Source organism: Tamandua tetradactyla, chromosome 10 (genome assembly GCF_023851605.1).
Source record: "Tamandua tetradactyla isolate mTamTet1 chromosome 10, mTamTet1.pri, whole genome shotgun sequence".
Taxonomy (NCBI): domain Eukaryota; kingdom Metazoa; phylum Chordata; class Mammalia; order Pilosa; family Myrmecophagidae; genus Tamandua; species Tamandua tetradactyla.
Genome location: NC_135336.1, coordinates 38,090,308 through 38,162,396, shown reverse-complemented (window position 1 = coordinate 38,162,396; position 72,089 = coordinate 38,090,308). Strand labels below are relative to the sequence as shown.

Here is a 72,089-nt window from a genome sequence, read left to right as displayed (position 1 = left end):
GCAAAAAAATTAAATACAAAATTAAAATTAAAAACAAAATTCCTTTGGTTAAAAAAAGCTGCTTTAAAATGAGCTTCTTAAAGATCACAAGGTCTCTTTGGCTTGCTAGGCTGCTCTGAATCAAAATGGTAACCATTTATTAAGTTGATAAAATAATTCAGAATCAAGTCTCCTTCTATAAAATCTGTCCAGTGGCTAACAAGAACTGATATTAATTTATCCATTTACATACACTTAAGATGTCAGGAAAGATACATTTTTTAATGTACATGGCAGAACGAGGTACTTCACAAGATTTAAATGTCAAATGTAGATGTCACTGTGTAATTTAAGGCAGTCTAGGCTCACCATTTTGATTTAGCACTAATTCTGTTTTGTTAAATAAATATTGCATACCTCTTATGTTCATTAAACTGTTATAGACACTATGGAGAACTACAAAACATATAAGAAATAGTGTCCTTTCTCTGAGAGGTTAAATAATACAGTCTATAGACATTTATATAGAATTTCTACCAGGATTACACCTCCCAAAAATTACAGACTTCTTTTTTATCCCAGAGCTGTCAGCAAATAAGTTAGACCTTTGACTTTAAGCATTTTGCTGAACAGAGTTTCTATGTTTCATCTAAAAGAGAGAAAAAGTGTTGATTTCTTCTCAACCACATAATAAAGTTGACAATTATAGCACTATTTTTAATTGTTTAAAATTTATTTGTATTTCCTTGCATGACTAGAACTAGTTTCTCATTTTTCTTTTGGACATAATTAGTTCAATGTTCAAATGCACACTATGTCCCCAAATAGTTGGGAGATTACTATATTTATCTTTACCATCCTCTAAGTGATTTATTTAACCTTTTCTTTTGCCAGGATGGTATTAAGTGCTTTAATCTAGCAACTTTTTGGTATCAGATGAGGACCTGGATTTCTGAGCAAAATGATACACCTATGCTGTAACCCCTTTTACCCAAACAGTTTTGCTTTTAGTAATAACAGGAAAATACTGACATTTTTGCATAAATATTGATGGTTAGCTATTTGTTATGAGGCAATTTCTGATACAGTCTTTGCTGATATAAAAAGGACAATGGCAAAAGGAAGAGTATGTGTAAATACTTATTAGGACAGTTTAGCAAGGGGGAGCTCTCAAGGTGAAAATTAGAAGAGGTAAAACAATCTTTTGAACAGTTTAATTTTCAGAAGAGTGTGAGAAGATGTAGGTGGAGTAGGAAGCTCTAGGAATGAGTCCCTCCACAAGAACTACTATTAAATAAGGAAGAACAGCTTTAATCCATTATTTCAAAACTCGGGAGTCCAGTAGAACACTATACAGCATCCAGGGAAGAACAGAAGGGAAAGGCTGGTAAATTATGGTGTTCTACTTTGAAAGGATTATGTGTCCTTGAAAAGCCATGTTTTAATCCTGATCCATCTCGTGGAGACAGCCATTTCTCTTAATCCCTATTTAGTACTATAGGTTGGAGCCTTGATTAGATTATCTCCACAGAAATGTGACACACCCAGTTGTGGGTATTAGCCTTTGATTAAATGGAGATGTGACTCCACCCATCCCAGGTGGGTCTTGATTAGTTTACTAGAATCCTTTAAAAAGAGGAAACATTTTGGAGAGGGCCATGAGATCCATGAGAGCCAAGAGCCCACTCAGTCAAAGACCTTTAGAGATGAAGAAGGAAAACACCCCAAGGGAGCTTCATGAAGCAAGAAGCCTGGAGAGAAAGCTAGCAGATGTTGCCATGTTCACCTTGTGCCTTTCCAGTTGAGAGAGAAACCCTGAATATCATTAGCTTTCTTAAACCAAGTTATCTTTTCCTGGATGCCTTAATTGGACATTTCTATAGTCTTGCTTTAACTTGGACATTTTCACAGTTTTAGAACTGTAAAAGCTATAACAATAAATCCCTATTTTAAAAAACTGTTCTGTTTCTGGTATATTGTTTTCTGGAAGCTTGCAAACTAGAACAGACAGTAAAAAAATAAATACCAGTAAATTGTTCTCTCTGCACTATCTTTTCATTGCTCAGCTCATACTCTCATGGAAGGCAGCAGAGGGGTCTGGACCCTGCTGTAGCTTGCTGGCGCTAGAACAGGACATAAACATCCACTTCCCCGTGATTTGATGTGGGCAGGGGCTGATTGCTGACCACCACTTTTGATTAGTAACTTTGTGTCACTGGGGGTCCAGTTGTGAGGGCAACCATTATTACAACTCACTGTGGACAAATGCAGTGAAGAATAATTAAAAATGGTACGCTTCTACAGAGCTGCAGAGGAAAGTTGAAGGCACAGAGCTGCAGAAGAAAGTCGAAGGACTGCATTTCCTGGGAAAGTCAAGAAAAAGCAGTTTTCTGGAACCCTGAAAGAAGTTTCTGATACCCTTCTGGCACCTCTCACATCCCCTCTCCAGGAAAGTTTGGTGCTGTCTGGTGCTCCCCTGCTGGGTATCCGGCATTGTGATAGCTAGAAAAGAGTGACTTGGGAAATTCCTCTCCCTTGTGTCCCCACCCACACCCCACCACCAGAATTTGCCCTTCAGGCAAAAGCAGCTTGAGATAACTAAAGCAATGCAAGAAACAATTGAGGTGAACTGCCTGGGGAAAGACCTGCCTGCTTTAAACCCAGAAGTGGAACATCCTGGAGGAGGTTTGTCTCCTGGGAAGTAGGGGTGACATTTAAATTCCTATAAACAGAAGAACTCCTAAGGCCACTAGCAAGCTAAAGTCCAGGACAAGACACAGACCCAGATAAGGCAGGAAGACCCCACACTTCATATTCCCCTTGGGCAGACCTTAATAGGAGAGATGAACTCAAGAAAATCTTTGTCTTATCATCAGTTGGTTACAAACTTAAAAGAGAGACAGCTCAAGGAATAAAACCGAGAGTTAACATTTTAAAACATTAACAGGTACAGTGTACAACAACAGATTGAAAGATTAAAAAAAATAGGAAATGATGGCCTATCCAAAGAAAGAGGATAAAAATGAAGAAAACATCAATTAAGAAGGCCAGACTATTGATATACTGGACAAAGATTTTAAAAATGATCTTCAATATGCTCAAGGAGATGAATGAAAATACAGAGAAAGAACAAAAGGATATTTGGGAAACAATGAATTAAAAATAACAGGATCTTTGGTAAAAAGCGAGAATAATAGTACTACTGGAGTTGAAGATCACAATAATTTAAATGATAAATCCTCAAAGAGGGTTTCAACAGTAACTGAGAAATCAGGATTTAAGGGATGATTTTGTGCTGAATCATTATATAGATAGTCCTTTTTGCTTTCTGGTATACTGGAGTAAACAGAGGGAAATACCTGAAATCCCTAAATTGTAATCCAGCTGCCTTGATCTCTGATAATGATTGTACAATCTTTATCTTCTGCCCTTGTGATTATAAAAACCTTGTGACTAACCTTCATTTGTACCCAGTTATTTACTCTTTCAACTTGTAATCACTAAAGACAGCCCCTAATGTCTATTAATGAAGGGCCTTAGGTCAGTCCAGAACTAATGCACCCCAAGTCCAAAATTATATTTATAACCAAGACTGGATCTAACCAAAGTGGGCCTTGCTTAACACACGCAGTTGCTTACATTTCAACCTACAAGTCACCCATACCTTTTTCCACCATTTTCTTACATATGTTCTGTGACTAAGCATGTCATCAGTTTGGGCATACTGAATAATTAGTTCACCTCTGTTTACATCATCTGGGGTCACAGTGTTCATTTTCCTAAACTCTGCCCATTTTTTTCTCTAATAAAACTATCAGAATTATTTCTACTTGGCAAGACAGATTTTGGGCCGCTAAACCATCTACTCTCTTTTCTTGTCATGTAGTAACATGCTGAGTAAAAAACTCTTTCTGTCTTTGAAACTCCAGTGTCTCAGGAATTGGTTATTGAGTATGTCAGGCAAAAGAATCCATGGCCTCTGTGCGGTAACAATAACAGAATGGAGCTAGCAAAAGAAAGAATCAGCACACTTGAAGATAAGCAACTGAAATGAGTCAGGCAGAGGAGCAGAAAGAAAAAAAAATATATATATATATATAAAAGAAAACAGCCTAGGAAACTTCTGGGACAATATCAAACATAGGAATATACGCATTATGATGATCCCATAAAGAAAAGAAAGAGAGAAAAGGATAGCAGGAATGACAGAGAACTCCCCAAATGTAGCAAAAGATGTGAATATGAATATACAAGAGGCCCAGAGAACACCAAATAGGATGAACTTGAAGAAAAATACATCCTTCCACATATTAAACTGTCCAGTACAAAGGACAAGGAGAGAGATCTGAAAGCTGCAAGGGAAAAGCAATGTATTGGGTAAAAGGGAATCCCAATTAGAGTAAGTGCCAATTTCTCACCAGAAACCATGGAGGAAAGAGGGCAGTGAGCTGAAATACCTAAAGTGCTGAAGGAAAGCAAGTGACCACCAATAATTTTATATCCAGTGAGATTTTCTTTCAAAACTGAGGGAGAGGTTAAGATATTCTCAGATTAACAAAAACAAAGGGAATTTGTCACCACTAGATCTTCTCCATAAGCAAGGCTGAAGGAAGTTCTTCAGACTGAAAAGAAAGGATACTAAACAGTGGTTCAAAGAAACATAAAGAAATAAAAACTTCTGCTAAAGGTAATCATTTGGGTAATTATAAATGTCAGTACTATTGTATTGTATTTTGGGGGGATGTGACTATACTTCTTACTTTCTACAGGGGTTAAAATGCAAATGTATAAAAAATAATGATTAATCTATGGTTTTGGACATATAATATACAAAGAAATAATTTGTAACAAGTAAAAAAATAGTAGAGGATAGAAGAGTATATGAACAGTGAATGTGTCTGCTATTGAAGTAAGTCGGAATAAAATAAAATATGACTGTTGTATATTTAAGATGTTAGCCCCATGGTAACCACAAGAAAAAATGTGAAAAATATTTCTGGTTAGAAATGAGAAAGGATTCAATATAGTAAGCACAAAATATCAAATAAATATGAAAGAATTGGACAAAAACTAAATAGCAAAATGGCAGAAAAAAAGTGCTGCCTTATCAATAGTGGCTTTAAATGTAAATGAATGAAGCTTCTCCAGTCAAAAGAGAGAGATTGGCAGAATTGATTTTAAAAAAAAGGCATGACCCACCTATATGCTGCCTATAAGAGACTCACCTTAAATTCAAAGATAAAAGTAGGTTGGAAAAAAGAATAGGTTGAAAGTGAAATGATAGAAAAAATATACCACGTAAGTACTAACCAAAAGAGAGCTGGAGTACTTCTAATTAATACCAGATAAAACAGACTCAAGTCATAAACAGTCCCATAGGGCAAAGACAGTCCTTATATACTGATAAAAGGAAAAATTCAACAACAATACACAACAATTTAAAAAATATATGCACCTGACATCAGAGCCCCAAAATATATGAAGCAGATACTGACAGATTTAAAGGGAGAAATTGATAGTTCTACATTAAGAGTAGACAGAAGACTTTAATACACCACTTTTAATAATGCATAGAATAGCTAGACAGAAGATCAATAAGGAAATACAAAGAATTGAATGATACTATCAACCATCTAGACCTAATAGATGTATATAAAACATTTCCCCAACAACAGCAGAACACACAGTCTTCTTGGGTGCACATGGATAGACCATAATTTAGGTCACAAAATAAGACTCAATAAATTTAAATATATTGAAATAACACAATGGATTCTCTCTAACCACAACAGAAGGAAGCTAGAAACTAATGGCAGACGGAGAAATAGAAAATTCACAAATCTGTGGAAGTTAAAAAATGTACCCTAAACAACCAATGGTTTAAAGAGGAAATTAGGAAATATTGTGAAATAAATGAAAATGTAAATACAAGACGCCAAAACCTATGGGTCATAGCAAAGGCAGTGTTGAGAGGCAAAGATATAGCTCTAAATGCTTACACTAAAAAAGAAGAAAAATTTCAAATCAGAGATATAACCTCAAAACTGGAAGAACCAGAAAAAGAAGAACAAACTAAACCCAAAGTAAGCAGAAAAAAATAACAAAGATCAGAGTGGGGCTAAATGAAATACAGAATAGACAAATAAGAGTCGACAAAACCAAAGGTTGGTTCTTTGAAAAGGTCAATAAAATGGACAAGCGCCTAGCTGGACTAATGAGGAAAAAAAGAGAGAGAGGACACAAATAACTAAAATAAGAAATGCAAGGGGGAAGATTAGTACCAACCCCACTGAAATAAAACAGATTAGAAAAATCAGAAGGCCACAAATGTGAGGGTTGATTTATGAACTCTCAGTTCAGTTCCATTAGTCCAAATGTGCTACTACCGTGGAACTACCAAGCAACTAGAATTCTTGCTAGAATTGAATGAATTCTAGAAATGCACAAAACTACCTTTGATGACTCAAGAAGAAATAAGATTTCAGCAAACCAATAAATAGTAAAGACTTGGAATCAGTGATAAAAACTCTCTGCAAAAAGAAAAGTCCAAGGGGAATTTTATGAAATATTCGAAGAATTAACACCAATCCTGCTTAAACTCTTCCAAAGAATTGAAGGAAGAGGAAACAGTTTCTAATTCATTCTGTGAGGCCAATGTCACTCAATAATGATATCAGAAAAAGATACTAAAAGAAAATGAAGTTACAGACCAATATCTATTATGAATATAGATACAAAAATCCTCAACATAATACTGGGAAACTGAATCCAACAGCACATGAAAAGAATTATATCCCATGATCAATTGAGTTTTGTCCCAGGTATACAAGTGCGGTTCAAAATAAGAAAATCAATTAATTTAATATAACACATTAACAGAATGAAGGAAAAAAAACAGCACATATCCATCTAAATTTGATACAGAAAAGGTATCTGAAAAAAATCCAACACCCCTCCTTGATAAAAATATTTGCAACACTAGGAATAGAAGGGAAATTAACCTATTCTCTTTTCCCTCTTTAACAAATGGTACTGGGAAAACTGGATTTCTATTTGCAATAGAATGAAGATGGACCTCACTGGCAACACGATTGTTCTGGAAATGCACAACTTCTATAAAAAAAATAGTTCAATTCTCTCCATAGTGTGAGAAGAACAAATTAAAGTGGAAAGCGTATAAACCAACATCTGCAAAGCCCTTTATTAAGAACTAAACAAATACTTACTGCATATATAACATTTAAACATCCTTCTTTATTTCCCCCTTTTATCTAGAATTGTAGATGCTACAAAGGATCAATTTTTAATAAAAAAATGCTAACTGTGCAGAGCCTCCTCGGAATTTTTGCCACTTAAGACAGCTAGCAAGGGTAAGTTGGGGGCAGAGTGGTGATTTCCCACAGGAAATCCATATTGCAATTTATGGTAAGACTGATTATTTCAGGGAGGGTTAATGAAATTATGGCTTACTAAACATTTTGATACTCATCATTTACAATTTTGAAATAAGACGGCAATTACCAGGCAGCTCTATCTTGTAAAATCAAAACCTTTTAGGTCCATTTCTCCACACTGCCATTGTAAATTATGCACACATACGGTGAAAAGATAACTGTGGGTTTAGCAGAATGGAGCACCTCCTTACTCTGTTAAAAACCACACTAGTGCTTTTGTTGTACTCATTGTAGATGAAACTTTTGGGAAAATCCCTTCTCTCAAAGCATACCTGAGTGAGACTACAAACCAGAAATGTCACATATTCTTAGATAAGGCGAAAAAAAAAACCCTACTTGTAGGTGCATCTTAAAGTGCACCTTTAGTATAGATAGCTGTTTGCACTAAACCACTCCTGCTACATATCAATAACTCCAAAGGAACATGCTCCCAAGCTTGCAAATCCAGACTTGGCTTGCATCTCCCTTATTCTTACTCCATATACTACCTTGAAACCCTTTGGGTGTTGTGGAGCTATCCTGAATGTCCTTTGGCCAGCCAGGATCAGCTTTCCAGTTTGTAAGTTCCCTAATAAACTGTTATTATTTTGCTATCTGGAGTGGACTGCTTTATTTTTCAGTATTCAGTGTTTTTGAACTTTGGTGGAAACTTTTCTGCAGGTTCATGGCCAGATAATTGACAAATCAGTCTGGAGTGTTTATGTGCCCTGAAGGAAAACCAGGGGTGAGGGAAAGTAGCTAACAACTCCTCACAAGGGAAGGGGCAGAGGGGGCCTGTATCTGTAGTAATTATGGGCTTATTTAATTGCTGCAGGCACCCCAAAGAAAAAATAGATAAACAGTCTTACGCTATATTTAGTAGGATTCTGACAAAAGCTGCCTAAGGAGGAAAAATATTCAGCCTCTGCCCATGTCTAAATTCATGTTACAGGTTATCACTTCACTGAGGTAAGTCTGGTTCAAAGGGGTAGATACCCTCTATCCCTGAAGTTTAGAGGTGGGGCCACAGTTGCCTGCAAATACAGACAACAGCAGACAATTGGAAGCCTCAAAGTACAGCAAGTTATCCACTGATCTCCAACAAACCGTTTGCACACTGTAGCCCTCATTGATACTGGAGTAAAGTGCTAACTCATCTATGGGAACCCCCAGAGATTTAATGGGCATCCAAGGGTGACAGGTGGATGTGAAGGAAAAGCCATCCAAGTAGTGCAAATTACCCTAACATTTCAAATTGGGTGTCGCACTCCCCAGAATTATATTGTGTATTTCTCTTTTCTGAATACATATTAGGAGTGGATGTGTTACAAAACCTAGACCTTACCACCATCCCACCACTAGTGAATTTTTCTTTTGCATAATACATGGTGAAATTAATTATACGGGGTGCTGCTCATTGGTTTTTAGTGCACCTGCCTCCACCTAGGAGAATCACCCATACCAACAACTTTGTCTCCCAGGTGGACATGCTGAAATGTTACAAAAACTGCCACAGTCGGGATTATATGACCTGCACAGAGCCCATTTATCAGTCCCATATGGCCGGTGAAAAAATCTGATGGTAGTTGAAGAATGACAGTTGATTACTGAGAATTCAACAAAATTGTTCTTTGTATTCATGCCACAGGGTCAAATATTGCAATGCTTCTCGATAACTTATCTGCCTAGTTAGTAGAATTCCGTTATATATTAGACTTAGCTAATGCTTTTCACAGTATCCCACTAACTGAAAATAGCCATAATAAATGATTTGCATTTATGTGAGAAGAGTGGCAAGTGGATTTTTCAGCCTTTGCCAAAAAGGCACCTACATAGTCCCACCATCTGTCATGCAATGGTGGCAGCTAATCTAGCAAAATGGGAAAAAAAAGCACCAAGTGTTTCTGGGATTCACTATACTGACAACATTTTGCTTACTTCTGATAGTATTACATCTCTAGAAATGGTAGCCCTACCATTAAAGTGCCTTTGAATGAGCCAAGGATGGGCCATCAATGATGCTAAGATCCAGGGGACTGGACAATAAAATTCCTAGCAGTGGTTTGGTTGGATAAGACAAATGTCATTCCAGCAGCTGTCATAGATAAAGTACAAATATGTCAAACTCTGTGCACTGTAAAAGAATTCCAAGCTTTTATAGGCTTATTAAATTATTGGAGACCCTTTATACCCCACCTAGCTCAAATTCTTCAACCATTATATAGATTGACAGAATAGGGGCTCACTGGTAGTGGCATATTGAGGCCGAGCAATCATTCTAACAAGCAAAAATACTTGTAAAACAAATTCAGTCTCTAGGAAATTTAATAGCAAGGCAAGCTTGTGAATTGGATGTTGCTAGCTACCCAGAAGGGTTTGAGTGGCACTTGCAGCAAAAAAGAAGTGGGAAGTGAGTATTGCTTAGGTTCCAGACCCAGCTATGGAAAGAACAATAATCCTATTGAAAATTAACTATTAGCAGTTGCTCTTATACAAACAGCCTACAATGACTTTGCCAATAACTGTGCAAATGTCTTTGCCAATAAATGGATGGGCAAAGTGCTTGTGCGCAGGCTAGTACACTACAAAAATGGCATGGTTATTTACAATGGAGTTCTCTCCGTACTAGCCCACTATCTGAGGAGTTACATAAATTATTGGGGCCAGTTGCATATGTAAAAGAATTCAAACTCCCCTATACCACAAAAGCCAGCAATAGAGAAAGTAGTGTCAATAATAGATGGTATAGGAGCTTCATTGGAGGATGCTTGGGATACTAATGGTTCCTACAGAGGACAGCGCCTCCCACCCTGATGGCAACAGCAGTTCAAATAACTACGGATACCATATGGATAGATGAAGGAAAGTGCCAGAACAGTCAATAGGCTGAGCTATGAGCTTTCTGGATAGTTATAGTCTATGAGCCTATGCTGATCTCTATATGCACTGACAGCTGAGCCACATCTTGTGGTCTGACTCTCTGGATGGGACAGTGCAACAGGAAAAATTGACCACTGTTTTTGTTCTTCAGGCTTTTGGATATTGATGAAGGAATCAAGCTTCAATATTACAAGGACATGAAAAACTTTCCTGTATATATGGGTACCCACAATACATTGATAGTGATCAAAATACTCATCTTACAGGTTATGACATCTCAGACTGGGTGCAAGAAGGAAATTGCCTGGCATTTTCATCTGCTATACAACCCTCAGGCTGCTGGCCTGACAGGAAGGAAAAGTGGTATTTTGAAACAACAGCTACAGTAATTATCTCAAAGCCACTCATTGCATTTTTACAAGGAACCAATTAGGCTAATAAATAGTGCACTGATGACAGGACACATCTCAGCATATGAATGTTTCAGGACTCGGATATCCACTCCATCAGCAGTGAGTAGAAATAAAATTGGAACAATGTATTTCACTACATAACAGAACAGCAGTTTGTATTGAGAGTCCCACAGGCCATACCCAAAGGTACCCACCAAATTTGGTGGGGCCTACTCTGGAAAATTCCACACAGGTAGATTGGTATTCTCATTCTTTAGGAACAGGGAAAGGAATCAGCAATAACTTTGACTCCTGCTGTACATGTAGAAGGTCCTCATTATAGACGACCTCCTAGATAGCAGCTGAGGCAGTAGCTGCACTGCTATTATGGCTTAATGCACAAGCCCTTTATATAATGTCCTACTCAGTGCCATAGAACCCTTGGGGACTGAGGTTTGGTACATCTCCTGAGGGAAGAAACTAATGTTGGGAACTATGTATCAGGAGACGAGCCTATAACTTGTATGTTGCTGAACAGTCATGACCTTCTCATATTAGTTCCTACTAAACATTTTGTATTTTGTCCCCCAGGTTAATATTTTTAATCTTCACAGTTGAAGGTAATGAGTTCCTGAAATGGGCAACTGAAGTGACTACAGCTCATAATGAGATGGCCTGGTGGGTGTGTGGACAGTTGCTAACTTCTACCAGAGATGTAATCCCTTGAACAATACTGCCTTTTAACCTAATACAGTAGAATTTGTGGGTCTGTTTTGCCAATTTTCCTCTTGACTTTAGGAGGTATAGGTATTAATATATGTATTTCATATTGTAGATTCTGCCCCCAGATATGCACCTCATTATCCCTCAGGGATATACGTGGGAGGGGGCATGTAGAATGTAAGAGTGGGTTTTTTGAGGGGTGGAGTATAAGTCCAAAAATCAGAGAAGACATAAATTCCTAGATATGCAAAAAACAAAAAAACTACCCTTAAGTGTATATAAAACACAGATGCCCATTCTTAAGCATGGTAGCTATCTGTACTAAACTACTCCTGCTATATATCAGTAACTTCAAAGAAACATATTTATGGTCTTGCAAATCCCAACTTGGCTCCGTGCTTTCCTTGGGTGGTGTGGAACACTGCTCTGAATGTCCTTCAGCTGCCCAGGACCAGCTTCCCTGTTTGTAAGTTTCCTAACAAACTTCCTGTATTGGTTAGGGTTCTCTAGAGAAATAAAATCAACAGGAAATATTCATAAAAATAAAACTTATAAATGTGTCTCATGTAACCGTGGGAACATAGAGTCCAAAATCTGTAGGGCAGGCCATGAAGCTGACAATTCTGATGGAGGGTCTCGACAAACTCCACAGGAGAGGAAATGTCCTCATAGCAAAAAGACAGGCCAGCATTTGCCCAACCAGACAAAGAGGTACCACCACCTGGCCAAGTTTGACACAGGAACCTGACCATGACAGTCGACCCTTTATCAACAGCTATACCCACCACATTAAGCCATATCTAATTTCTAAATAGAAAACAATAAAAGACATTTTTTTTCTCACCTAACAATACTCAACTGTCCTGCATATAATTGGAAACACATTAAATCTCTCCAGAATAGGGAGCAAGTCCTTGGGTAATATTCATTCCTAAACTTGATATCTTACAACTTAAATAGTGTAAGATTAACAAAACAACATTACAGTCCTCGTTTCTGCAACTGATCATGTGGTCATAGTTCATATTTATCACTACCTTCTTCTACTACCCATTCCATGTTCCCTTTACCCTCATAAAGCACTTCAACTGCCTGTGGTTCTTTGCCTGGTGGGGTGACCCAAACTTTCATTCCTGAAGTTTCAGAGCCATTGGTAGCCCTGCCTAGATTGAGTTGTTGCAGTTTTCCATTGATTTTAATCACAGGGCATGGACGTACTAAAAGACACCCTAGGGGATCTTCTGTATTCCAGGTAAACTCTTCTTTACCTACATTGTGTAGTTGCAGTCCTAGCACCCCCTGATAGTAAGGGTCAATCACCCCAGCCAGTAATGTAATTCCCTTCTTGGCTTGCTGATCCAGGAGCATGAGTAGACCAAAGTGACCAGATGGCAGTTTTAGATTCCAGTTCAATGGAATCATTGTTGTTTCTCCTGGTGGAAGCACTCACCCTTTTGGAATTAAAAGCTGTAGACCAGCAGAGCTCAGGGTTGCAGGGACAGGAAGCAAAAATTTTCCTAGTGTATCACTAGGGGTAATAGTGAGTGGTGCCACTCCCATTTCCACCCATTGTTTCCTGGACCCATGGATCTTGGCTAACAGGACCATACAGCAGATGCTGATTCAGAGCATACACAGCTTCCTGGAAAACATTACCCCAGCCCTTCAAGGTATTGCCACCTAGTTGGCACCATAATTGAGTTTTCAAAAGGTCATTCCACCATTCTATCCATCCAGCTGCTTCTGGATGATGGGAACATGGTATGACCAGAGAATTCCATGCGCATGTGCCCATTCCCGTACCTCATTTGCTGTGAAGTGTGTTCCCTGATCAGAAGCAATGCTGTGTGGAATACCATGACAATGGATAAGGTGTTCTGTAAGCCCATGGAGAGTAGTTTTGGAGAAGCATTGCAGGAAAGGAAAGCAAACCCATATCCAGAGTATGTGTCTAATCCAGTTAGAACAAATAATGGCCCCTTCCATGAAAGGAGTGGTTCAATGTAATCAATCTGCCACCATATAACTCTTGTCATATGGTGACCAGTCATAGGCTGGTCACCTCGGGGAATGGTGCCATATTGGAGGCTGAGTGTGGTTCTTTGCTGCTGGCAGATTGGGCACTAAGATTTGACTGTAGCCAGGTCAACCTTGGTAAGTGGAAGTTCATGTTGCTGAGCCCATGCATAACCTCTATCCCTACCACCATGACCACTTTATTCATGAACCCATCGGGCAATGACAGCAGTTGCAAGGGAAAGAGGCTGACTGGTATCCACAGAACAGGTCATCTTATTCACTTGATTATTAAAGCATTCCTCTGCTGAAGTCACCCTCTCATGCACATTCACATGGGACACAAATATCTTCATGTATAGCCCACTCAGAAAGGTCTATCCACATACTTCTTCCCCAGACCTCTTTGTCACCAATTTTCCAAGTATTGTCTTTCCAAGTCCCTGACCATCCAGCCAAACCATTAGCAACAGCACATGAGTCAGTATACAAATGCACCTCTGGCCAGTTTGCCTTCTAAGCAAAATGAGAAACCAGGTGCACTGCTCGAAGTTCTGTCCACTGGGAGGATTTTTCCCTCACCACTGTCCTTCAAGGACACCCCAGAAAGGGGTTGTAGTGTTATAGCTGTCCACTTTTGGGTGGTACCTGCATATCATGCTGAACCAGGCCTGAGTTTTCTCTTCCTCAGTCAATTCATGTAAGGAACTCCCCAAGAGGCCATAGCTCTGGTCTGGGAAAGAGAAGGTAATGTGGCAGGAGTGGAGATCATGGGCATTTAAGCCACTTCCACATATAACTTTCTTGTGCTTTTAGGACCTGCTCAGACCCTGCCTTGTATATACCATTTCCATTTTATAATGGACTACTGCTGTGCATGCCCAACCTTATCACTTGATGGGTCAGACAACATCCAGCTCATGATAGGCAACTCAGGTCTCATGGTAACTTGGTGGCCCACGGTTAAGTGTTCGGTCTCTACTAAGGCCCGGAAGCAGTCAAAAGCTGTTCCTCAAAAGGAGAGTAGTTATCTGCAGCAGATGGTAAGGCTTTGCTTCAAAAGCCTAAGGGTCTGCATTGTGATTCTCCTATAGGGGCCTACCAAAGGCTCCAGACAGCATCCCTATTTGCCACTGACACTTCCAACACCATTGGATCTGCTGGATCATATCCAAGTGGCAGAACAGCTTGCACAGCAGCCTGGGCCTGTCGCAGAGCCTCCTCTTCTTCAGGTCCCTATTCAAAATTAGCAGCGCTTGCACAGCAGCCTGGGCCTGTCGCAGAGCCTCCTCTTCTTCAGGTCCCTATTCAAAATTAGCAGCTTTTCTGGTCACTTCATAAATGGGCTGGAGTAGCACACCCAAATGAGGAATATGTTGTCACCAAAATCCAAGGAGACCAACTAGGCATTGTGTCTCTATTTTGGTTGTAGCAGGGGCCAGATGCAGCAATTTATCATTCACCATAGAAGGGATATCTCAACATGCCCCACACCACTGGACACCTAGAAATTTCACTGAGGTGGAAGGCCCTTGTATTTTTGTTGGATTTATCTCCCATCCTCTGACATGCAAATGCCTTACCAGTAAGTCTAGAGTAGTTGCTACATCTTGCTCACTAGGTCCAATCAACATGATATCATCAATATAATGGGCCAGTGTGATGCCTTGTAGGAGGGAGAAATGATCAAGATCCCTGCGGACAAGATTGAAATAGGGCAGGAGAGTTGATATACCCCTGAGGTAGGACAGTGAAAGTATATTGCTGACATTGCCAGCTGAAAGAAAACTGTTCCTGGTGGTCCTTACTAACAGATATTGATAAAAAAAAGCATTTGCCAGATCAATAGCTGCATACCAGGTAACAGGGAATGTATTGATTTGCTCAAACAATGATATCACATCTGGAACATCAGCTGCAATTGGAGTTACCACCTGATTGAGCTTATGATAATCCACTGTCATCCTCTAAGACACATCTGTTTTCTGCACAGGCTCAATAGGAGACTTGAATGGGGATGTGGTGGGAATCACCACCCCTACATCCTTCAGGTCCTTAACAGTGGCAATAATCTCTGTGATCCCTCCAGGAATCTGGTATTGCTTCTGACTTACTATTTTGCTAGGCAGGGGCAGTTCTAGTGGTTTCCACTTGGTTTTTCCCCCATAATAGCCCTTCCTGCACGAGTTAGAGAGCCAATGTGGGGATTCTGCCAGTTGCCCAGCATGTTTATTCCAATTACACATTCTAGAACTGGGGATATTACTACCGAATGGGTCTTGGCATCAGTGGACCCACTGTGAGATGAGCTAAAATTGCATTGATCACCTGACTTCCATAAGCCCCTACTCTGACTGATAGACCAGAGTGACATTTTGGGTCACTGGAATTGATGTCACTTCTGAACCAGTGTCTAATAATTCCTGAAATATCTGATTATTTCCTTTTTTTTCCCCAATGCACAGTTACCCTGGTAAAAGGACATAGATCTCCTTGGGGAAGGCTTGAAGGAGAATTAACAGTATAAATTTGAGACAGTGTAACAGGATCCTCCCCTTTAAGAGACCTGGTCTCCCCCTCCAAAGGGATCTTGATCTGTAAACCCTCTCAAGTCTGGAAATTAAGGGTCCATGACTCCCTATTTTGTAATTCAAGTTAGACTTCTTGAATTTTAGAACTCTTCTGCTTATACAGCTAAAACAAGAATTTAGTAGACTGCCCATCTACAGTACTTCTAGGTAACTCATGATCTAGTAGCCAACACCACAAGTCTCAGGGAGTCAGATTATTTTGACTCCTGCTTTGAGCCTGCTGTCCATTATAATAGCCACATCCACCTTGCCTTTGGCATTTATGTGCTGCCACCTGGCTTCTGCCAACTCAGAATCCATTCATTCCCATTGTGTTTAAGGATTCCAGCTCAGTGACAGCAGTTCCTACAGTAATATCTGACCTACAGAGAAGTGCAACCACAGAGCTCTTCAGGGATGACGGTGCTAGTCTCACAAATTTATTTCTCACTGTTCTGGTAAAAGGTGCATCCTCTGGACATTCCTGGGGTGTAAGAGCAGGCTTTGCATGATAAATCCACTCTAACAAATGTCTCTAAGCCTCTGGACCCCCTCATCTACATTATATCAGGGTAGTTCTGGCATTTCAACCTCAGGTAATGTCAGCCAACTTTTGATCCATGTTTCAGCCAACCATCCAAACAAACTGTTAATGCCTTTTCTAACCCCTCGAGCTATAACATTAAATGCAGAATCTCCGCCTAGTGGGCCCATATCAATAAATTCAGCCTGATTCAGCCTTATATTCCTCCTACCATTATCCCACACCTTTAAAATCCATTGCCACATATATTCCCCTGATTTCTGTCTATATAAATTGGAAAACCTACACATTTCTTTTGGAGTATAATATATCATGTGTGATATTTTGTAACTCACCTTTAGGGACCTATTGGGACTTTAGTCTAGCTATAGGTCTGGAAGAAATGAGGGGTGGTGGGGGTGGGTCATGAAAAGAATTAGAAGTATCTTCCAAGACATTTGCTTCAGGGCATTCATTTGCAGTTTCATGTGGTGAAACAGGATTAATCACTCTAGGGCTAATCCCTTCAGGTGGAAGGTAGGTGGCCAACTCCTCAAGGCAGACTGAAGGTTGGGTGGCTATGTCCACAGGGCAGACTATTACAGTTTAGAGAAGACTCAGCATGACCTAGGGTTTCAATTTCTACACTGACATCATTATCAATTCACATGTCACCATCCCATTTTTCAGGGTCCCACTCCTTTCCAGTCAATGCTCTCACTTTAACAGCAGACACATGCAACATTGAGATTTCAGTTTATATTGTAAAGTTGCTACTCTAACAATAAGATTCTGAGTCTGATTTTCAGAGATCTCAAGTCTAGAGCTACAAGAAATAAGATTTTCCTTAAAGGACACTCATAGAAATGTCTACTTCTGTCAGCGTGTAAGCTTCTCGTTTGAAGCTTTAAGCACATCCCTTTCACTCATTAATGCATTCAGTGTATTTAACAACAACCAGCCAACATCTCTATACCTCCCATTTCCACAAAACTCTGTAAAGGTGTCACCAACATTATCCCCTAGAGCCTAGCTTTGTACAAACAAAGCATTAGAAGAATAGAATGGTGAAATTTGACTCTCTTTTGCTAACTCACATTGGCAATGTCATTCTGATTATGGGAATCAGAGTCCTTGGTGCCTTTGAGTCCAGTCAGAGTAGAAAACCATTCATAAAAACCCAGTTTTAAGATTCTGTTTCTTAAGAACAACTCCTGGTACCAAGTTGTATGAGTTAGGATTCTCTAGAGAAACAGAATTAACAGGAAATATTCATAAATATAAAATTTATGAAAGTGTCTCACATAAGCTTGGGAACATAGAGTCCAAAATCTGTAGAGCAGGCCATGAAGCTGGCAGTTCTGATGGTGGGTCTGAACTCCACAGGAGAGGCTCACTGGCTGAAGCAGGAAGCAAGCCTGTCTCTTCTGATCCTCCTTAAAAGGCTTCCAGTGATTAGATTAAGCATCACTCATTAAATAAGACACTCCCCTTGGCTGATTACAAATGAAATCAGCTGTGGATGTAGCCAACGTGATTATGATTTAATTTTATGAAATGTCCTCATAGCAAAAGACAGGCCAGCACTTGCCCAACCAGACAAACAGGTACCACCACCTGGCCAAGTTGACACATGAACCTGACCATGACACTTACTGTTTTGCTTATATGGAGTGGCTTGCCTCATTATTTGGTCTTATGTGTCCATCAAACTTTGGCAAAATCTATTCTTTAGGTTCACAGCCAGAAAATCTGCTATTTAATTCAACAAATATTTAGAAGGATGCTATGTGAAAGTCTCTGAGTTGGACAGTTTAAGTACTACAACCAGTAATTAGTTAAAGCCTGCAAGCCATGAATCAAAGAGAATAGATGAAATAATTTGTAGCAGTAGATGAAGTTTCGTAGGCTCTTTGGCAGAAACACAGGCAGGGATTTTCCCCCACTTTTTAATGAATTCCTCTCCTTAACTCTTAATGATATTTGGTCTAACTCTGCAAATACTCTGTGACTGTGTTTTCCAAAGCCTTCCATTGCAGAGCCACAGCCAGCCCCAACATTGCCTAACTCCACAAAAACTCCCAGGGGAGTAAATCTCCCTGGCAACATGGAACAGGACTCCCAGGCATGAGTCTGAACCTGGCATCATTAGATTGAAAAAGCCTTCTTGACCAAAAGGAGGAAGAGAAATAAAGCAAAATAAAGTTTCAGTGGCTGAGAGATTCTAATAGAGTCGAGATCATTCTGGAGGCTATTATTATGCATTTTATAGATATCCCTTTTAAGTTTTCAGTGTTTTAGAATAGCTTGAAACAAATGCCTGAAATTGTTGAAGTGCGATCAGTAGCCTTGATTCTTAAAGGTGGCTGAATAATTATATTGATTTTACACTGTGACTGTGTGATGGTTAAAATTTATGGCTGAAACTCCCTTTATCCATCCTAACCAATGGATAGGTAAGTAAAAGAATAAGGACGGAAAAATAAATAAATATAAGAGGGAGATAAGGGGTTTGGGATGTTTTGGGTGTTCTTTTTTATTTTTATTTTTATTGTTTTTGGAGTAAGGAAAATGTTCAAAAATTGATTGTGGTGATGAATGCACAATTATATGATGATAGTGTGAACTACTGAATGTACACTTTGGATGATTATAGGATATGTGATATAGCTCAATGAAATTGCATTAAGTAAACAAAACTGCTCCTCTCTCTCTATAGCTGACCATATTCTCAATCACTAGAAGAAACACCAGCTAATTTATTCCTTCTTATAGAATGCTTCAGCCACATTTGTCTAAACAAGTTGGATGTTGTACAGTACAGTTTCCTTTGGGCCTTGTAAGATCAATACTGACTTTACTAGTCCTGGAGTTAACTGAAAAATTCTTGCTGAGTCTTTGAAGTAGTTGTCTGGGTTAGTAAGGGAGAAGTTTGGGGAAATCCCAAAGACATGCTTCGAATTTTTGAAATCTCAAAGTCACATTAAGACAATGATAGGCATGCTCCTGGCAAATGGACAAGGTTGCTAAATGATGTTTTGACTCATGCTTTCCAGAGAAGGCAGTCAATAAATATTTATTAAATGAACAGATGCATGTATGAATGAGTACAAAGAACAACTTGACTGCCTCTAGGAGCTACAATCATAGAATGTCATTGCTATGCTCTTATGCATTCTGGCATGTTTTAGAGAAACAGCACTGCATTTCCTGAGGGAAATTTATATTGGATGGGAGGTTTAATGGCTGAATGTCATTGAAGAATCTCAACTGTAATTGTACTTCATTAAATCAACAAATATTTCTTGAGCATTTACTATGTGCTGGTACTTTCTAGGTACTGGAAAGCAGTGCCGAAGAAGAGAGACAAGGCACCTTAGTTTCTGGAGCTTACACTCTTGTACAGGAAGGTAAATAATAGACAAATACATAAACAAGACATTTTCTATTTTAATGTACTATACAGGAAGCCATGGGTATGACCGTGCATACCTTGGCAAAAGAGTGTGCTAGTTTAGTTAGATGTGTAAAGAAAGGCCTTTCTGAGTGTTTGAGTTTGAGGTGAGTCTTTGAGAATAAGATGGAGGAAGGCTTTGTAGAGGAACAGATTAAAGAGTTTCAAATAAAGGAGACAGAAGTACAAAGGCTGGAGCAATGAAGAGTTTATCTTGATCAGGAAGAGGAAAGAAGGATGATGTGGCTCTAGTGCAGGGGTTGGCAACTTTTTCTCTAAAGGGCCAGAAAAAAAATATGGGTGTTGCAGGCCATGTGTCCTCTGTCTCACATAGACAACACTGCTGTGGTAGCATAAAAGCTACCATAGACAATATTTAGATGAATGACTGTGGTTGTATTACAGTAAAATTTTATTTGTAAAAACTGGTGACAGGTGGATTTAGCTCACAGGTTGCAGAACAACCACTGCTCAGGAGTACTGAGCAGAGTGTGGAATTGGAAAACTGGGCAGACCATGCAGGCCTTTTGGATATAGTAAGGAGTTGGGATTTTATTTGCTTTTTTTTTTTTTTTTTTTTTTGGCATGGGCAGGCAATTGAACCCAGGTTTCCAGGATGGCAAGCGAGAATTCTGCCACTGAGCCACCATCGCACCGCCCAGAATTTTATTTTTATTGCAATGTAAGGCCTTTGAAAGTTCCTATTAGGCAAGAGAGTGACTTGATCTAATTCAATTTTTGAAATATTATTCTGCATGCTATGTGGGGAATGGATCATAAAATCCACAAGTATTGGAGTAGGGAGGCTGTTTGTAGAGATCTGGGCAAGAGGTGATGTTGCTTGGACTGGAAGGGCAACAAACAGATGGTGTGAATGAATTAATACATCATTTGGAGTCAGGACAAGAAGATGGATTAGATACGGGGTGAGGGATATGCCAAGGCATCAAGAATGAATCCTAGGTTTCTGGCTTGAACCTCTAGATGATGATGGTGCTATTGTCAAAATTTAGAAGACAGAGAAGGAACAAAAGGCTCAGTCTCAGATAGTTTAAGTTTGACATGACTGTGAGACATCCTATGTCAAACTGAAGGAAGTATCATTCTTCAAAAGAAGAATAGCTGAGCAAATAACTGTGCATAACCATGAAGAGGCAGGTAAAAGAAAGAAGCAACCTAGGATCCAGTCCTTCACGTTAACATGACTTTGGAGGAGGTGCACCAAAGTCCCTCTCAGCAAACATATCTAGATGCCAGACTGAAGTCATACAGTCACATGCAACCCAGGAATTTTGTTCAAGTGGCCACAGTTATCACTTCCTGTGACAATACAGATTTTCTTCTGTATAGGACACTGGATGCCTCCACCTTGTGTCTCTGTTCTGCATTGTCAATAGTAAACTGGCACAGCAGTAAAAGGAGACATCGCAGGCAGATAAAAATAACAGGATGCTAGTTGTGACCAGCAAACAATACTACAAATGTGCTACCACCCATGTTTCTCTGTTGAAGTTTTACCACATCCTAAAACACAGTTCAACATGTAAATATCTCAGAGCTGGGCTGCTTGCTTGATTAATCTACACACAGGTATAAGAAAATAGTAGCCATGCTTTACTGCTTTTGCTTAATTCAAATTAAACTGTGTGCTCCTAGAAACACTGCTGCCAAAAAAAAAAAAAATCACAGAAATAGGGAACAAGTTCATAAACCATCAGGTAGAACACAAGCTTCTTGTGTTCTTGTGTATGTTGGAAGAAACCCTAAAGAGAAGGCGGGAATTTAGTGTTTGTCAAACTTATTGGAAAAAAAAAACACATCTGTCAAGCACATACTCATGTACATACACACATACATACATATACATACAAGGATGTATTTTAACAAGATCCTCGATAGATTCATCATACCATCTTATAATTCTTGGATCAGTTTGGACTGTGTCTGGTGGCAAGTAAAGAAAATCCTATTTTTTGTTCTAAGAAATGATCATGGTGATGTATATACAACTATGCAATGATATTGTGAGTTATTGATTATATACCAAGAACGGAATGATCATATGGTTAGAATGTTCGTGTTTGTACATTGTTATGTTTTTTAAAAATTTAAAAAAAGAGAAAGTCTTATTTTAGTTACTGAAATCTTTAGGGTTATTTTTCCTAAACAGCAAAAAACTCAGAGCTAGGTTTATGGTTGTATTCTGAGGCTCAGCAATGCCAGAACAAACTCACAGAAATTCTCTTGACCTTTTTCTCTGGGTTGCAAGATGTTTGCCTCAGATCCAGGTACTACAGCTCAAATATTTCTGGTGATCTCAATTTCTTTCTGGGCATCCTGAGCTATAATATTACTTCCTTTCAGTCTGAAGAACTTCTTTTGTTTTTCCCTGTAAGGCAGGCCTGCTACCAATGAGTTCTCTCAATTTTTATCTACTTTTATTTGTGAATGATGATTTCACTAGGATATAGAATTTTTGGTCTGCAGGTTTTTCTTTAGGCGCTTTAAACATGACTGTCCTCTGTCATATGCCCTCCATTGTTTCTGATGAGAAGCCAGCCATGAATTACATTGCTTTTTCTGTGTATATGAGGACTTGTTTTTTTCTCTTGCTGCTTGTAAGACTTTTTCTTTGCTTTGGCATTAAGAAGTTTGAATATGATATGTCTAGATATGTTTTTCTTTCTCTGTGTATCATAGTTAGTGCTCATAAAGACCCTTGGATCTGTAACTTAATGTTTTTCATCCAATTAGGAAATTTTCAGTCCTTAATCTTTAAATAATTTTCTGCCCCCTTCTCTCCTCTTTGTTCACAACTCCTAATACCTATATGCTGGAATACTTTAAATTATCCCACTGATCTTTGAGATACTATTTTCTTTCAGTCTCTTTTTTATTAATTCTATGGATGAAATCATATTTCATTTAGTTCACTGAGTCTTCTGCTATCTCAAGTTCGCTGTCAAGTTCACCTAGTGACTTTTCATTTCAGTTGTTGTACTTTTCAACTCTAGATTTATCCATTTTTTACAGTTTCTTTGTTGAGACTTTCTCTTTATTAACTCATTGATAATACTTTAAAAAAAATCTTTCAACATATGTTTAATGACTGCCTTGAAATCTTGGTGTGCTGAATTCAACATCTGGATTCTTCAGAGTCGATTTCTATTGACTGTTTTTTATCTGTGAGTATGAGTGACACTTCTCTTTTTTAGCATATCTAATAATGTTTGTATGGAAAATGAAAAAAATTAAGTAATATATTGTAATAACTCTGCATTGTGTTTATTTTTCTTTGGCATATTGATTTTGTTGTTGTTTGCTTATTTGTTTTACTAACTTGCTGGACTTAAATTACAGAAACTTTATCCTCTGTAGTGTGTTGTTACTGAAGTCTCTGCATCATTTACTTTAATTTTTACTTTATTTCTTACCCTGGCTCCATTTGGGTCACCCTATGTCTGAATAGTTTAGTAGTCAGCCAGCTATTTGGGAAGACACCTCAAACTCCTAAGGGTTTTGTCCTTTGCTGTCTGAGCTATGTGTGAGTTGAATAATATATTCAAAGTTGCAGACAGTTCTTAAAGATACTTTAGTTTTCATGTTTCCCTGGGCCCTGCGTAGTTTAAAAGTCAAGCAATAATGTGTGGAGAACCTAACACAGCTATGGCTCTCACTATTAAATTCCTGATATGTGAGTCATTTGTCCCAAGTGTTCTAAAACCTTGGACTAGCAAAGTTGTAGCTTTCTCCATTCATTCTGAATGGAGTCTTAAGTCACTGATTGGAAAAACCTTCATTTTTCTTAATACAGCTTTAAATGTTTTAAGTTTCCATCTAAGTACAGCTTTAGCTGCATCCAGTGAATTTTAATATATTGGGTTTTCATTTTCATTCTGTCTAAAATATTTTCTAATTTCCCTTCTGTTTCCTGCTTTAATATTTGGGTTAATTTAAGTAGTCTATCTAGTGTCCAAATATTTGAGGGATTTTGCAGATAATTTCTATTATTGATAACTGTTATGGATTTTTAATTTGATTCTTTTGTGCTCAAAGAATATATTTTGTACAATTTGAATCTTTCTAAATTGATTGAAACTCCCTTTATGCACATCATATGGTCTAGCTGGGTAAATTTCTGTGTACACTACAAAGAATGTTGTTGGGTGGAATTTTTTATAAATATCAATTAGGTCCAGTTGGTTGACATTCAAGTGTTCTATACCCTTGCTGATTTCCTGTCTACCTGTTCTATCAATAATTGAGAGAGGGGTGTTGAAATCTCCTGCTCCATTGTGGATTCTTCTGTTTTTCCATGTAGACATATAGTTTTTGCTTTATGTGTTTATGAAGTTTTGGTATTAGATACGTAAATACTTATAATGCATATGTACTCCAGATGAATTGACCATTGTAATGTAATGAAATAATCCTCTTTATCGCTGACAATATTCTTTGCTCTTAAATCTATTTCATCTGATATTAATATAGCTACTTCAGCATTCATTTGATTTCTGTCAGCATGGTACATCATCTTCCCTACCTTCACTTTTAACCTGTTGTGTCTTTATATTTAAAGTGAATTTTTTGTAGGCAATACATAGTTGGTGCACTATAAATTCTGGCCATCTCTGCATTTTAATTAGCATATTTAGATCATTTATATGTAATCTGATTATTGGCATGATTGTGTTTAAATCTACAATCTTGCTACTTATTTTCTATTTTCTCCATCTGTTCTTTGTTCTTCTTTTTTCTGCTTTTAGAATACTTTCTTAATTTTCAGTAATCTCATGTTACCATAATATGTTTTGGTGTGAGTCTTTTTAATTTATCTGATTTAGTTTTGAGTTTTTCTTCCTCCATCCGTTTCTTCCCTTCTTTCTTTTTTTGTGACAGCATCAATATCTAATATTTATTGAACATTTCATATGTTCATATGTGTCATATGTAGTTCTAACTGGTTTACATGCTTTTAAAAAATATATTTGATATCTTTTGAGCTTCAACAAAGCAAATTCATGAATAAATCAAATAATTCTCATTTATTTTTTATCCAGATCTTCAAATATTAAGCTTTTAACACACAGGCTGTATCATTTTCTCTTTTTCTACCTGTAAATCTTGTCATTTTAAGATGTATATCTCTCTTCAACTCTGGGGAATTTTCATGTAAAATTTCCATTATCATATCCTCTCATTCGTCATCTTTATACAAAATCTGAATAGTTTTATCCTTACTTTTGTTCTACTATGCAAAGACAGCTCAATGTTACTTGGGATGGGACAGCAAAGGGATTTTTAAGGATCAATGAATCACCCTACTAAATCCACTTAAAATCTCAGAATTAACTGCAGTTATTTACTCTTCTGTGCTTTGGAGAATAAATCTATTTATTAAATTATTATTTTCATGTTTAACAGTGCAGATAGTACCTTTACAAAATACAGTGCAGATAGTACCTTTACAAAATTAAGTTCATTCTCAGCAGTGATGTTTATCACTCCAGATCTGTTCTCTATTCTTCACAACTTCTTTGAGCCATGGAGGCTGACTGCTACAGACTTTATCAACAGAGCTGCCTTTCTTTCTGATTTTACCGGGTTTGGTCGATGAAGATGATGGGTGGAAGATTGGAGAGAAGGAGAGAGCAAAATTGAGAGTCTTTTTCCATGGCTTCCAATCTTCCTGTCCATAGAACAGCAATGCCTGCAATGTTACTGAAAGCCATAGCTCCATTTAGGAAGCCCTTCTTTATAGCTGCATATTTCACTGATATGCTCTGTAATACCAAAACCTGGTTCCAATTACTGACACTCCCTTTAAGACCTTCTAGCCTAGAGTGGTCATGAATCCCCTCAGTTGCTACCTCTGAAGTGCTTCATTATCCCTTGTGCTTTCATTAGCTTTTCCTGCACTTTTGTAAAGAGTACGTTCATTAAACACATTTAACCACCTCTTTTGATTTAAGTATCTGTTTCTAGCCAGGACACTGAGTGGTGCATCACCTCTTGGTGTCACTGCCTCCGTTTCTTAGTTTCTTAATTCATAGAAACTAAGTCTAGTTTCTTGATTCTTAGGGTCCTCCAACTAGAACTTGTCCTCTCCTAGAAGTGTTCCAACCATGGATATCTTTTCTTTTGATCAAAATTTAATCTACTGCAAACCATATCTGGTGATAGACCCACTAGACCTAGCCTCATTGTATAAGCTGTGATAATTCTGTTATTTACTGCAGTCATTTCTTAACAATCTCAAGAAAGCCATCTCTAATGATGAAAATGTGTATACAGGTGGTAGAGGTGATATTACTTTGGGTGACCCTCAAGTAATCAAGTCCTTAAGTGTGAGAAGGGACCAAAAGCTAAGTCAATTTAACAGGAAGAAATAATTACTTGATTCAGTGTTTCACGAAGTACAAATCTGAAATAGTAGTTCTGCAAATGCTTTGAAAAATAAAGGATATTCCTCTTGTGCAATTCTTTTTTGAAGTATTGCAAATTATATTCTACTCTTGAGGATTTTAGCAAACTAGTTATAAGGAGGTCCTGCTGTAAATAAATTGGTTTTACTTTGAGCCAGTTGTGTTTCAAATAAGAACAAAATTTCTTAGACAGTTTTATCTTTGCTAATAGTATCTGCTTTTAGAATTTCACAGACACCTGTGTAATGTGGCAATTTATTTTCTACAAGACAGGAAACATCTTTTATTCTAATTGTAAAATCAATGCATACTTTTGCTAATAATTTAAGCAATAGATAAACATAAAATGTAAGCCAAAACCCCAGTTAATTCCACCTTTGCGATTAACTACTCTTAACAGTTGAGAACCTCTCAGAATTTCTAAATTCTTAAATAAATATATGTATTTGTGTTTACAAACTTATGTATGTGTGTGCATATATAGTTTCATAGAAACTATAATTATAACTATGTGTGTGTATAATAACTTTATAGAAATTATTATGACCATAAAAAAGGCTTGAGAAACTGGGCCTTGTTCTATATGACCTATTTTTCTGAACATGAAAGCTCTGAGCTCTGAATGGCAGCTACTATTATGATATGCTTTTCATTTTTTCTTTGCAAAAATCCTCAATTTTCTTGACCCTAAAATTCTTGTTTTTTGACAAGTGCCCATCAAAATCAAGTAACCCACCCATCTTCCTACCCCCCAAATTCCTACAACATTTCGAAATGCTTCAAGGTTTTCAGGACATTTTTTGCTGAGCCGAGTTATCTTTAAAACTGAATTTTGATATCTCACCTCATTAAAAAAGTATTAAAGAAGCTTCATATTTATTTATTATTTGAACATAGCTCATGAAACCATCATTCAAATCTCTGAACACACGTACTAAGATATTTTACAACAAATATATATCCATACGTTTTTTGATATTCTGATAATGTCTCAGCCATCTATATTTAATGAAAAGCTCTTATTTTTTCTTGGCAAGTCTCGAAAATCTTGGAGCAATTCGATGCATGAACAAAGGCTTTCTGTGTGACCTTGGGCAATTTGATTATATCTCCGGATTATATAAATAAAGAGAATGGGGAATAATGTAATGCAGATCACTTTAAAGATATTATAATAATTAAAAATTGTGAAGTGATTCATATTTATCAGCCTAAGTTTTATTACAAAGATGTCAATCATGCATTTAGAAAGTACATTCATTCTTTAAAGCCATTAGATAATCACTCCATAGGTACTACATGCTGCCCAACTGAACTGAAGGAGGGCACATCCTTCCTCAGTCCCTGCTGATTTCCCTGTTCTTGCCTTCCCCTAAGAAAGGTCCTGGAAAACCGGCAAAGAAATGAAGTTCTCATACATACAACAAAAAGGTTCTCACACATGAACCTCAAAGACGTCATGTTGCGTGAAATAAGCCAGGCACAAAAGGACAAGCATTTTTAATTTCACTTATATGAAATATCTAGAATAAACAAATTCACAGAAAGTAGATTACAGGTTACTGAAAGTTGTCAGAGGGGAGGGATGCGTGGGGTGTGGTGTGGAGAAATGAGGAGTAGTTGTTTGATGGGTACAGTTTCTGTTTGGGGGTCACAAAAACATTTTGGTATTAGATGGTGGTGATGGTAGTACAATACTGTGAGGGTCATATCACTGAATTACCACTTCATAACCACTTAGTGCAACTGGTGGTCACACTGGGAAATTTTGTTTTGTACCTGTGTTATCATAAGATGTTTTCTAATTCAATTAAAAAGTTTAAAAAGATTAGACGGAATCTCCATGGTTTCTTTCAGTTCTAGAGATTCTAATTTAGTCAGTGTTTAGCCAAGTCTGTTTAAAGAATAAAGAAACACTATATTTTGGTTAGTAGAGTGTTTATTTTCTTCAATGGAACAAGGCGAATGCAGAGTCTACTATTCTTATACTTATGTAATCGTGGTGAGAATGTTTATTAAGATCTAAAATGTGTCAAGAATTATTTTAGGCCCTAGAATTTTAATGGCAGACAAGATTGATTCTATTTGTGTGCTCAAGAATCTGAGAGAAATCAGTTAGATTATAATATAGTGCAAACCATCTAACACCTTTACTCTGAGCCTATGCATTAAAAGTCTTGAGTTTTAACTCAGTTTCTTAAGCACAGTGATACCTGGGCAAAGGTGGTTCTATATAGGAAATTTGAGAATTCTAGCCATGGGAAAGTATATCTCCTTTTGTTATAAGCTGATCAGGTTTCTCATTCTTCTATAATTAAAGCAAATTGGTGTAATACATAAGCAAACATGCACAGGCTTACAATATGCAGCACACAGTATACATACACAGGCACATATAAAGACCATATACACAGACACCATAGAGGCAATCTCTATCTGACTGCAATATCTAAAATAAAATGCCACCATTGTTTATATATATATAATATATTGTATATATAATATACATACATATGTTTCTCAAAGCATTGTCCAGATTACATACATAAAATAACCAGGGGTGTTTGATAAAATACAGATTCCTGGGCTCCATCCTAGATATTCTGATTCAGTAAGCCCTAGGAATTTGCATTTTAGACCAATACCATGTAACAAACTTATGCACTCTTAATTTGAAAGCTTCTGCTATAGAAGCTCTGGCGTGAAGGTTGAGAACTTGGAGTTTCTTGCCAGGTAGCCTTAGACGGGACAAAAAGTTATTACTGTTAAGTCGTCTTGTCTGGGGTAAGGATTGGAGGAGAAAAAGACACATATCTAGCCTTTCAGTGGGATAAGATACAGAAGCACTTGATAAAAAAGAAGCACTTAAAAAGTGTAAATTCTCCTCCATCTTGTTTTAAGAGAACACAACCAGCAGTTGAGCACACCTGGAAGATGCTCACTGTTTATTCATCAGTTTAGTATAATTTATTTTGTTCTCTTGTGAACTCGCTTGTGATAAGACCCTGAATTCTCTCCAGAGACATGGAAATTTCCTCCTAGCCTAATCCATACCTCTGTTTATTTGTTTTTAAATTAAACTCAGGTAGTAATAAAATTTCAAATACCAAAGTATGGAGGCTTGTGGGATTTTTCTTCTCACATTACAAAACATTGTAAGAGCCTACTGGTTTCAGATCAAAACTATAGAAGCCTCCATCACCACATTTCCTGTTTGCAACTGAACAAAGTACACACAATAGATTTTAAGAAATAGAAAAGAAAAAAACCTGAGACAAGACAGAAGTTTTGCTGCCCACGCTGCTTCTAACTTCACAGAGCAACGTTACTAAAGAAAAAAAATTGTGGGAGCCTTTTTAATCCAAAAATTTCCCTTATGGCTACATAAGGTTTTTTCTGAGAAAAGAAGCATGTCTGGTAAGTGGCATTATAAATTCTTTTGTTCCATTCCTTTTCCAAAAAAAATTATTTAATAATTTTAAAGTCCATAACAACATGACACTTAAGAGCTAGAAAGTAAATGTGTTAAAATGATCATTTTTGGAATGTGAGATATTTTGAAATATGCTAATGTTAACTATTTTCTCTTAGAGAGTATAAGTTATGTTAACTATTTTCTCCTAGAGGAAAAAAATAGGGCAGTGCTTTTATAAAACTGGTTATGGAGGTTTGATAAGTATTCATTGATAATTATGCCATTTTTTAAGAACTAGTTATTTTTAAGAAACTTTCATTGACATGATATTCCCCTTAAGTTTCATGTAGTTAGAAACCAGGGTGGTAGTAACCACATTCTAATTCATTGGCATTTAGGAACTATATTATTTTCCCAGCAATCAATCCAGTTGTCAACAAAGAGCTGCAAAATTTGCAAAGGCCTGCAAGAATTAATTAATTTGCTTGTAGAATGGATTGTAAGGATTGGGTCCATGTGGATTAACCGGAGTGCCTACACCACGCTGATGTATCACTTCTCTTTTTTTTTCTTTTATGTGCTTTTGATTTCTCTAATAAACTTCTTTTTGTTGTAACAGAAAATGTGCATATCACATAAAGTGAGAAAACCATGAGATACATAAAAAATAAAAAAAGTCTTCCAAATTTCCTACCTCCTTAAAAACCTCCAACAAAATATTATGCTACATTTTCTCTATTTTTGATATTTATACATTGTTCAGGGTTTGCTTTTCATAATTAAAATAATATGCACTTAAAATCTTATATCCATCTTTTTTCACTATTATAACATAACCATTTCCATATTTATTTTACCTTCTGCCTAATTATTTTAAATGAATGCAAAAAGTGACATCTATGGGTTAATTATAGTTTACTTAGTCATTTTTGTTTATTGTGGGACATTATGTCATATCCAGTTTTTTAAATATTTTAAATGCCATAAAGATGAATAATTCTCTCAATAGCTTTTCTATATTAAGGGATATTTTGTCAGGAAAGATTCCTAGAGCTGGAATTACTGAATAAGAGGTTATGAATGTTTTACGTCTCATTATTGGCAAATTGCTTTTCCAATAGTGATGCCAATTTGTTCTCATCCCATCAGTGTTTCTTAATGGGTTTGTCTAATTTAAAAAATCTTTACTAATCTGATAAGTGCAACATGCTAACCCATTGTTTAATAATCATTACTTTTTATTATAATGGGCTTGAACATTTTTGCATGTGTTTTTAAACTGTTTATAATTATATCGTTTGTGAATTGTGTTCTCGCAGCTTTTGCTTAATTATTGTGCTTATAGTGCTTTAACAATCAATTTATATGAGCTATTTATAGAGTAAACATAATATATACTATAATTTCTGTGAATTTGCTTCCCAGTGTTTTGTTTTTTGAATTTAAAAATCAATTGATAGAATAAATCAAATAGGGAGTATAAGTTGACATATAATTTTCAGAACTCCCACATCTTTTCCAGGCTCAAAAACTAGCAAAGAACAAAAGTAATTATTCCAATTTTGTGAGTGCCCTGCATAAAATGGCCATTGTACTACTGTGAGCTGAAGCATACTAATATGAGTGTAGGTAGACATAAACTGACAATGCTGGGAGCTGAGAAAGGATGAGAAGGCCGAAGGCAGAAATATGACTTTCAACTATTTTCAGGATGTGATCAAATTTCTCCCACGGCATTTCATAGTCTAAATTGATCCTTACAGTGTAACATAGGAGCTCCTCCACTGTCAACTGAGACCTAAAGTTAGTTCCACAGAAGAGATAAAAATGCAGACTAATTGCTATTACAGCCTTTAGATCTTCAAAGTGAAAAACACTTAATGTGAAAGAAGAATAGAATCAGAAGGTAGTATTTTTTACTTTTAATTAAGTGAAGAAAAAAGGAAAATAAATGTTTGGACACAAAGAAAAAAATAAAAATTAAGCTTAGATAAATAAATAAGTATGTTAAGTAAAAATGCTTAATAATTGCTTATTGATATTATTAATAAGTAAATAATAAAAATTATTCTTGGATAAGCAATGTATGAAGAAACAGCCCCAAATCGTTCATTTCTATTCTCTGCATTATCATATGCATTCTAGTCTCTGCAGTATCAATAAATGTGCTGGTATTATCAGTTTCCACTCTGTTTCTGCATGCAAGTAAAATCAGTATTAGCTGAGTCAAATGATGAAAACAACTCTGATGGGCTATGGGCTACCATTAATCAGTTTAACCAATGATTTCATAATTTAGTTATATATTATCATTAAAAAAAAGGCTTTCATTGTCTTTACTCAGTTTTGTCTCCCCATTAGCCTCAATCACCTTTTAGGGAGTATTGAAAGACTTTCTTCTAGAGACTGGCAATCAATAGGTTGAACTAATTAAACTCTAGTGCTCTTTAAATTAAAGATGGGTCAAAGAAAATGTTTCATCACCTAATTTAGATGCTATTAAGAAAAGTCTCAGAAATGAATTGCCTATAAATATAGGTCACATCTATATGAAATAAATATACACAAGTAGCTGGTTAATAATAGATATCAATGAGCACTTTTCCAGGCACTTTTGATTTCATTTAATTTCTCAACATTCCTGAATTGAAAGGAAAAGAAAAATAGCATGGTTTCTTAAATCATTAAACAAAAAATACCAGTAAAGGTATTTTATTTGATGAAAGTTTTTGCACATTCACTCCATCTTCAGAAAGTCTTGCCAAGGTGCTTCTGCACTGATAAACAATTATTAAGCATGTATAAAAATTGAATTAGCTAAATACAGATAAGCAGTAAGGATTTTGGCAGCACGTCTATCCCAACAGAAGTTTAACAATCCCAATTAGAGTTTAATCCTAAAGGCAGCAAGGAGTATAAGACTGAAAGAATCTCAAAACTGCCTTTAAAGTCTACCCTCCTCACCTCACTCCCATATGTATGCTTTCCTCAATTAAAGTTCTTTTGCATTAATTGAGAAGAATTGTCATGTACTAGAAAGAGGGAGTATTTCATGTCATACAGATAAGGGCCTGAACTCTAGTTTTACAATCCACTTTTAGTGATGTTCAGTGATTTTCAAAAAGTCACATAGGTATGAAGCGACTGCTCTCACCTGCTTTCACCAGGCCATTCAAAAACAGACATTACAAAGCTCATATTGCTTCTGTCCCTCTCCTTATCATGGCTCCCTCTCTCACCATTTCCTTCTCAAATAGCCCTCTATTTAGAATAAACACTTATTTAGGGTCAGTGAGCTTCAGATTTTGCATTAAAAACAGTATGTTATTTACTTGAAAGCCTGGACTGGATTTGGGCATCCTTTCCAGTGCCAGGACTGGGATCTGTGCGGTGATTTGTGCAAGGATCTGTGATTATAATGCATTTTAATGATGGGGAAGATACAGCAGAATAGTGATGGTGGGGGTTATGGGGATAGTGATGTGTCACAGTCACAGAACCAATAAGAAATAATCAACAGCTCAAACTCATTATATGAGTAGAACCCATGGGGATTGCAGTGTCAGTACTTTTCTTTTAACTTTTTGGGGTGACTGAAATAAATGTATACATTTCATGGAATACAAAGAAGAGATGGTGATTGCTCTGTCAGAGTTTATGAGCTGAGGGAAGCCATCAAGAGAAGCCAGATAATCTGTACCATAAACTCATACACATGTCATTTAGAGACCCCCTGAAGAAGAACCAATTAAGGCATATATTTATTGCTTTTTTATTGTTAATTGTTTAAGTAAAAGCTTTTGAATGAATCAAATTTACCAGCAGAAACATTATATTTACTTAGCTAGGTTTCCTTCCAGAGCCCACACAATTGTGAATTCCAAGTATAGTGCCTGTCAATTAATGTTGACTTTAGGAAAGAATGAGGTCTTACGATTAAACCCACTCCTATTACCTCCTGGCAGTTGAAAGCTAGATACAAAATTAAATCATGATTTTCCTAGTTGTAGTTGCCTCACAAACAACTCACTAATAACTTTTTAACAAAGTCAATAGCTAAATTCAAATTGTGTGGAAGCTTTTTTTAAGCTCATAAAAGCCGTATGCATTAAGTACAATTAATAGACAATGATACTAAAGATTGCTATTGTAGGACAAGTATTTTCAGGCACTTTGTACATCCACTATCTTAAGATGCAGTATCTGTGCCGAAAAGACATCAAATGAGCCTGGAGTCGCTCATTCTGTGTTTGGAAAATGACGCGAAAGGAGAGGTATGATGTGTGAGTGTGTGTGAGTGTGTGTGAGTGTGTGTGGTGTGTGGTGGTAACATTTATACAGATATGCCACTCCAGTTTAAAATTTCCGCCATTTAACTACTTAATGTATGTTTTTCTCATATGTATGTATTTTGTTTTGTTTTTCTAAGTGGAAGGATATATTGTTGGCAATCAAAAATTATATAAGATATCAAGAATGTCATGAGACACAGAGCTTCTAAGTGAAAACCTTCCTATTTGAAACAGAAATCACATTACAAAAGGGAAAAATGTTGGAAAACAGAAGTATTAGACAGGAATTATAGATCCCTAAGATCAGAGGAAAACTGGAGCCCAGACCTAACCACTCCACACATAGTAGAATTTAGCCTGTGTTTTAAAAGGCCTTCAACTGGTTATGTGAAACAAATTTGCTGTCATAATAAATGACAAAACCCAGACCTAAAGGAATGTACAGCATGGCCAAGCTCTTATCTTAGTGTTGCTGTCCTAGTTTATGAAAACTGTTAAGACTTTCCTTCATGTTGGCTTATCATATTGATTTAGTTGATTCTTTCTAGCCAGAGCAAAATTGTCTTCTGGTAGTAGCAGTTATTAATATCCCAGTTTTACACAGGCAGATAATTCCTGGGGTTGAGTTTGGGCTCATACAGCTAATCTCAACTAATGGTATTTCAAAATTCCATTTTTCAGAGATTTTACTGATACTAATAAAACTCCCAGAAGACTGGCTTTTAGACAAGAAAATACATTTTTTTACGTTTAAAGTGATAGATATTCACATGAAGCTGATCAGATGGCTAGGTATTATCAAAAACTTCCTGTATCAAGTTTCCTGGGAAACAAATTAATAATCAGCAGGTTTCTGGGCAAATATAGATTCAGGGCAGAAAAAACTAGGTGAGCACTTTCACCAAAGCTGCAGTGGCCTAACGAGTTACCCTTCTTCATAAAGGACCTATTTTCATGCGGCTGTGAAGTATTCTTCTCCTCAGTAGTTCTGGAGACTGATGTAATGGAATCTTCAGCTTGTCTTGAAGATGAACTTCCTGGACTGTGGATTTGTTTAACCTCACACTTACTCAGAACCTTTCTGTTGGTCATTACCCTCCCCTTCTTCATTCAATCATTATTCATTTATTCATGTTCAGTGAACACCTACTTTGGGTGGAATAGGTTGCAGAAATAATAGTAGAGATATTACTGGTAGCTATTGTAATAACAATAAGATAGTAGTAGCAATAGCTGACATTTATCAAGTAACTACAATGTGAGAGACACTGCCTAAGAGTCTCATTATATGTCTGAACTTGCTTACTCCCCATAAAAATCCTACAGCATAGATACTTTTGCCACTCCCTTTTTACATATGAGGAAACTGAGGCATGAAGACAAAGTGGAAGAAGACATTGTTTCTGCCCTTCAGAAAGTTCACAGTCTAGTGGGAGTGGGTGAGTTATACAAAAATGATCACCCCCATACTGCATGGGGGGTGAATAAGATATCACTTGGTGGGGAGGCAGGCGGCATTCAGGGAAGGCTTCAAAGAGAAGACAGTCTTGAAGGTGATTAGCAACTTGCCAGATAGAAAAGGGTGACGATATTTTGGGCAAAGGGGAAATGTACAGAGACGTAGAGATTTGAAATGGTAAGGGTGGTAGCTATTGAAAATGATAAATGGTTCAGAATGAGTGGAGCATGTTATATTTTTAAGGGGATAGAGCAGATAGGCCCAAAAGATATCAGGCCAGAAATCTGAAGTAAACTTGTGTGTAAATAGTTTATGGTAAAGAAAAAAAAGTGTGATGTCCTTTCTATTCAGTGCAAAGATAGGACCTATGTCACAGGCTTCAGGAGGAAGACAAAAGGACAACTTTCTCTGGGAACCCATGGAAACAGAACACATGGGGAAGGCGTATGAAATAGAGTAGCTACGGGAGTGGAGGTTAATGTAGTGGACCAACCTAAAGAGGTGTGAATGCAAAGGTCAGGGCCAGTGAAGCTAACAGAGACAGAGGACTGACTGACCTGAGAAGAATGGGTTTAGTATGGTATTTTTGAACAACCTTGGCCATCAAGACATCAAAATCCTCTGAGCTAGCAATTCGTCCTCAAGGTTTTTTACTTAAAAAGAAAATCAAGGTTGCCTGTATAGCTTTAGCACAAAGATATTCATCACAATATTGCTTATAATATCTAAAACTAAATGTTTAACAATAAGGGATTGCTTAAATTATGGGAAATCTACAAAATGGAATATAGGGCAGTCAAAAAAAGGTACAAGTGTAGTTTGTTGACATGAAAGATGCACATTATGAAGTTATTAGTGGTAAAGTAGATAGATACCAGAATATTTGAAATAATTGAATCCTGTGTTACCATCCATAATAGTTTCTACGCAGAGAAAGAATAAGTTTGCAATGATATCAATCAAGGTGTTCACAGTGATTGCCTCTTGATAATGGGATAATGGCTGATTTTTCTTGTTTTTGCTTATCTGTGTTTGTTGATTGTTTTTAACTTTGACTATGTATGGTGCATGTGGTAGGTTTGACCTCTTTGAAGTAATTAAAGTTTAAGTGTCATCAAATGCAGTGACTGTAAAGGGCAATTGATTAGAATCTAAGCTTGAATAACCTGCATTGGTGGCTTATAGAAGGTGCCCTCAACGTCCTTTAGACTATGTAGGACTTAGAGCTGCACCTAGACTGAGGGTGCTCAAGGACCATACACAAGAAGAAGAAAAGAAGAAAGGTCCTTTATAACAGAAATCATTCCTTATCCCTGCATTGTAACACCAAAAAGGGAAACTGAGTCACAACTAAAAGATGAGAAAGCTTGCTGACATCATTTTTTCAGTTATAGTTAAATCAACCTGCTGAAAAGGAGAGCAGCAGTCTCTCTCTGAAAATTTATGATAGACGTTCTCAAGGCACTTTTTTTTAGAACAGCTCACAGCTCATGCTATTTCCACCAGAATCTCCCTCTTTTCAGAGAGAATGGGAAAGAAAGAGTGAGAAAAGAGCAAGAACTAGAGTGAGAAATTGAGCAAGCAAGGGTCATTGTACTCTTTGACCCAGCAATTCTACTTCCAGAAATCTTTTCTACAGATAAGCTCAGACATTTGCAAAAACATTTGTCCGATAGTGTTCTTTGATTATTTTTTAGAGAAAAAGGTTAAAGACAATCAGAGTGTACATCTGATTGAACTATATTACAGCAACACTGTGGAATTCTGTGCAGACACTAAAAATAACATACTGACATGGTAAACACACTGTTAAATTAAAATATAATTATTACTAATTATTGCAACATTTTCAAAATATTTTGAGACAAAAGCTATTTTGTAAATATATATGATTTAATAGGAAACTTATATACTACTTTGTATTTTTGTATTGCTGGATTTGGTGTTATACTAAGCATGCATGTTTTTTAAACGATAAAGCATTTAAAGATCAAATAAATTATTCTAAGAATATCTGCAGAATGGTGCAAAGACTGGAGTTTCCAAATTATTCAAAATAGTTAATAATTATTATGTTGTAGAAATCTCATAAATATTCAGTGGTACTATGCTTACAAAACGCAAATTAGACCATCAAAAATTTGGTTAAGTGTTTTAACCAAATTAATTAGTAGATCTATCACAGAGAATAAATGACCACTCAAGTCTTCTTTCTTTTCTTATACTTCATGAAACATAAAAATTCCCTTAAAAGATAAAGTCACACATTGTAATACCATTATCAGCTGATTTTTTCCTTTTATTCATTTGTTAATTAATTCTTGGAAAAGTTTTTATAAAGGGTACTGAAGAGTAGAAGACAGAAATAACATGGTGCTAAATTAAAGATGCAGTAGCAGAAATTAGTGATAGATTTTCTGGTACTTAAAGAGCCATAAACTAGTCCAAACTAAAGCAATGGATATATGATTAAGTGATAGGCAAATTATGTACATATATTTGTATGCACATCTATATTATATACAGATATAAATGTGTACATTTTATATATGCAATTGTTCATATGCCTAACTATATTCACTTAAAGATGTATGATGCCAACTCATATTGAGGGCAGTTCAACAACCACTGAATTATCAACAGATATTGAAAGAAAGCTGTTAATTTAAAAGTAAAATTTGAGATGCAGAATAATTAAAATAGAGCAGCACAAAGACATTTTTGTTTAGTGATTCTTCGTCTGATAGTTTAAAGAAACATTAGGGAAGCAAAGCTAATTTTCTCCCATTAAGGGTTTGCTTGTTCTGCTCATTGGGTTTATTATAGTGGTATTTGGATTTCTTTGAAAGATTTGAAAATGGTCTCGAATTTGCGCATAGAGTGAGACAGTTGTACTATGAAGGAACATGATTTCTGTTAAGCCATTTTCACATTGTATTTCTAATTATATGTTTATGAACAGATACTGCTCACTCAACAGAGAATTCATTGAAGGAAAGGTTTGTTTTCTTTATCTTTGATTTTCTGGCACAGAGGACAGTTCTGGGCACAGAAGAGATGTCTAATTAATACTGGTTGAGCAAATAGATATATAGTATCACAAGTTACTTTTCTGATATATATATATAATCATCAGGCTAATTATCTTAGAATCACTCATATGAATAAAGACAGCCATAACTAACAAAGGGCAACTGGCAGGTAATATCCCACAAAACCATCTTTATGGCTCAGGAATGAAAGCAGAGGTCTTCACAGAGGAAAGAGAGGCATAATCTACTCTCCATTATCCATTTGTGGGGCTCTAAACAGTATGAGAAAAGCTCCCTGAGGTCAGCCTTAACAACAATGACTTGCTATTTCCCAGACTTACTGTTTTATTCCAACACACAGTTTCATACTCCCGCAATAAATGGAAAGAAACAAGTGATATTCCATAGTACTGAAAGTACATAGGATTATAATTTGAGGATTAAAGAAAGGGAAAAAGACTAGCAAATGATGATGTTGGGTGATTTGGATGGTCTTGATTTTGAACCAAAGTTTTATAAACAGCCACTATTTGTCAACTTTTAGTAGTCAGCCTAAAAACATATCATCCATTTCATCAACACTAAGCATATAGGAAAACTGCTTCCTTTGCCCATTCTGAATGCAGGGAATTATCACTAATACTCATTTTGAAATCTATAGGAAGTGTTTGACTATGAGTGTTCATTTCCTGGCAGACAATTTATCCATTTTGAAGAAATGAAGTGGTTTTAACTGGGGGAGTAGCCAAGCCAGAGCAGATGGGTGATCAGCTACCATTTTATGAATGTGCTTGCTTTTGTTTCTAGGAGACAATGGATGCCCCTTTCTTATCTGGGGACTTCTAGCCTTCTTGGGTTTGGCTCTGGTTATATCACTGATCTTCAATATTTCTCATTATGTGGAAAAGCAGAGACAAGGTAAGACATTGTGACAAATAGCCATATGACTATTTGAATTGCAACTTGTAGAGTCACTCAAAAAGGCATGGGAGAAGACAATTCTATGAAATGTCCTCCAGTAGAACATTGCATTTTCTACAATATATTTGATGCTTTCTTTTAAGACTGCAATCACACTACAAATGTAAACAGACTCCCACAGTTAACTTTTTCAACTAGTTAACTCTTTATTTGCTTTAGGATGTAGAGTTGAAAGGGATTACCCTGGGTAAAATGGATATTTTCCTTTATCCAAGTGAACAACATATGAAATTGTAGTCTGTTCTGCAGCAGCCATAAAGATTTTATCTAATGCATGATGAGAAAAAGTGAAGACTAACTATTTAAGTTTCCATTCAAACCTACCAAACTTCTAAGGATCATTTAGGGCCTCTATGGTGCCATAGGTTGAGGTGGGCTCAGAAGGATGCTAGAAAAGCAATAAATCAAGCCATGGGGCTTGTTTTCAAACACTCCCTGGTGAAGGAGACCAGCCACTGTTAGCTTTTCTTTTGCATCACTCTAGGCAGCAGTTTTATACATCTAGCTTTTACCTGCCTATGCCATGACTGAAATATTACAATGTCCAGCAACTGTGATGTGCACTGTTGGCATTGAGCACATATATGTTGAGGACATGGATGGATGGATAGATGAATGGAAGAATATGAGTTCAACTCTTTCTGGGAGGCATCAGTATTATAGAACAAAGAAACTATTAGGGGCAGGATATTTAAGTGGTAATACAGGAATAGAAAATAAAAGCTAAATGCATTTTCTTTTAACAGATGAAAACAAAACTAACTTAATAAAACTAAGTTGGACTCATCTGTCCAAGAAACATTGCATTACGCTAATTTAGAATGATAGTCAGATTCCAAGACATGTCCTTGATTCTCTTAGGAGTGTTGATAATGCTCGCAAGTGTTGATAATGCTAATGTAAAATATGATCAAGAAGGCATTATTGTTATGTGGGTTTGACAAAAAAGGAGGCATAAAAAATGAAGTGGCACAGCTGAGCTCACACTTCTTTTCAATAATAAAATCAAGGATAAGTGTCCAGTTTTTCTCATTCTTTGTCCAAGTTGTTTTCCACCAGCATATATTGCCTTTACATTGTTGACCAAATGTCTTCAGCCAGAAATCAAACACAAGTTTAAGAGCTCTAGTTTATCAATAATATGCCTAAAATGGAATTCTAGTCAAGCAGCACTTTTTCACTAACAATGTTTTCAGTAATTATTTTAAAAATCAAGGATCTTTTTTAAGTAGTCAAACATAAACTATAAGACAGATGTATAAATGACTCATCATCAGACATTTTCTACAGTTTTCTTGTTTATGGAAAATTAAAAGGGGTTAAGAGTAGTACCTTTCTTTACACTTAAATGAATATACTTCAGTTTCTTATGAATAGTCTTTGAATGCAAATTACATTTTCATCTGAATTAAAAAGAGGTGAGTTGAAACCTATAGAGATGAAATAATTTATGGTGAAAATCAGAACAAGAACAGATCTGAATCATTACCTCATTCTTCTATTAATTCTAATTTTCTCAAGATTTTCTTGAGATCAAGTAATAAGTGGGTTGATACGTTTAACTTGAATCCAACGATCAAAAGTAAATCTCACCCAGCAAATTTGACCTATTTACTAACAATTGTTTTTCAGCCCTGTGATCGCATTGAATTGGGATGAATATGAACGTTTAGTCAATTTTTATCAATATGCTCAAGATAAGGCAGGTCCAAAGCACTGACCTCTGCCCCAGAGGTATTTGGCTGTGCTTATCTTTTTTTTTTTAATATCAGTAACATATATATATATATATATATATATATATATATATATATATAACACAAAATTTCTCTTTTTAACTATTTTCAAGTGCCCACTTTAGTGATTTTTATTACACTCACAATATTGTGCTACCATTACCACCATCTATTACCAAGATTTTTTATTACCCCAAACAGAAACCCTGTACCTATTAGGCAATAACTCCCCAATCCTCCCTCCCTTGGTTCCCTGGTAACCTCTACTCTTGTTTCTGTCTCTCTGACTTTGCTTAGTCTAGATATTTAATATAAATGAGATCATACAGTATTTGCTCTCTTGTAACTGGCTTATTTCGCTCACAATGCTGCCTTCAAGATTCATCTGTGTTGTAGCATGTATCAGCATGCTACATGTAGCATGCATTAATTCCTTTTTATTGTTAAGTAATACTCCATTGTATGTTTATACAACATTTTGTTTATCTACTCATCTCTGACGGAAACTTGGGTCATTTCTACTTTTTGAGTATTGTAAATAGTGTGCTATGAATATTGGCATACAATGTATTTATCTTTTACAATTCAATGTGAATAGGTTTTCTAATTCTAATTTTTGGTAATTGTCACATTGAAATTACTTATCCCTATGCATAGCATCCATTCCACTGTACAAATGCCTTTAGGGGATTGTTTGCTCATATGCTAAATTAACTACTGTTAAGACAGAGATGTAACCAAAATAAGCAGTACCTTTTCTTTTTTCTGTTTTTCAAGACTGATTTCTTTTTGTCTTCTCAATTTCATAACCCCTTACTGCCTCATATATGCCATAAATTGCTCTATTGCCTGAAGGCAATGTGGTAGGGAAGAGCAATGTTTATAAAATAAAGGTTAATTAAATTTATTGATGTATTTTTAAAAATAATTTTCAGGTACCTCAATCTTTTTAATAGCAGGGCTTTTGAAGTCAAAATTAGAACCCTGCTTTCAATATTTGACAGGGAGACTTTGTACCTGTAACATAACTTCTCTGTTTCCTTATTTACAAAATATGGAAAATGTCACCTAGTCCTGGGGTTCTTGTGAGGATTGTATGGACACCTTAGCACGGTGCTGGGGACTTGTAGGTCAGCCCAGGGTCTGGTAGAGCCTGCACTGCCAAACCTGCTGGTCCTGGTGCTTCCCTAATTCTTTCTACAAATAGTTATTAAAGACCTACTGTGCCTATGTGCTAGCTCATTGAATCTTAATGACTTATTTCAATGAACATTAGTTCCCCTGGCTTCCTCACTGCTCCCACCATCCTCATCCTTTCTAGGCCGTTGCCCAGTTCCCACCTCACTTCTTCCCATCTATGATTTAACAGTTTTCTGTCCAAATACCTGAGTCTTAGCAATAATTGCTGTGTTCACATTCAGATCCATTTTAGAGAGTTTTCTGTAGGCTTTTATTAAGTTGATTCTAAGCTTCGGTCTATCACAAATCATTTTATTTGAGCAATAGTATGTCCTTAGGTGGAGCACACAACTCTGGGTCTTGCCCTCTGTTGATGAGCAAGCCAAAGGTTGGCATTGGGACAGCATTCATCATGCTGTGAAAATGCCTTCGGTCTTCATCCTTTCCCGCTTTGTCTGTGCAGCCATATTCCAACTGCAGCCCTCTCCCGAAAACCCACTTCCAAGTATTAGTAATAACTGCATCATCCTTTCCCTTTCCAGATGAGCAAATAACACTATCTTTCTCTCTCACCAGAGATTTCAGGTGAGATTAATACCTGTTTGGCTTCTTTCCAGCCCTCCTGAAGATTTCTCCCCTGCCTTGTTTCCTCTGAACTGACAGATTAGGAGACATTCTATAAATGTAGCCAGCTTTTCTGCCACCTGGTTTGTAAATGCAATGCTTCTGTGTCTGGCCTCCAGTAGCTTTTTATTTTTGCATCTTTGTGTTGCTCTTGGTAGCTAAGAGACTTGCAAGGTATGATTCCGCCTTAGCGATCTGCCAGTGAATAAGTTTTGCTGGTGTATTAAGTTTACAAAAGAAAATCTCAACTCTAACAAAAATACAATATCTCCAGCTTCAATCAGATAGACAAGATAAGACTCTCCTTGATGTTTCCTATAGCAGTTCTCAGTAGAAGCTTTGCAAAAAAATTCTCCCCTCCCCCCAAAACAGGTCTTTAATTTTTTGTGTGGTTTTTTGTCCAAATCTGTTTTTTTAAGTAGAATTAGATCTATTTCTTTTTCTGATAGAATATATTAGCTTCCCCCCTCTAAATCACACACAAAAATTTCTTTATCACATCTTCTCTGTTTTGACAAAAAGGTTCAACAAGTATATGGTTTACTTATACAATAAGATCCTGTCATTATTTATTCTATTCACTTGAAAATTAAGGCACGTTTTTCATATTTTAACTTTGACAATTTATCAGAAACACTTTTTCATGGACTTTAAACCATGTGCTGTTGTTTCTTGTTGTGTACTGTGCATGGAGGGGTGAGAGACTCTACAGGGGAAAACAAAGGCAAATACATTCACTTCACCTTCTTAATCATGAACCTGACCACAAGTGTTTATATCTCAATCTCAGGAAAGGATTATGAAAAGTCACCCAGCTCTTTGCACACAGAGGCTTGCAAACTTAACCACTTTATAGCAACATGAACACTTTTCGTTTTACTGAGAATCACTAAAATGACTAGGCAACTTTTTAATCATATCATGCCTTCATGACAGAGTGAGGTCTTTTTGGGAGCTGGAGATTGCTGACTTTTCCTCCTAGCTGTAACCTCTGAACTTTTGATTACTACATTTAAAGAAATAATATTTAAATAATATTTAAAGAAATAAAGTGCTGTATTTCTGATGTATCCCAAATGGATTATATTCATTACTTATGGCCACATAGAAGTTTGGTATATATGTACTGCAAAAACTTTCTGTGTTTGATCTTTCATATAATTCTTCAAAATATGTTGGCATGTGAAATATCCACTTCAGACTCCAATGTGATAATTTTTACAATTTGCTTCAGTTGTTTTCTAGCAGTTAATGACCTCTCTGGAGAATAATTCAACTTTGTCATATAACAATCTAAATGAAAATAAACTTTGCAATTTTTTGGTGACTTATTCAATTATTTTAAAATATCGTTGTTAATAAAATCACAACAGAGTGTTTTTCATATGCAAAACTGAAAGATCATCATATGGTTACTTTGTTTCTGGGTCATAGACTTAGATATTACTGGTCTTCATTTATATATAAATGGCATTTGCAAGGTTTTAGCTATTAGTATTATGCCAGGTTAAATAATAAACAATAAAAATGTAATAACTATCATACTATACTTGTCCATCCAATAGCAACAAAAAATATTGATGAACAGATAATACAGATTTCTTCACAATATTTATCTTAATTAATAAGATTATGTCCTAAATATCCTTTCATTTCCTTCAATAAGTCATTATGAAGCTAAAATCTTTCACTAAAAATATTTCTTGAAACTATATTTTCCAAAATCATTTAAATATGTATATATATTTAACTTAAAGTAAAAATATTTCCTTTTATTTGTCTTCAAACCCACCACCTTCAAGACTGGTTTCTTACTAAGATTTGGCACATAATTTTTTCATTGTTTTATTGTCCTATATTACAACTCTGATCTTGTCTCTGTGGGTCAAAGAGTACAGGTTCTTTTTGTTTTGGGGTGCATGGTCTGGAAATTGAAACTGGGTCTCCCACATGGAAGGCGAGGCATTCTACCACTGAACCACCTGTGCACCGAGTAGAGGTTCTTTTAGAACCATTCCATTTATTTTGATTATTTTTAGATACTTGTGATCCAACTTTTTCAAGGTCTCTTCCCGCAAAGATCTTCATCTCTCCTTATCACTGTTCATAGAATGTGGACAAAGTGGAATCACTACCAGAGCAATTTAGAAATTTCCTCGTAATCATCATTATGCTGTTGCACATTATCAAGAAATGTTGGGTGGGCCATGGTGGCTCAGCAGCCAGAGTTCTTGCCTACCATGCCGGAGACCCGGGCTTGATTCCTGGTGCCTGCCCTGGCAAAAAAAAAAAAAGAAACGTTAACAGACATTTCTCCCTCAAAAAAAGGAAAAAATAAAGAAGTGTTTCTTATGGATCTTTTGTTGTAAGGAAGAAAAGTTTATTCAAACCAGCATAAGCAAATAGGGAGATTTATTGCAGGGCTGCAAAGGTGTTTCAAGGGACCTAAAAGCAGAAAGTTTGGCCATACAACAAGAACAGGGACGGTAGCTGGAGATTCCAGCTTTCTCTGTTTAATGTTTCCCATTTATAAAATGGCCACTCATCCCTACTGTACATCATTTCCAAGCTGCATTATGTTTCGATTCCAAATTACCAAGGGAGATTCTGGTCTAAACTGGAGAAGGTTTTTATTTCTGGTTCAACCAGCGGAGGCCAGAAAGGCTTGATCAAAGATGTTACTGACACTGAAGGTAAGCTACCCTTAAACATTCTGTAGAAGAAAATTTAACAAATTTATGCCAAAATTTCTTTTGTCTATTTTAAATATCTTTCAGATAAAATATACAGATATTCTGATGACTTCATTCCCAGGTATGTTGAAAATGAGTCATGTATAATGATTCCTGAGTAACAAGAGAAAGCAACAAATTCTATATTACTTATATGTTTGTCTCAGAGATTGCACTTGGGTTAAAATAAAATGAAAAAAGTTTTAATAACTTTATTCCTATCTGAAGATTAGGCACTAGATTATTATCTTCACTAGTTATTTATTCATCCTGAGTCCATAAGAGATCTGAGCAAGGGACAAATCAGACTCTAGCCTGGCATCTGAAGAATTCTCATCAATTTCAGGAGGATATATCCTAGATCATGATTCAGAATGGATTGTAAGAATACAACTAATTATATATCAAATTGTGAGACACTTAAGAATCAAGGGTAGAAAGAAATCCATCAGTACCTATTAAATACAAGATATGTATACACATGCACTCACACAAGGATGTTTAATGGTGTTCTGTTTGCAAGGGTAAGGTGGTAAATCAATTCTCTAAAAGATATGCAGTTATAGACGTAACATATTCTCTTTAATACCTATTGAGCTAGTTGCAGAGAAATGTGTACACTATTGCTGCTATTTCAATTTTTAAAGGAAGATTCATGGAATAAATAATGATGAAGAAGTTTCATTTTCTTTAATAGTATCTTCTGATCCAAACATGTCATTATATTATTGAAGATTTTTCCTTTCAGATAAAAAAAAAATTCCAGAAACATCTAAATAAAGAGAATTTCCTAGAGGGTACTTCCTGACTTTGCTGAAATGACAGATGAAAAGAACTTTTAAAAATACAGAGCTTTCTGGATGGGTAGCATAAGATTTTAAGCCTTTTGGTGGCCTCTAAAATACCATTTTTATTCATTCTTCCCAACATGGAAATGTCTCTGGCAGATTCAAGCACCAAGCTTTAGTAAAACTTCCCCGCTCCCCACCTCCTCCCAGTCTTTATTTTTATGACTACTCTTAACACTGGATTCCATAGCATGAACTAATTTCCAAATCATTACCTCATTTCAAGAAAATCCCTTAAGGGACAAGTAGGATGCAATGTGACAGAAAGTCTTGTGAGTTGATCATTTTGCTAAATACTGGGTAGGTATTTGGATTAAGATGGGAGGGTCTTGAAGGGAAAATGGGCAAAACACTGATCTCAAAGCAGGGAGATGTGGAAAAGAGCTTGGTTCCTTTATAACAGTCATTTATTCATTCAACAAATGTTCATTCAACAAATAGGCACTGTGCTAGACAAAGGAGATAGAAAAATGGGAAGACATTGTTCCTTCTGTAAAAGGTTTGATAATCTACAGGAACAGATCTCCCATTAAGCAAAATTTGAATACAAAATATCAAGTTTATCTATAAAAAAGTGGTTGGCAGGTTAATTCTCAAGTTTATATATATATATATATATACTTCACAGCTTGCCTTCTCTTTGATTATGTGGTTTGTGGAAAAAAAAATCACCTTGTAGGAGGCGTAATGTCACCAGGAAAACAAGAAAACAAACATAAAACTTCCTGCAGCCATTAAAATTAACACATGAAATACAGAGCAGTATAAGTAAAGGTTGTCTTTCACTGGTGGGGTCAGAATTTCTGATGCCTCCTTTTCTGATGTTCTGAGAAGATTTGGGGCTGGATGGACAGGAGATCAGCTTCCATCATAGTTTCCCCATTCCCTTCCCCAACCCAGCGTTGGTTTTAGTGGGAAGCTAAGGGCAGAGGAGAGAAATGTGCTTTTCTGATTTTATCTTCCTGTTTCCCCAAATCCCTGCCTTTCTTGTGCTGGTGGTAAGGAGAGCTCACTCAGCATCTAAATCTAACAGGAAATCCATCAAATACACATTTCCTACTATTTATTCTCAGGACAGATTTATTTTTTTCTTTAAAAAATAATGTAACACAATTGTTTTTCAATTTGTGCTAGGAGGATAATACAGTGGGAAAGCCCTGGCTTTAAGGTCCAGATAATTCTGGATTGTAATTCAACTATTCTAATCACTAGGTTTGTGGTGTTAGAAAAATTATTGAGCACTGGTGAACCTCAGTTTCCTCACCCAATAAATACAGATTATAATATAACACTTTCTGACAGAGAGCGAAAACATCTAGAACAGGGGAGTGGATAAAAAGAAGTAACTTAATTGGATGAAAATTAAGTTCTAAGAAAATTCTGTATCACTAGTATGTTTACCCCCAAATTTAAGTAAGCAGTCTAGGTTCATAATTACCTAAAACTTCTCATTTTTCCTCAGTTATTGTGTCTCTCTCAAAAGAGCTTATGACAAATCCCCAGCAGCTTTTTTTTTTTTTTTTTTTTTTAAAGGAAAGACAGAGAGAAGGAAGGAAGGAAGGAAGAAAGGGAAACATTTTTAAACATTTTCTTGTTTTATTGTATTCTGTTTCTCCGTTTTTGTTACATGGGCTGGGGCCGGGAATCGAACCGAGGTCCTCCGGCATAGCAGGCAAGCACTTTGCCCGCTGAGCCACCGCGGCCCGCCCACCCCAGCAGCTTTTGCATGGTCTACCCTTGTGTGACACTGGAAGGTGCCTTTATCTCACCCTATTTATTCTTCTACCTCAGTGTGATTTCTTGAATTCATAGAACTTTCCTCACAATTTTGTCCCCTTCATTTTCTCTCTTTACTAAATATACTATTCTGTGGTCCAGAGCAGAGCCCTAATCTCAACTGTCCTCTTTACCTGTTTTTCACAAAACTGAGCATCCTTTCAACAACTGAAGCCCTGGGTAACCTTTCCTGGGATCTCAGACTTCTGAGGGCATATGCAGATAACGTCCTTTTCCTGACCACCACTGTACTTATTTAACCAAAGTGTCCCCAAGTTTCCAGCCTTTTGTTTATTTGTTTTAATGTGCGAATCATCCTAATTCAAGCTCCAACTTAGTAATTGCAATAAGTCCAGCCAGTCTCCTACTTAGATATTTTTGAGAATCCCCAAGAAGTGCTTATGCATTCCAAAAGTCATATTCTTGGTTGATCCTGGTCACCTCTAGCTCTGTATCACTGCTTTAGGATTCTTTCCCCATCTCTTCTAGAATTCTCCATGCCAGCAGTTTTCTTCATTCTCCTTGCCCCCCAAATTTGGCAAAAAGTGCTTCTTTTTAAATGCTCTAAAGCACAGGTAATAGAAGTACATTGTGTTTCACAGACTTTATGAAGAATTGGGCATAGTAGAGGGGAATTTGAATACTGATCAAAAGAATGAAAACTTAGTGATAGATCTCACTGCTGTGAGGGTTTATCACCTTCACAGAGAACCCCACTGGATTTTCTTGATAGCCTCCAGCCACTCAAGATATTACTGAGGTTTACTGTCTTCTCCTGGACAAGAGGTCTAGCTATGATATCCTCCTTGCTAAGTTCAAGACCCCTACACCTATGTCACAGTCCCTGTCAAAGAAAGCAGATATTTAGTAAGTGTGTATTCAGGGACATATCACTCCAATAAATGTCTCCTTCTGTCTTTTGCATCATTACTTTTTCTCTCTCCTTTGTCTCATTCTTATCAACATATACATACTATATTTTACCATAGCTTAAACAAACAAGCAAAAAGCTCCCTTAATTCTAAATTTCCTATAGCTGCGACGCCATTGCTCTACACCCATTTACAGCAAAACTTGAAAGTTCCCTCCATATTCTGTCCATATTTCCTGGCTTCTTTTCCTTTTCTCCTCTTCTTTCTTAAACCCATTCCATTCACTCTTCTGTCAGCACTAACCCACTGACTGAACTCTTGTCAAGGTAGCCAATGAACTCCGCATGGTCTCATCTTACTCAGGCCATCAGTAGCACTCGCACATTGAAACTCCTTGAAACACTTGCTTCTCTGAGCTTCTGAGCCACATCCCTCTTTAGTCTTCCTCCTCTTTTATCAGCATCTCCTTATCCTTTGCTGTTTCCTGAACAATAACATGAGAGTGCCCCAGGCTCATCTCATGAGTCTCTTCTATCTCTCTCTACAGTCATTCAGTAAAAAATTTCATCAACTCTCATGTTTTTAAATAATATTTATATGAAGATGGAGTCCAAACCTACATATATGTCTATTCCAAGAAATATTTATTAAGCCAATCGAGTTAATATTTACCAAACAAACTTCTGATTGACCCGTAAACGTGCTTTTTCTTCAACTTTCCAGTCACTTAAAATAGCTTTATTTAGTTGTGTAGAAATATCTTTCCCTTTTATATTTATTTGTATATTAGCACTCTACAGTGGCACCATTTTTGTAAGTTGAAAAGGAGAAGAAGGATCAAATATTTTAATGTCCTCATTTTATAAATGAGAAAATTGAAACGTTTAAAAACGTTTAAAAAATCCAAAGTCATCCAGGTGGAGGTAATGATTAAAAAAAATAAATTTACTTATTTAAATCTATTTAGATCATAAAGTACTCAAGGCATTTAAAACAAAAGGACTTTATAATAAAATAATCATAAGGAATAAATTAAAAATCATTTAAAGACTGGAAAAAATACAACTGAGAGTAGAAACTTAGGACCCCATTTAGTAAAAGATGCAATTAATATTTTAAATATTGAACTGTCAGTAAATGAGCTTATTGGCGAAGACCATTTTAGACATGTTCAGAGCAAGGAAGCGTCTGATCTGGACCAAAACTCAGATGTGTATTTGGCTCTCAGAAATGGATTAATTTATTAATTTACTCTGCAAAGTCATTAATCTTCCACATAAAACACTGCCAAGCATTTGTACCTGAAAAGTCTTAGATATTTGCGATGGACTGGAGCTATTTGGCACTGCTAAGGAAAATATATATTTTTTAATTTGTTGGTTAGGCAACTGCTCCTGAATAACAGTTTATTTGAAGTGATTAATCATTTGAGACCTGCCCACAGATTTAGGGCAAAGCATTATAAATCACATCATGTTTTCATTCATAGGGAATGAAATGATGTTCATTTTTTTGGACATGATTTATCATTTGCAGGTTTTATCTGCTATCTATATGGACTAGGAAAATGGATGGATTGTGTTATTAAAAATTCTTCACTTTTTTGTATTATATTCTATGCATAACCAGAATAAACTATGAGCAGGGATTACTCAGAGCCTCAATATTAAGCTGCACTGAATTACCTGATGAGAATAGAGTTACAGATGAGTTGCTTTGTTATCAGTTAAAGGAAATGCATGCCAATGTCTATAATTTTCAAACCATCTCATACAGGTATCACTTGATCTGTTTTTGTTTTTTTTTAAAGGACGCTTAGCTATTATTTACATATGCTGTGTTGCTTTCAGAAGCATGGAGAATTATATAGATGTTTTCCTTAAGATGAGTCCTTTTTTTCTTTTGATACAAATCCCTTTAGTTCTCAGTGATATGCAATCTTAAATTTAAAGCAGTTGTTATTATTTTATGAAATGCCACTCTCACTGCCTGATATTTTCCTCTATTCCCAGGCTGCCATTGTGAAAGTTGGTCCCTAGGACCATTGTCTCTGTCTGGTGACAATGGTAAAATATCTACTGAAATCCTAATAGGAGTACTCAGATGAGTCTGAAAGAAAATTCAATTGAATAGCAAGAACAAATAGCTATGTATTCACATCAGTTCTCTTGATTAGGGGATTCAAAACCTATGGTGCCTGAATTGCCTCCTAGACTGTTTCCCTATAGCTGTTTTTTGATGGCCTCCTGGTTCTGTGGACATTTTAATTAAATAGTTGCAAATTCCTTATATGCACATGGGGACAATGATATGCAATTCATAGAGTTGTTCTGAGGCTTGAATGAACATTTAGCAGAGCTTGGCATAGAGAAAAGCTTTCATAACTGGTACTTATTGCTGATGTTAGATATAAGGCTAGAGAAGGTTTGTTCTCTATGTATTCCCACTTTTCATCTGTGAAGTGGGAATACTAGTTTTGTGGCATTTCCCTGGGTCTGTGAAATAATGTATAAAAATACCTAGCAAACATCCAGACATAATAGATGACAATAATTTTATTAGATTTACCAAGCTGAGTATGTAATATTCCCTTGGTCTTTTATTTTTAATCATCAATCAATTACTATTTACTTACTAAACATTGTCTTAAGATATTGTTCAGAGCGATACTTTGCACAAGTAAAGGAAGAGATAGCATGGTCTATAGTTAAGAGCACAGATCATCGAGGTTCTAATTTCAGTTCTGCCACTTACTAGTCTAGTGATGTTGAGCAAATTACTTAACTCTCAGTGACTCACAATCCCTATCTGTAAAATGGGAATGATTTAGTGTTTACTTGGTAGAGTTGTGAGAATTTAATCAAAGACTTTCTGAAATGCACTTTGAGTAGTATCTGACACATAGCATATTATGAATAGGTATTTATTATAATTATTCCCAGAAAGAAGATCCAAACAAATAACTTTTTAATTTTATGTACACACATATAAATCCATCTCCCTTGGTTGCTGTTGATAAAGTCTGACCAAGACCTTGCCATAGTTCACCTGATATTGAATTTAGCTGAGAAATAATATATGAATTATGTGTAAAGTGATTCTTATAATGTTAATTATTTTTTTCTTGCCATAGGGATGATGAGTATTATATCGAAGACACACCAATTTACGGTAATTTAGATAATATGGTCCCAGGTAAGTTTTATTTGTTTCAAAAATGAAATTTATCAATAAATTAAAACCCCATTTCATTCCACAAATAATTTGAAGTGGCTTATTTTAATCATAATAACATTTAAATATTTCAATGGCAACTATAAGTTCAAGAGAGATGAAATTTATTTAGTATATATTTCCAATACTACATGTTGTAAAATGTTCTGCAATATTCAGGGTAAATCAACATCCTGTTTTTCTCTATTATTTTCATTTCACTCTAGCACTAATGGGAATACAGGAAGACTTTATTACACAGATTTTTATGCAACAAAGCTGTATAGATCAGAAAGTGCCCACAGATACTCTGTAAAAGCCAAACTATAGTGAATAACCTGGAAAAATGAACACTTACTCTCATTTTCCTCACTTTAACTTATATTTAAATAAAGAACTAGGACAGATTCGTGGCAGGTGGGGAAAAAGAAGAGCTAAGTAATCACTGAGTGGTTTGCACATTTTTGTGGTGGTTCTTCTTATGTAACAAGTATTACTCTTCAATTCCCAGCATGCCTTATTATTTGAAACTTCCAACCACCTAAGAACAAAACTGCCTTCAATCCTCAAAACAGATAATCCCAGTCAGTTCCTAGAGCTCTGCTGAGAGAAGCTGCTAGGATGACACTTGCACTTAGCATTACCCTTTCCCTGCAGGTGCTTCTCTTCACTTAGAGTCACAATAGAAGATTTGGGGTTAATTCCTGCTGATCTCTAGTTCTTGCATCCAGAAATGTCCAGTAATGCACTGTTTTTATCTAAATACCTTTGTATCAAAACATTACGGAGGGCGGGCCACGGTGGCTCAGCACGCAAGAATGCTTGCCTGCCATGCCAGAGGACTCAGGTTCGATTCCTAGTGCCTGCCCATGTTAAAAAAAAAAAAAAAAAAAAAAAATTATGGAATCTTCGTGAAGTTTGCAATGTGGGAATTTTATTTTATAGGATTCCAGAATTTATTTGATTTTGTCTTTCCTTTCTTTCTACCCATTATAAAGTACCATTCTTCTAATTCCTGCATGCTTAAGAAATCAGAAAACTCTTTTCAGAAATATTCTATTAAAAATAACTTACTCTCCTGTTTTGCCTTACAGAATCATAGTGCCCACCTGTAATATTTGGGTACTTAATGTGTTCTTATAAATTCTGGGCTCAAAGCCCACCATCCCTTTAATTCTGATACCCAAGTAGGCACAAGTGCCAGCCCCATGGATTCTGATTTAGTATGCCCAGTAGGGTCTAGCAATCTGGTGCATACTAGACCTTTGGGGTGATTCTCATGCAGATTTTTCTATGGGCCATCCTTTGGCAAATACTCTCTACGGATTATTACCCTGTTGCTTTTCAGAAAGGGTTGAAAGACCATAAGGTATCTTTTATGATAGTAAATATAAATTTTTCTTTATGGGGTCAAAGTGGTGTAATCTACATTTTTGCCAGGTACTGGCCTTCCTGTGTGAGTTATTACCTCCCTGTCCTCTCCATTTTAAATGGTGGTAGCTAAGAGAAGAAAATTTTCAGAAGATTCAATGAGCATACCCCCAGCAAAATGCAGTGAATGCATGTCTCTGCTGGCAGTTGGACACTTCACAAAAGCCCCAAATAGATAGAAATAGCATTGTACAGACCAGTCCCTTGGGGCAGTCTGTCCTATCACTGATTTATGAGACAAAATCATAATCTGAACCCTCTTTTTCAAAAGTAAAATGGAGGATTTTTAAAATGTCTCTAAGTAAAACTTATGATTCTTAGAACAAATAATCAAATTGTAATCCCCAACATATGTGCACCATGCTTCATGCTACTACAGACCATCTGCAATTCTACATAAATAGTAGAGAGCGCTGACAATCCTTTAACTCATGGCTCCTCCATAATATCTAAATTGTAGTTTCAGAAGAGTAATCCTGCAACGGTTTGAAAAAAATTAATATAATCTAGTCTTTATCCCAAGCGACCTTCTTTTTGTCTCATTATTAAAGCTATGGGGTAAAGAGCTTCTCCACTGTCTGAATCGCAAATTATAATTTGTGCTCCCTTAACTCTTTGCATCCCCACTAAAGAGACTAGTCAAATGATTCATGGGGTTTCACGTTTACAGCAAAATATTGTTTAGATATTGTATTTTACTTTATGCTGGCATTTTGCACTTCTCCATTGTAACTCACCATCTTTTAAACTCTCAAGAACAAATGGATGAAAGTTGTTATGAACAGATGAAAGCCCATCCAGAGAGATCCATGAATAAACTACAAAGAGCTGCCCCAGCTGCACAAGTGAGTTTTATTTTTTGTTTTAAAGGAACAACTTCAGCCCAAGGCACAGTGCATATGCATGTTTCAAGGGCATAAAAACATAGAATTCTGATGCACATCTGATGCAGTCCATTAGAAATGTTGTGTTCTGAATCAGGTGTCAATATCTAGGACTTTAGTTGTAAAGGTATGCTCAGATGCAAGTAAACAGAATAAGACCCCACTCTTGAAGAGTCAAAACAAATAACTTTTTAATTTTACGTACACACATATAAATCCATCTCCCTTGGTTGCTGTTGATAAAGTCTGACCAAGACCTTGCCATAGTTCACCTGATATTGAATTTAGCTGAGAAATAATATATGAACTATGTGTAAAGTGATTCCTATAATGTTAATTATTTTTTTCAGAGTGAAAATACTTGTTCAGAGTGATACTTTGCACAAGTAAAGGAAGAGATAGCATGGTCTATAGTTAAGAGCACAGATCATCGGGGTTCTAATTTCAGTTCTGTCACTTACTAGTCTAGTGATGTTGAGCAAATTACTTAACTCTCAGTGACTCACAATCCCTATCTGTAAAATGGGAATGATTTAGTGTTTACTTGGTAGAGTTGTGAGAATTTAATCAAAGACTTTCTGAAATGCACTTTGAGTAGCATTCAGTAGCATTTTCACTCTTGAAGAGTCAAAATTTTGTATAATTACAAACTCAATAGATTTGAAGGGGTAAAGTTGATTCTATTCCTAAATAGTCAATAAAGTCATTCTTTCAGATTCTAAAATGTATGTGTATCATGTGTATCATATATCATAAATATCATATTTATTGAGGTAAATATTAAATTTGAGAATCATATGACATTTACAAAACTTAAAACATCAGGAATTTATAACTTAGAAAGAGAAAGGGAGGGAGAGAGAAAGAGGAAAGAGAGAACGATTTTTGCTTATAAGATAAATTAGCTGCATATAAGACATACTAATTTTACAAGGCAAATGACTATAAATTTTAATTCCCCCCTTTTTTTTGTAAAAAGTGGGAGTCACATTTCATTCTTTTCCATGTGATTATCCTGTTATTGCAGCACCATTTGTTGAATTTTTGTTGTTTTTGGAAGTGTATGTACTGGGAATCGAATCTGGGTCTCCTGCATGGCAGACAAGAATTCTACCACTGAACTAACCTTTGTACCCCCTAAATGTCTATACATTTTAATACAAGTCCTATGACTGTTCATATGGCAAGAGCTTTTGAAATAGACACACAGCAGGACAAAAACCTAAGTGGAAACATAAAAACACAAGAAGAAATGAATGGTTTCTGTTTTTCTTACCACAATCAGTTCAACCTCCTTAGACAAAGTACTAATTTCTTTAAAAGCTTTTCAAAATCTTTAGTTCCTATGCTACAAAACGTTATAAATTTCAGTTAAAATGGTTCTTCTTCCTTCCCCTCACAGATCTTGCCCCTCATTTACTTAACGCCCTCCCTCCGTTACCTAGAAATAGTAGTAGAGTCAACATTACTTGATGGAAATCTTGTATTACATGTTTTCCAAGCATTATCTCCCTTGATTCCTATGAAGCAGGCAACATTGTGATTCTTACCTTACAGAGGCTTATAAAGGATAAGAAACTTGCTCTAGGGCACTCAGAAACTAAGTGGGGAGCAGAATCCAAGCTTAGTCCTGTCTAACCACAGAAAACGTTCTCTTCTATAAGATGGGTCACACATGAAAACTTCCCATCAGGGTAGAATTTTTTCTTTTTAAATTTGTATATAAATCCTCTAAGAAATCACACCTGAAATTTTTATTAAGAAGCCAAATGTAATGCAGTTTGGGAAAAATGAAAAGTCACCCTTTAAAAGGAAAATCTGTCATTTGATGTTCTGTTAATTACAAAAAGTATTTTTAGATAAAAGTTATGAAAAACTACCTAATATGATATGATCCGCTAAATCTATGACAATGCAAAGCAAACTTTTTGAAGAAGGTTAAATTGTGAGCTCACCATCTGAGATGTAGAAATCCATAGCACCTTAGTTATAAAAGAACTGAGAATTGTGAGAGTAGAAGCCAGTGTTTAATACATGTGAATTGTACATGACAGTTTCATTTGAGCTGCATTGGGTTTTTACTCAAGTAGAAATTATCCATGCCTTATAATGTCTTCCAGAGCCTGCAAATTCATAAATTATATATTTAATGATACTTCTAAGGATTCAGTCTTTATTTTATTATACTCTTCCAACAAATTTAGTTTCACAAACTAAAGGTAATCTCTTTATATCTGCTCAACTCCATTTGATTGAAATGATAATAATCATAAAAAATACTACACATGTTGCTACTACAATATGTGTAACATTAGTCCATTACAAAAGCATGAGGAGTCTACAACATTATACATAAAGTCTGACTGACAAAGTATTGGAAAAAACGGAGGAAAGTGCAACAGTGGCTCAGTGGCAGAATTGTCGCCTGCCATACCGGAGACCCGGTTTTGATTCCTGGTGCCTGCCCATGCAAAAGAAAAAGAAAAAGGAAATAAGTTCCATGCCTTTTGAAAATGATGTATATGGTTGGAAGTTGACGTTACAGAATTTCAGTTTACTGTTAATTAGGAAGAGCTAATCAGGGAACCTAACAATAAAAGAAGACTTCATAAGTGCTCTCATATAAAAAAATAAAATAAAATAAAAGTGGGGGACAAAATGTGTGTGTGCTCATCTTCCATTATTTCCATGTTGAAATCTTACTCTCTTCCTTTGCTTCTACATCAGAAGCATCTCCTCTCCTTTACAAAGTTAATACTCCCCCTACAATATTCACCTTTTCTCCTGTTTATTTCAGAACCTTGTGCCTTCCAATTATTTATTTTTTCTCCATTCTCCATTTTATAAATGGATATGCACAAATCATTCCAATGTTTCAAACAACAAAGAAAACCTTACTTCAACCTGTTTTTCCCTTTAACTCCTAAATTGTAACTCACCTTCCTCTATTGCTTCCATTTCTTCCCATAGATAAAAATTTTTTCACCTCTAGAAATATATCTTTCACCCTTCTGCTCAACAGAAACATCATTCTGATAGTCACAAGTGACTACTAAGTGGACAAGCTATGGCTCTTTCTCAGAACTCACATTCTTTGAAGTCTGTAGCACTTGATGAAATTGACCAATTGTTGAGTAGACATGCATTATGTGGAATGTTTTCAGTTTCAAGTGCAGAAATGCAGATCAAACCCCTTTAGCATAAAAAGGAGCTTATTGGTTCCTATAATTGGCAGATCTAAGGGTGATTATTTTAGGAATAAAAGCAAAAGTTCCCAGACAAAGTTACCATCTCTTCTGCTTGGTAGAAAATAAAAAACATTTCACCCAGCGTGGAAATGGGTGCCAACAGGGAGATGCTTTCCATTGCATTGGATAGTTTGTTAATCCAAATCTTACTCTTCCCCACCTCTAAATTGATATAATTTTGGCCTGGTCGTAAAGGTAAATCGTTAACACAGAAATTCTAGGTTTATTCAATATCTGTCCTAGAATTTTAGGCTACAAATTCTAAGACCTATAATAATACCTTTCTTTTGGATAGTGTTTATAAGCTTTCATACAAATTATCTCCATTTAATAGCCCTAACAACAGTGTGACATAGGTATTGATATTCTCATTTTAGAGGCTAGAAAACATAGGCTCAGAATGGTTTTTAAAAACTATCCAAGATCTCATGGTCAATATATGGTAGAATTAGGATTCAACCCTAGGCTTTCCCATGCTAAATTCAAGGTCTTGCTTCCATGCCTATTGCATCCCTGATGGTAACCCACATATCTCTTAGGCTCTGCTCAGTTTTTTTTGTTTGTTTGTTTGTTTTGTTTTCTTTATGCTCCTCAGTCCCAATCATTTTTATTGACTTGTCTTCTAGTTCACTGATTTTTTCCTCTGCCTGCTCCAGTCTGCTGTTGAAACTCTCTAGGGAGTTCCATATTTCTGTTTGGTACCTTTACAATTTATATTGTAGGATTCTTATATTGTTCATTCATCATTTTTCTGATATCATGTAAGTCTCTCTTTGTGTTTTCCACTGTCTCCTTGAACATATTGAAGATCATTTTTGAAGTCTTTTTTCTAGTATGTCCAAAGTCTGGTCTTATTGGTTTCTGGATTTTTATCTTGTTCCTTGGGTGGACATCATCTCTTGACCTCTTGACCTTTCTTAATCTGCTATTGACCCTGCTCCTGGCAATAGAGGACCACCAGACCCTCTTGGAAGTGAAGAATGCACAAGAACAATCTAAATAGAGCTCGAAAGGATCTGGGGACAGATAGGCAGAAGGAAATACCTGGGAAAGATGACAAATTTAATTATTTTCCAGATGCCAATTTTTATAAATGAATGCTGCTATCTTCGTAATTCTGAATTTTTAAAATGTAGAATTGGGGACTTTTGTGGGACCATTAAGTGAATAATTATTGAGCATATGTAAGGTAGACCCCATGATTTGTTAAATTTCTTATCATGCTTTTTCTCAGTTTAGCAAAGTTGATATTGTTACTTGGTAAAAGCAACATAAGGCAAGAGCTAGCTAAGATGGAGGTATGAATGGGGCAGGTGAGAGTCAATCTAAAATGATTGTGTACATTTTTAGAAAAAAGCAAGGAAAATATAGAAGATGGTTTCCTCTTGGCATTTATTTTTAACTCATAAGTCCTGATGGACTATTGTTTTCCTGCCATCATCTTAACTTGAAAAATTTGACAAATCCAGGTAGCTAAAGCTCAGAAAACAAGTTACTTATTTTTCATAACCCATAGAAATTCCCAGAAGTCATCGTTAAAGAATGGGCTAACAATGAAATACTAACATGCCTTTCTTTTTAGGCAGCCACTGAGTCACAAATGTGCTACGCCTCACTAAATCACAGCTACAAAGGGAAGTGCAGAAAGTCCAGAAAACAGACAACTCATTTATCAGACAAGGATGAAGATGAGCAATTACATGCAAAGGACGCCAGCGTTTCTAAGACCACTTCCGTAGACAGTTTCCCACCAGAAAGCCAGACAATAGAGGAAAACATTCATGATGATCCCATCAGACTGTTTGGATTGATTCGTGCTAAGAGAGAGCCTGTAAATTAGTTGGACTTTGATCTAGTTCACTGATTTGGCTCTTACTGGAGATGTTTGTGCAAGAAAACATGGTCCTCACATGATGCGGAAAGACCTGGCAGAGTGATGGTCTTATCAGTTGTCAGTGGGATGGTGGTTTACCTCTAATTCAGACTTTACATTCTTGCACATCAAATAGTAATGTCATGGGAACTAGTTGTCTGAATTCACTTAAAATTCCCATATAGTTCAATGTGAAATAAAGTCTGCTTTGCAAATTCAACCTGTTAACAAAGTCATAACTTCAACAATGCTTAACCCTCAGTGGAATAAACAATTTTTTTTCAAGTGTGACTGTATCCTAGAACATGTTGAAAGAAAAGCAAAAGTCAATGATTTAAAAAAGAAATTTCTCCTTTCTCACCCTGTACTTGGAAGAAATTTCTGATTGTAAGGCATGGGAGATATTTTACATTACTAAGCAGTGGAATAATCTTCTTCCATTTTTTTTTCCCAAATGGAAATTGCTTTATTAGTTTTAAAAATTATTTAAATTAGTGCCTGCCCATGCAAAAAAAAAAAAGTAAAAAGATTATTTAAATTGATGCACACCCTCATAACAATTAGACAAATATAAAGAAGAATTTAGAAATTCCACTAGTCAGAGATAATTAGTAACAACTTTCTATACATTCTTCTATATTTTTCTGAGCATGCCCATATACATATAACAGTTCATATAATAGTTGTTTCTTTTTTTTTCTTACCCAAAATGAAGGGGGGTATGATTTTGTACCTAGTTTTTTAAACTTATTTCATTTAGCAATATCTTATGGATTTATTTCCAGTTATATTTAACTATTACTAGATTTAGTTATATAAAATAATTTTATGTGTCTGCTTAGCATCCCATTGATGGCTGTATCAGAATGTATTAAAATTATTTTTGAAGTATATTTAGCTTGCTTCCAACTTCTGATTTTTGGTAAGTATCTTTCTTTACATGTTTGGCTACTTTTCTGACTTCTTTAGACTAAAGTCCTAGAAAAGGAATTGCTGTGTAAAAAGTGTTCACATTTCACTAATTTACCTCAAAAAATTTCTAACAATTTACACTGTCTCTAAGAGTTTATGAGAATATCTATTTCCCCATACTGATGCCCCCAAGCTTCATCTTTCTTTTGTTTCATACATTCCTATTTGCTAATTTTAAGTATGCATTATCAGATTACTTTCTTAAGGTTATTTTTATGTTCCTTGACCACTTACATTTCTTCCTTTGTGAATTGCCTATTCACATAATTTTCTTGTAGGGTCTTTTTTTTATTCCTATGCGGGAGCTCTTTATATGTATTAAGGATATTAACATGTTGTCTACAATTTTTCCCTCAGTTTGTCATTTGTGTTTAAAATTTTTTTTTCTCTGTTGTTATAGAAGAGCTTTTTAAATAGGTCACTCTTCCTTTGTGGTTTCTGCCTTTGGTGCAATGCTCAGAATTCTAACCTCAAAATTATAAAATTAGGGTGGGCCACGGTGGCTCAGCAGGCAAGAACGCTCGTCTGCCATGCCAGAGGACCCGGGTTCGACAACCGGTGCCTGCCCATGTAAAAAAAAAAATTATAAAATTAGCTACCTTTTTAATCTCATTTTTTATATTTCATTATTTAATCATATGGGAGTTATTTAGTATAATAAAAATCTAACCACAATTTTTCCCCTAATTTTAAACCAATTGTTCCAATAATTTACTGACTGATGATTTACTGAATAATTCATCCTTTAATCAGTGACTTGGACTTTCTCTACCATATATCGAATTTTTGTTTATTCTTATGTTTATCTCTGCTCTTTCATTAATTTATATACTGGCACCAATGTCAACGTATTTTAATTAGTAAAGTTTCATATATTTTTAAAATTTGTGGTATGGTATAACTTCATTCATATCTGATTTCCTAAGTTTTAATTATTTTCAGAGATGTATTTTTCCAAATCAATTCAATCATTTTCTCAAATGCCACCATCAAAACCTATCCAAAACCAAATCTAAACTAAAAAGAGAAGGTGGGAGAGGAGAGGTTTTTATTGTAATTAATCATCAGAATATGATGTGACATTTTGGTACATTTCTTCAAATAGAATCCTCTCATTTCTTAAATTTACTCCTAAGTATTTTATATTTTTAACATTATAATAAAGGGAGTTTTTCAATATATTTTGTAATCAGAAGAAAGGAAAAATTTAAATTGAGAATGTAGAAATTATGTTCTCTTAAGATCTTTTCCAGCTTTATACAGTCTATAGTTTCCCAAATACATTGAGAGGGCCAAACAAAAAAATAGTGATACTGATTAGTCTTTGCTTTCTTCTGTATGGGGGGCTCAGAAATATGCTGGATTTGCAATGTCTCCCGCAGGGCTACTTTATAGTAGCCAAATAAATATATTCATTTGAAATGAGAAAATACTTGAAATACAAATTTGACCATGCCCTGGAATGTGGACACATTGTTAGACTTTCCTGGAAGTTTACCTCCCTTTGATCAAACTTTTGAGAGAGCAGATTATAAAAAGAAATTCAACAATGATTTTGTACTAGTTAGTTCTTCTCTGATTATATATATTAAGCACTGAACTGTACAATATAGATTAGGATGATTTAAAGTTAGCTCAAATACTCTTCAGCACAATTCCTTCTTAAAGGCAACAGGAAAATACAAAAAGACACTTTAAACTCTGATCTAACTGTTGGCTCTGTGTGGTAGTTAGGGTCAGATGTCAACTTGACCAGGTGATGATGCCCCGTTGTTCTTTTTCTGTGGACTTAAATCATTAGTATGTGAAATTCGTCTATGACTAATAACATTTGAGGTTGGCTAAAGGGAGTCTCTTTTACAAAGAGTAAGGTTTAATTCAATTAGCTGCAGGCTTAAAAGAGAGAGAGGACAGAAGAGAGGTTGGCAGCTGAGCCTACCTCATTTCAGCACTCGCAGCTCAGCCCAGAGATGCAGAAAGGAGTTGCCCCAGGGAAAGCCGTTGGAACCAGGAAGCCAGGAGAGAAGGCTAGCAGACATGGCCATGTACCTTCCCATGTGACAGAAGAACTCAGATGAAAGCTAACTGCCTTTCCTCTGAGGAACTATATATTTTTAACTAAATAAATCTCCTTATTAAAAGCCAATCATCCTTCATGTTATATGTGTACCTGTTCTATCATCCCAAACAGACAGAACAATCTGTAGGATCTCATGTTAATTCCTCCCCTTGTGCCTACTATAGGCATTGGAACATGAACTAAGAAGTTAGCATTTACCTTAAGTTTTAACATGAAAAATGCAAGCTAAAAAATTTAAAGCATCATTCAGACTTTTGCATGGAAAGACTTCAGAATGGCCATCACTGGATAACAATAATTTCAGTGACAGTCTGTGACGTTTCAAGAAGTCTTGTACAATCTGTTAATCTTATATAAATCATTAAATGGATTCTAATTAACCAAAATGTTTAAAATTTTAACCAATTAACCAAACTGTTCAGCCTTAATATGAAGAATGCAATTCCCTTCGATTCAGGGATTTAAGATTAATGTGTCATTCAAAAAAATGATAGGATGACCTTTCCCAAAAGGAAATAAATGCATGTGTTCTATCTATTAAAAAAAAGAAAAAGAAAAAAGCCAATCATCTCTGGTGTGTTGCATTCTGGCAGGGTTAGCAAACTTAAACACTCTGTGACCCAGGGTAAATGCTTTTCTATGAATATAATCTTGTCAGGTGGGTCTTTCCCCAAGCATGGGTAGTTTTTGCACATGCATGATTGGCCCTGCATATGCTAGTTTCCTTGGCTGGTCTTACCTTGGTACTCCATATTCATTGTGGGAAACCACTGGACTATATCTAGATTCCCTATGCTTGCACTAGGAATTGAAAATTTCCTCCAGATGATAAGATAAGGAAATAGTAAGATCTACCTCATTTGTTTCCCATCTTTCAAGCCTCACCATCCTTCGTTGCTTGCTGTTCAATGCCCTGAGGGCCATTGTTTCATATATTTTGTCCATGTTTTTAGTTGTATTGGGGAAGGAGTGTATACACAGGTGGGAGGGTAAACCTTATATCATCTCGACCAAAGCAGAAATCCAAGTCCTTTGTAATATTTTAAGTGCAATTTTGTATGTATAAAAGCTAACAAGTACTCTTTTGAAATAGTCACTAAGAACCTATGAATTACTGATAAGTCACACAATTAATAAGGGACATATGCTTAACCTGGGACTTTTTTCAGGGCCTGTATTCCAGAAAGAGGATGATTCTAAGCTTTCATGTATCCACTGAAAAAAAATGTAAAGAGGGAAATAAGAGAAGATTTGTGGCTAGAAAACAGATGAATTCTGAAGTCTTGAGATTTTCGCTGAAAATGTTTTAAAGTCTCAAAAAGCACAATTCAAATCTAGGAGCTATAACTCATTTCCTTTTGGTATGAAAAGCTTATTTCCGACAGCGTAAAGACAGGATAATTAGTTTTGAAATACTTTAAATCTCTTTCTGAGGTTTTGCCTTCACTTGATTCAGGGAATAGACACTTTATATAAAGACACTGAAAACAGGGAGCACCAAATTGAGAGAAAGGAGTAAGAAAGAACACAGAAGTTGTGCTCTTAATGCTGCTTGCCGTTCCCTTAATCCATCTGGAGAAAATCACCCCACTCACAGTAACTGCTTCTTAGAAAGTCACGGCAGACTGGATCAGGAAGATCCATATTCTCAGCCAGTCTGTATATAAGAGGCTGGACAGTGATTAGTGGAGGCAGCGCCCAAAGGATGCCATTACATAGAACTGAGCCTCAATAAGCAAGGCACAAGTACTCTTACAAGCTAAGAGTAAGCACAAGCTAAGAATAAACACAAGAAGATAGCTGGTAGAGACTGAGTTCAAGGCTCCATACTTAATCACACTAATAAGGTAGTGTGACACTAGCATTTATTGATCACTTGCTAAATTCCAGACACTGTATTAAGTACTTTATCTGGGTATCTAATCTAATCTACTCTAATCACAGATCACTTTAAAATATAAATACTATTGTGATTCTAATCTTACAGATGAGGTAATTGAAATAAAGTTTAATTTACTAGTGGCACATGAATAAACTGCTGAAATTCAAGATTTCTATACAGGCTCTGTAGAGTAACTGATCCCTAAAAGTGGGTTCCAAATACCCTGGGACTGTTTTTAAATTGTCCTTATACCAATCTGTTTAATTTCAATTATGTCTCCCCTTACTGCAAGCGCTGCTACTGGGTTTCTATTACGTGGTATCAAAAGAGGTTAACTTGGGCCACGGTGGCTCAGCAGGTAAGAGTGCTTGCCTGCCATGCCTGAGGACCCGGGTTTGATTCCCAGTGCCTGCCCATGTAAAAAAAAAAAAAAGAAAAAAAAAAGAGGTTAACTCAAACAAATTGAAAGATGATTTCTTAAAAATTTTGAAAGATAATGATGGTTAATGGTAGCTATCACATACTAAGAATTACTAAGAATAAAAAAAGAATAAGTTTAGAAATAATCCAAATATAAGTCCACTTAAATGCTAGTCTGTGCTTTCAATGAACAATAACATTTGCACAACTCTCCTGCAAAATCTTCATGCTAATGTATTTTTAAGGAAAGTGTTTTAGCAATGCCACTTGCTCAAAATATCTTAGCCTTTCCTTTCTTTATCAGTTTTCCATACCACTTTTAGGGGAAAAATTAGAAGTCATCCCTCTGGTGACTTCAGATGCTAAAGTCATGTTCACTCTCCATAAGAAACAAAACCCAAAAGTAACTAACAACAAAAAAATCCAGTGTTAAAGCTAAACCTTAATTTTGTACTTAATTTTATCGAATTTTATGATAGAAACTATTGCTTGGTACTTGGTTCCATTTGTGGGGAATGAAAATCGTTGCATTTTAAATTAGACAAACATTTTTTCAACCAAATTGGAAAGACAATGAGATGGGCTTCTTACTCAGCCTGCTCTTTTGACACCTCTGAGGCAATGGCCAAATCTCTTAAAAGGCTAGTGCTTTCTTTTTCTTATAATACTTAACAATTCAGTGGAGATTTGTTTTTATTTTATTTTATTTTATTTTTTAGTTTTCTTTTTTTATTTCTACAATTTTTAAAATTTATTTATTAATTAAAAAATTGAGAAACAAAATAAAACATCAACATACATAATCAGTAATTCACAATATCATCACTTAGTTGCATATTCATCATTTCTTAGAACATTTGCATTAATTCAGAAAAAGAAATAAAAAGACAATAGAAAAAGAAATAAAGCGAACACAGGAAAGAAAAGAAAGATTATACCTACCATACCCCTTACCCCTCACTATCATTGATCACTAGCATTTCAAACTAAATTAATGTTAGCATTTGTTCCCCCTATTATTTATTTTTATTCCATATGTTCTACTCCTTTATCCACAAGGTAGATAAAGGAGCATCAGACACAAGATTTTCACAATCACACAGTCCCATTGTGAAAGCTGTATCATTATTCAATCATCCTCAAGAAACATGGCTACTGGAACACAGCTCTACATTTTCAGGCAGTTTCCTCCAGCCTCTCCATTACATCTTGAATAACAAGATGCTATCTACTTAAACTCAGAAATGGACAGCACAATACTACCCAATGGTAATGCAATTATGTTAAAACACTGAATGAAGCTGCATGTGAGGTATAGGTTTTTTGTTTTGTTTTTTTTTTTCTTTCTATTATTGTTTTAATTCTTATTCTGTTGTCTCTTTATTTCTTTTTCTAAATCGATGCAAATGTACTAAGAAATGATGAATATGCAACTATGTGATATTATTAAGAATTACTGATTGTACATGTAGATTGGAATGATTTCTAATTGTTTTGTTAATTCTTTTTTTAATTAATTAAAAAAAAAAAAAACCAAAACTTGAAAAAAAAAAAAAAAAGATGCTATCTACTTGATGCATAAGAATACCCTCCAGGAAAACCTCTCGACTCTGTTTGGAATCTCTCAGCCATTGACACTTTGTCTCATTTCCCTCTTCCCCCTTTTGGTCGAGAAGGTTTTCTCAATCCCTTTATGCCAAATTTCAGCTCATTCTAGGGTTTTTCTCAATCCCTTGATGCTGAGTCTCAGCTTTATTTTTTTTAATCTAAATGGATTGAGAACAATAGTTAATAGATTAATTGAAAAAAAACTAGTCAAGTGAGTAATCATAAGAAATGTACCATTTAGCATTTATTTTTTAGTTTTCTTTTTTTATTTCTGCAATTTTTAAAATTTATTTATTAATTAAAAAATTGAGAAACAAAATAAAACATCAACATACATAATCAGTAATTCACAATATCATCACTTAGTTGCATATTCATCATTTCTTAGAACATTTGCATTAATTCAGAAAAAGAAATAAAAAGTTAACTTAAAATATATAAACATTTATTCACTAACCTTTTGATATAGGACCAAAGACTTTTCTTTGAGTTGATCCCCTGATTGGAGTTTACCATCTTGCTTGTATACATCACTGTCCATAAAATATTGTCTGTAGTTCCAGTTTTAGTTTTATAAAGTGGAACCAGAACTTAAAATATTTCTTAAGAGAGCTGACTGCAGATCTAGATGGTTGGATTTTACTTTCCAAAACTTACATGGTTATTTTTCCCCCACTGAAAATTGCTAGCAATTCTTTGCAAAGCATTGAACTTAATTATCATAGAAAAACTTTACCCATGCTCATGTTTTATCAAGATACATAACAATGAATTAAATTATGTACTTACAATGAGTAGTATAGCTAGCATAATCAAGTTTAGGGACAAACACCACTGATACTTGGTAAGCAAACAACCCTGGTGGTAGGAGAAGTTCAGTGGGTTATGAAAGAGTAGACTACTGGCTATGTGGCTGCGATGAGAGTTAGTGTGTTGACCGAGGGAAGGGAGAGTAGCCATTAATCCAGTGACCCATATAAGTAGATGTTGCTCATCAAAGCTTCTACTTTACAAATCCGATTTAATGTCATAAAATGATTTTTTAGAACACTGTAAAGTTCTCCCAGACCCATAGAATCTTTCCTACATAAGCAATAGTAGTATCTGAATTTCTACCATTAAGAAAAAAAGATTTTTGGATTAGACATTATTGTACCTTTTAGTTTTTTTACAAAGAATTGAGAGACTGAAAGCTACTAAATCAACTGGGGCAAATTGCCACTTATCCTCCAATTTCCATTCTCCCATTCTTCCTTAGTACAGAATGTTGACTTTACACTGGGCACATAAATGTGGAATAATGTCACACACACCCCTCAGCTTCATGTGTCATTCTCTGGCCCACATTTCCTTTGGCTGGAATAAGAATGTGAGGTCTGAGTAAACAGATTAGATCAGAGGATGGGAGCCATAGGCTGAGGATAGCAGAGGAACAAGATATGGAGAGCCTGAGACCCGTCATTCCAGCCATGGACTACCTATCTTCACCCTACTTTAACGTGGAAGAAAACTTTCTGTTTCTTTTGAGCCACTGTTACATTGAATTTTCTATTATTTACAGGTTAACCAAATCCAAGTAATATACCCCCAGACATCTTGGTTTCATTTTTCAGTTAGCTTTTCTCCAAGAGGCAATGAGTGCTAAAATACTGTCAACCTGGGAGAGGTGCAGTTGGCAGAGTGAACAAAAACAAATGAGAGTCATCGTTATTTTTTCCTGGGCTGCACCTGCTCTACACCACCCAGAATATTCTTAGAGATAAAAGTAAAGCCTGTTTCCTGTAAGGTAAATATTGAAATTTCTCACAAATGCATGAGCTTCTTTCTTCTCTTCTCCATTATAACTTAGAATATTTTATATATAACTGTGAAAACTACATTTGCATACAATTATTGGTTACTATTATCACAAGTTCAGGGGAAACACAAGAAAAAGAATAAAATTTTACATTCAAGAGATAACTTAAAATAAAATATTTGGGGGAGATGTTTGAAGATATCTTAAATAAATATTAAACAACCTGTTTTTAAAAGACCATTGACAGGGTGGTACAAATGGTGGCCCAGGGGCAGAATTTTTGCCTGCCATGCTGGAGACCCGGGTTTGATACCTGGAGGCTGCCCAGGTAAAAGACCATTGATTAAACCCCCTTAGTTATTTCCATGTCATCCACTGTCTAAACCTTTCTATCAAACAAATAAGGACAATACCATTTACTGCATTTTTAATTACCAAGTTGATATTGTAACTGGAGCTCTGCTGACGCTAAAACTGAGCCCCAATCCAGGTTTGCAGTCTTGGAGGAGGAAAGTATTCAGGGATGAGAGGACCAATAGTAATAAGTAGTAAAATTTATTGAAAATTTAGTACATGCTAAAGAAATTAGTGCAGATGTACTTAAGAGGGAGACACACCCCGAGTGATGTGGATCTAGCTTGCTTTGTCAGGAGGTTTTGCAGCACTGATTTTCCATCTCTATTTTTGCACACCAGGTGTCTTCTTTGTTCCAGGAGGCGATAACTCGGTGCTTGGAATTTGTGTTTTGGCAGCTGGTTAACAATCCTTATGACCCCAGGCTTTCTGTTATTAACTGAGTACATTTAGGGGCTATGATTTTACATGCTTAATGGCTTTGGGGATTTGGGGGGCTTTAGGGGAAATTTTTGTCCCATGGAGTTTGCAGTTGTGCATTAGCTCTTTTGAAGCTAGATAGAAAGCCAGGGACCACAGCCTAATGCCCTATTCTATCCTGCTTCAATATCAGTCTGCCCTAATTCAACCTCAGAAGGTCCTGGAAGAAAAAATTCCAGCAAAGACCCAAAACAAGTGGCCATGGTGTACCAGTTAGAGAAAAGGGCCGAAGAAGTGGGATAGTCAGACTCTAACCAGGAGGCAGGAGCTGAAGTCACTGGCAATAAGGGAAGCACGAGAGCAGAGAAACATGCTCCTTTGGCCAGGAGGAGTACTGCTACATGCCCTGCTCTGAAAGCTTTTAAACCTTTGATTACCTTAAGAAAGGAATACCTTTGCCTGTGTCTGCCAACATCATTTTTGCCAATTTTACCACTCTTGTGACAATATGCACTTCTCATTTGCAAAATCAGAATGTGGGAGATTAATGCTTAATGATGCTTCTTTCATTACTAATAAGTAAAATCCGTTCATCCTTTATTCCATTTTTGAAAATAAAAATGAGGTTTTAGGTCTGCCTTTTATTTTTTATCAAAGTTCCAGAGCCTGGCCTTAGAAATTACAAGTCTTGACAATTAACAAAAGGAGACTAAAAAGATGAAGAGATGTCCCTTTTCTCCTGCAGTTACAGAGATAGAGAGCTTTGTGCATCATAAAATGAATTCAAACAGTCTGATGTGATAAGGTATTAAATTGAGAACATTCACAAGAATATCAATCTTGTTTCCTGTGCAACAGAGAGACGTGTGTGAATATTCATAACTGTTACCAACTTGTTCTGTTCTCTCTGCTAATATAAATGTGTCCTTGAAAGTATCATTGGAAGAAAAGAATCTTACAAAACTTTGAAGACTTTAGATTTTGTTGTCAAAATCTAAACAATAACCTTTAAAGAAACCTGGCATTCCAGTTGGTTATCTTACTTGACCTGGTAATAACATTGTAATTGACATCTCATTAGCACTTTGCCTTTTTTCCTGACTGGCATGATGAAAAAGCTAAAGTCCATAACTGCAATTTTTCTTCCTTTAACAGATGGAGAGTCTAGTTAATTTATCAGGGATAATACCTGCTTAAATCTACCATACAAATCTAGTATGAGGATCAAGTGAAGTAATAAAATGTAGAAGGGAGTGTTATACAAAATGTGAGGTGTTGTTATTTTCAAAATGACCTCTTATGCCATTTTTCCAGCAAATGTTTCTGTGACCCTACAATGTGCTAGTCCACATTCTAGTGTAATGGCCAACCAGTATCCTTCCTGCCTTTCTTGCTTTCTACCAAAAACAGCTGCTTTTGCTTGCGTGTCTACCCTGCCCTCATTCATGTGCCTCAAGGAAAATGAATCTATCTCCAGCTGAAGAGGAGATTTCAAGGAAGAACTTAATCAATTTAAAAGGATGCTATATGAGAGCCACAGGAGGAAATAGTTTCTCTTCCTCTCCCTGAGCATGTCTGCACCTGGATGTGACATCAGAACTGCTGCTGTCACCTTGTGACTAGCCTCAGGATGAAGCCAACAGCAAAGCTCTAACAGCTGAGAGATGCAAGAACAACAGAAAACTCTGGAAGCAGTTTACTCCTCTCTCTTCCTCATTCCTCTTTCTTACCCCTTATCCAACAAGGGGACCATGGTCCAAGGATTTAATTTCCTTTGCCTTTATACAGGCTCACAGCTATCTCTCATTTGATCACTTAAAGGGCTCCTAATTAGTCTCTCTTCTTCAAGTCTTTTGGTTGCTGACAGTGCATCTAAGACACAGTTCAGATCATTTCACTGTTCTTTGCAAACACTCTCATTGATTCTCAACACTTAGATCATTTATTTTCAAATTTAATAAGAATAAAAAATCACCTGGAAATCTCATTCAGAAAACAGATGTGAATCCTACCTCCAAAGTTTCTGACTCAGTTGTTTGCTAATGGGCCTGGGAACCTGCATTTTAACTAACTGCTCCGTTGATTCTTACGTAGTATGATCCTTGGATCATAGCTCAGAAATACCAGTTTCAATATGAAAAGCCAAACTACTTAACAAAGCATCTATTGTCTTCCCTTCCATGCCCCAAACACCTTCAAATTTTATTTATTTACAATGCCCCTTATATGCCAACTGCACTTGAATATTAAGCATGCCATATATTTTCAAGACTCTGTGATTTATCTTCCCCTGCCTACAGTAATTTTTCTCATGCTTGAGATTTAGCTTAAATGTCACATCATTCATGAAGCCTCCTTTGACCTGCCCCTCAATGACATTTTGTGAATTCATTGTCCTTTCTAGATGCTCTATTGAACAAACAGCTTTTTCAAGCATGGGGAGATGGTGAGTATTTAGGAGTGTCTTTGAAAGGCAGATATTTGTTCCCCAATCACACATGGTGCCCCAAGTTGGGTATCAGTTGTGAACATCATTGGAAGCAGGTATTTAAGCACAGACACCTT

General features: G+C 36.0%; 1 protein-coding gene across 2 annotated transcripts; it reads left to right on the top strand.

Moving 5' to 3' along the window:
• Positions 1–29,591: 29,591 nt before the first annotated feature.
• TRAT1 (T cell receptor associated transmembrane adaptor 1) lies at positions 29,592–61,790 on the top strand. Of its 2 annotated transcripts, XM_077118445.1 has the most exons (6): positions 29,592–29,812; positions 39,401–39,511; positions 45,891–45,927; positions 52,475–52,536; positions 54,742–54,830; positions 59,700–61,790. In XM_077118445.1, exons 1-6 carry the CDS (start codon positions 29,806–29,808, stop codon positions 59,955–59,957), a joined length of 564 nt encoding a protein of 187 aa, XP_076974560.1. In that variant the 5' UTR covers positions 29,592–29,805; the 3' UTR covers positions 59,958–61,790. The 2 variants fall into 2 exon arrangements, with proteins under 2 accessions (XP_076974560.1, XP_076974561.1); XM_077118446.1 differs by lacking the exon at positions 45,891–45,927.
• Positions 61,791–72,089: the final 10,299 nt, after the last annotated feature.

What these genes read in the sequence shown, in the direction of transcription:
- TRAT1 (XM_077118445.1), top strand. An exon ending in TGTGGAAAAGCAGAGACAAG is followed by an intron (nt 39,512 to 45,890) that starts GTAAGACATTGT and finishes AATATCTTTCAG; the next exon opens with ATAAAATATACAGATATTCT. An exon ending in TTTAGATAATATGGTCCCAG is followed by an intron (nt 52,537 to 54,741) that starts GTAAGTTTTATT and finishes TAAACTCTCAAG; the next exon opens with AACAAATGGATGAAAGTTGT.